Here is a 72,089-nt window from a genome sequence, read left to right as displayed (position 1 = left end):
ACTCCACCACCTACATTCCCTTTCCACTTTCATGCCACTTGTCTCTTTTATCCTGCAACTCTGATCTTTATTTTACTACTTTGAGCTTTTCTTTTCCACTGTTATTGCTGATTACTGGCATTCAGTAGATTGTTTTTACATGTGTCTCATCTTGTTTTCTCCGGAAAGCACCTGGTATTTCCAGAATGCTTCAGTCTTTTATGGAAATTTCATAGTTTTCTTTAACTCCATGAGGTCTTCTTGTTATGCTGTCTCAAAATATGCTAGTCAGCCATGGCCAACATTTTCTCACCTGCATCAGAGAAAGTAGACCAAGTGCATCAAAGATTATGCTACAACACCTTCTACACAGCTAGTCTCAGACTTGCTGCAAGATCTCTGATATTCTGATACTGATATTCCAGATTAATACTGAATTTTCTAATCTGGTGCTTCTGTTCAATCATAAATAAAAGTAAATAATTGTTAAACATTGAATTACTCTTTTATAGATTATTTATGAATTGGAGCCTTTTCTGAATTAAAGTGTATCAAAAACTAGTAAAATTACATCTTGGCCTTGCCCCATGTGACTTCAGCTTCACTTACCACTTGAATGTGGTCTTAAGACATCATCCGATTTGGAAATTTGAACTTCAGGTTGAAAAAGGTTTCACACTTTTACCATAAGCTCATAGCACAATATCAGAATAATAATTTTTAAAATGAACCTTAGGGGGAAAAAAAACAAGGCTTTGGCCTGTTACAGACTGCCAAAATAAAGCTGCTTCGGGTCTCTTTGGAGGTATGCTATTTAAACGATGCATGGGTCCTAAGAGTCCGGAGGTCGCGCCAAAGACACACTCCATTCCTAAGCAGCTTTGGTGCAGCTTCCAGATTCTTAGGATGCATGCATCATTTAAACAGCATACCTTCAAAGAATCTCGAAGCAGCTTTATTTTGGCAGTCTGTAACAGGCCTCAGTTCTGGATATTTTTAAACACAGTGACATGTGATATAGCTGTTCCTAAAAAGATGGTTTTTACTGTAGTTATTGCTTATGACATGAATTTAGAACATTATCCAATTAATAAAAAAACCATCTATATATATATATATATATATATATATATATATATATATATATATTGCTGGTGAGAAGAATTGTAAAAAATGAATGTACATAAATCTAAAGATAATTTATGAAACTAAAACTCTGGAGTTTTTTTCAGCCTGACATACAGCTGTAAGCAAAGTAAAATCATTATTTTGTATTGCTAAGAGGAACAGACTCTAATCCTGCAGGGGTAGGCACTGATATTACTACAAAAGGCACTGTTTAGATTTCATCTAGAATTCTGTCAACAGAACTATTCACCATACTAATGTAATTGCCCTAGAGGGCCTTCAGTAACAATTGAATTTTTATTCAGTATGTCTAGCACTAAGGCTCAAGGTTGAGGAAGTTAAGCCTGCTGTCTATTGAAGGAGTTAAGCTTGCTGTCTTGAAATGAAGTTGTAACGAAAAGATAAACATATTGGGCATTCCATTTCAGTTACTTACAGGCTGGAAAAAAAAAGATGGATGCTTCTATCTTCAACTCAGAAAGATGTTTGGCAAACAGTTATGACAGATGAACGTGTTCCAAAGTTTGAAATCTTCTTCATCATCAAGTAATAGCACAAAAAACGTATTTTAGAAACATGAATTGATTTACCCTTTTAAAAAAGTTTCCCATACAACTGCTTTCCCGTACACCATAATCAGTTATGTGATTATGGTGGTTAGTAGTTACATATGAACTATAGCCATATAGGTGTTGTGAAAAGGAAGCCGCCCAATAAGAAAACAACACAGAATTGGAGGAAAAGGCCACCACGTTATTAACAAACAGCACAAAGGGTAGGGTTGGCCTAAAGCATAAGGTCTGGATCTGGAAACATCAATCAACACCCCGGTTGATTGATGTAAGGTTGCTTGGTCATGACCAAGCATCGGGACGACGTAGGAGCAAGGTAAACGCCCTCTTGCATATATGCAGTCAGTCAGTCAGTCGCATATTCCAATAAGCCCCTAGTCACCGGGAGATATTCACTTGATGTGGCCCCCACAATGGCCACACCTCCTGCTCTCAGAGCTTCTGGATCCAATGGACTCCCAATCCAGTGCTATGGAGCCCTGGAAACCATGCCCACCAGATCCAGAACCTATGCTTCCACCCTAAAACGAAGTTGTGACAAAAACACCCTAGTAAAGGGAGGGAGAGTGGGAGAGCAGAGCTAAAGTGGCGCTGGATGGTGCGTAATGCAGCCTTAAACAGACCCGCTTACCAATAGGGGGCCTGGAAAGAGCAGAGGCACCACCTCCCAGGCCCTGTCCACCAATAGGCTGCACTTGGGGTACAAGCCAGCCAATCATAGCCTCTTCCCTTTTGCAATGCAAGCTGGAACATGTAGTCCCAACACCTGTTGTAAAAGAGCAACCCTTTCCATCCAGACAGCCAATGATGAGCCCTCTTGCCAGCCCAAAGGCTGATAGGGCAAGACAGAACTTCGCAATTGCAGAAACCAAGGCGCCTTCCACCCCAACAACATCACTGGCCTGGTAAGTCGGGCAGCATTATCTTGCACCACAGCTAGTCCAGACTGGGAAGTAAAGTGCATCCTTACTTTATGTGCGGGATCCATTCCAGACTCCCCCGTGTAAAACAAATACCGCCTATGCTCAAGCCCAATTTAAATGAATGGAGCTTGTGTACGCGGCGGTGTGGCGGCATGTTTGCACCATGGGTGCGTGCCCTATTTGTCCCTATGGGATGCGCGACCCCTTCTCCCCATGCGGCTTTCAGCGTATGCTGAAAGCCATGTAAAGTGTGCCTGTGTATGATGCGGGCACACTGTATCATGGTTCAGGGGCACATGGAAGATCTAGTGGCCATATCTAGACATAACAGTATAGCATGAACCAGACTTAGGCCTGAGACAGATGGGCCAAAAGGGAAATGGAGGCAGTGATACTAGGGTACCGGAATGGCGGTGGCCTGATGGCAACAGCCCATCCGCACGGTCGCAGCCATTTTCACGTAACGGATGCATAATGTCTGCACATCGCAGTGCGTCCATTATGTCATGAGTGTGCCATTGGCACACTCACAACGTAACCCGGGTGCCAGTAAAAGAACCCGGAAAAAACAGTTCTTTTAACTCCTGAGGGATGTCTAGTGGCTGCAGCATTCCTCCGGAATTAAAATGGGCGCCAGCTGTTTTCCGGCAGTCTGTACCAGGCCTTAGTTTCACATACCTTCCATCTTTTCGTCCAAATATGAGGAAATGATTGGAGGCTTTTGATTCCATTTTCAACAAATTACAGTTCAGAACAAAGAACTATCATCAACATTTACTATGGTTTGTCCAAGCAAATCAAAATTAGAACTAGATTGATCTTTAAAAAAAAAAAAACCTGGCTGAAATCCTTGTTTTTCAATTAATTGCAACTCCTTACATGACTTTTCTTATCAAATTAGTAATCATATGGCTTTAAAATCCCTTGAGGATTCCAGTTCTGGATCTTTTATAGCCCAGTAAACCAAATGAATACAAAAATAATAATATTATAACATCTAATTGTAATATAATCTACAATATCTAGAGTAGGTAAACATTATCAAGATATAAAGTCGAAGGCTTTCATGGCTGGCATCCATAGTTTTTTGTGGGTTTTTCGGGCTATGTGGCCATGTTCTAGATGAGTTTATTCCTGATGTTTTTCCAGAATTTGTGGCTGGCTTCTTCAGAGAACCTAGTTACTTCTTGGCTTTTGCAGAGTTGCATGGTGGAGTGACTGGGAACCCTCTGGGGTTTAGACCACTGAACTGGCCATATTTGCCCTTGTTCTTATCAGATGGTTTCAAAATCTGGAAGGAACACATAAGAGTCTTGTCAACATTCATAATTTCTCTGAAGATGCCAGCCACAGATGCTGGCGAAACATCAAGAATAAACTCTTCTAGAACATGGTCACATAGCCCGAAAAACCCACAAAAAATTATCCAGATAGTTTCTACAGTATACTTTCATGCAGACGTCAAATGTGTTCTCTGACTAGAATTTGCAACAAGTGGGTTGGTAAGCAAGGCATCAGTTCAGCAGCATGATACTTTGTGGATGTTATAGTAGTACTAAGAAAACCTGGTGTCAAATCACTCTTCACTCATGCTCACAAGGTGATAACTATGCCAATCACTAGTATTTAACAAACTTACCAGATAGAATTGTTCTGAGAATAACATTAGAGTTGTATATGGTGCCACTTTCTATCTTTGCTTTTTCTGTGGTTTCATAAAAGTCTCAACTGTTCATATCTTCACTTTCTTTAGGATGAAAAGAGAAAGAAAAGAGACAGCAAAATTCACCAAGATGCTAAAATGTAAGCATCCCGTCACCTAGATGATCTCTGATCTTCATCTAAATGCTTCCACCAACATTTGGGAAGTATCTCCCCCCCAAAAACCAAAATGTTCTGCTAGAAAAATATTTGGATTATCTCCACATTAAAAATGTGATATCTGTTATAGTCTCTTTGAAGACCAGGATTTTTAAAAAATATAATAAAATAAATAAATATCCCCTCAGTCACGTAGATTCGAGTGTGAAATATGCAGTGGGGAAGTGATTGTTAAGGCAATGGGATTTGGAAGATTGGGGGGGGGGATCTCTTGTATGAGATACACTACACCCTTGTAAATGTTGCTCCTCACATAATGAGGAGGTTATATGCAGACCTGCATTTCAATCATTTTTATGTATTTGGTTTTTATATAACAAATAGACATTGTTTATGAAATTATCCTAATATTTTTTTTGCTTTGTCCTGATCTTGAAATGCTACTTTTATTGTTTCAAATTATATCTCAAAAACCCCCAACACTACTTACTCACAGTTTAGTTCTATAGGACTCAAGTCTTGTTCTTTAGAAAAGTCTATGTGTCAGAAGTTTCCAAGGAAATAAGTAGGCATTGTGGAAGATTTAGCTGTAGACATGGAGCAGTAGTTCATTTGGAGAATTTAGAGTTGAGAAAGTTATCTTTTTTTCACCAACACCAATGGCAGTCATCTTTTTACAGCAGGCAATTAACATGTGTGACTCTGGAAATCCTCTCTGGCTTTATGTGATTAAATGCTGGGAGGCTGACTGGGTTGCTTTTCTCCCTCAGAATATAATTTCTCTTTAATTTTGAAGAATTTCCTAACTTCCGTTTGATTAGAAGGTCCTGTACAAATCCTCAGGAGGAGTAAGCAGAGGTCCCTGGACACCATGTCTGTCATCATTTTCTTATAATGACTCTATTATGGATAATTCCCAGGAAGTCGGCTGTAAAGCTCAGCGGGTCCCTTCTTGGTATCTTTCACATTTTGATAATTAACTGAGCTGTTTGAACAACAGAAACTTTATAATGTTCAGCAGTGGGAGTTTTAGAGCTGATCAGCTTTACCTTCATCAGCATTTGTCATTTTAACACTTGAAGGGGAATGTTTCAGGATGAGTCTAATCTTCAGGCAGTAAAAGAAGGGCTTAGAAATGTAGAGGAGAATAAAGGCCTGTACAAAATGTATCATGCAGCCCCTAATACTTACCATGCTGTGTTGCTCCTGTGTTGCTCCTGTTCTGTTCATTGCTGTCTGGGAAGGATTTAGTCAACCTTCTGTCTTCTTCAGTGTAGACATACCGATGGGAGAGGAATAAGTAAGCTGATTTATTCTAAGAGGGATAAAATGAAATGTGTATTTTCTTTTTCTCCCTCCCATAATCAACCAACTGAAAACTGCCTTAATGTCCCTCATTCTGCAATAATTACTTGCTTAACATTGTGATACTATGCATACCAACTCTGTTCACTGGGATATGCTTCCTTTCCTTGGAGTTTACTCTCAATACTGCCATTGGACACACCATGTAATTTGAACACCATCAATGGGCACCAAGGATGTAAATCTTCATTAATTTTATTATTACAGACAAGAATGAATATTTTTTTAAAAAAATTCTCTTCACTGGCCATGTTTACAAAAGTTCTTTCAGATTTTTGCCACCATTTTCAATTCTTTTCAACACTGTGTGACTTTTTTTCATATAGAAAATATTGTTTGTGTACCCCCTCCGTTTTGCACGAAAATCAAAAATGTTGTATGAAACAACAGTCCATTTCATGAGAAATACGCTGTACAATGAATTTTACTGGTTTCAGTGAACACTTTTAATTGGAATACACTAGTTAGATCTAAACATTGTGATTTTGCTATCAACTATATATATTGATTCCTAGGTGTATATATTTAGAAGTTCCATCTTGTTTAATGCAAGTTACTCACAAGGAAATCTTTATAGGATTGCTCAAGTGAAAAGCATTGAAAGTGGGTCCAATATTGCATGACAGTTTGAACTCAGGTCAAAACATATCCCCATTATAATTCTTCTGTAATTTTTCTTCAATCACAGGTCTTTTGCAATTTTTTATGCACATCTTTTTACTACCTATGTATTTCTAACTCTAACTCTATAGTATTCCTCTGACACATGAAATGATTTCTTTGTCTGAAATAGCAATGGCAGTATTTGTTTAATGAGATTCAAAAGCATATCCCAGAACAAATAAGAGAACGTTGCAGTGGCAGGTAAGTGTGACTGAAACTATTTACAAATACAGCAGCTATAACAGTGTAAGGTCTGTGCATACTTGAATAAATTAAAAAAAAACAAAGCAAGAAAATACTGGAAGACTGATAAATAAAATATAGATGTACATGCTGCAGGGTATGTATAGTGGCTTGTTTTCTACTAAATTAAAAAAAACTGTATTTTTTTCCCAGTTAAGTTGCTTTGACACAATATTCTGGTGATGAAAAAAATTGGGTTATGTGTTTGTATATCCTTTTATAATTATTATTTCTAATTATGATGCAGAGAGCTATACCCACTAGCTATACCCACATACTCAAAAAGGGTAGTTGTATGCTCCCTTGCCCAATTTGGTCTGGAGGGATTGTGAAGTACCCAAGTATATAGCACAATTCTCTCTCTCTCTCTCTCTCTCTCTCTCTCTCTCTCTCTCTCTCTCTCTCTCTCTCTCCCCCACATCTCTAATCTCCTAAATAGAGGAGATGGTTACCAAGCTTTCTGTACCTTTCCTTGTCACGAAATGACCAAGGGAGCATGCAGTTGAATTTTGAGGCAGACTAGCATGCCCTGTGAGAATGTAATTATTCACTAAATTTCTTCTCAATGGAAGCAATAAGAATGATTAGCAATTTTCTTTCCACTGTGAGAAAGTCTCCAAAAACTTTTTGTAGCCTTTTTACAATTTGGAACTAATTCTGTGAAAAATTTGCATGTGGCTGTTTTGTGCAAAAACAGTTTTTTTTCAGTGTAGGAAACTCTATTTTCTATACTTAAATGAGATTTATTTGCAGAAATATTATTCCCTGGACAGACACATTTATTTTATGCACAGACAAGGCTGTTTTCTATGCAAATCATCCACCTCTAAATTCTGCGCAAGATAAGTCCCCATTTGCTGCATTTTCTGAACAGAAAGCAGCTTTTTTTTAAATAGGAAAAATATTTCTGATCTCATCACTCCTTATTGGGGTTTCCAGACACTTCAGAAATATGTCTTCAATATTCTTTCCATCCCTAATACTCAGGAACCCAATGGACAGGCAGACCATTATGTACCACTTGGTGTAATGTTGAACATTTTTAAACAGTTGACTTTTTAATTGGGCATCTTGATGGATCAAAATACCTTTCCTCTTCAAGAATGGACAAATCTTTTTTTTTTACATCTCTAACTAATGGCTCATATGCACTGCAGAAATTATGCACTTTGACAAACTCTGGGGGTAGTCCTGAAGGGCTAAAAGCAATGACATTGCCCCTTCTTGAAACCTAACTGTTCAGACCTTGCCTATGGCTGCAATAGGAAAATGGACCCAGATCACACTGTGCTTAACAGTGGAGCAAAAACGTCCCTGTTCGCCCTGCTTCAATCCAGAAACAGTGAACTATCACACTGGCATATGGACTGTATACCAGCATGAAAGTGATTAGGAACAGGAATCCTGGGCTTTTGGAGCTGCTGGCCATAATCTTTTTGTTGCCCATCCATGAATCAGTCCACAAATGCATGACAGATCAACTCCACCACTGATCTGTCATTTTGCTCCACACCATGTGGAGCAAAATGACAACAAACATGCCAGGTTATCAACAGTACCATAGATTGAATAAAAACAGTACTATAGATTTAATAAAACCAGTAACATACTGTCCAGTACAACAGGAGGCAGGGTGTGTAGAGAAAGGGTATATGTAAAGGACCATGCTATGTCACTACATGCACTGATGCTCCATATGGGTAGTTGTGAGATTGAGAGATTGAGTAGTGGTCATGTGGGATGTCAAATAGGCTAGTGGCTGGGCTGGATGCAATAGGGGTGATCATCAGCTGCTGCGAGAATTTCTGTGTACATGCTCATGTACATATGTTTGCAACAGAACAGGAAAAAATATGGTGTGGTGCAGTTTATGCCACAAATGCCACAATTTGGCATATCCTTCCTCACAACAGACTGCATGTCAGTTGTTGGGCCATTGTGGAAGCTGGCAGTGCAGTCAGTGGGTACTCCCCACAAATCAGGAAACCCAAGGGATAAGCCAACTTTCTCCTTCTGTTTACCCCTGGCATTTAACTACCATGGATCAATGTTATGGAATCCTGGGATTTGTAGTTTGCTGGGGCACCAGAGCTCTCTGATAGAGAAGGCTAAATATCTCACAAACCCAAGAATTCCTTATATCTTACAAACCCCAAAATTCCATAGCATTTAGCCAGGTAGTTATACTGGTGTCAAACTGCATTATTTCCGCAGTGCAGATTCAACCTAATACATTTGTGAATTGTCAATTACAAATTTTCAAAATGTCAGAAAGGAGCTGAAACAAAATATTGCATGGAAATGTTCCAAAATCAATATATACATTCCTGTGATTTTTTTAAAACACTGATTAACTTCCTTTAGCCAAAGGATCTACTGAATGGATGCCATTTCTAAAGGAACATTTGAAAATCATGGGGGCAAAAAAAAATTTCTACCCAGTAAGGAGGAGGTGTATTGAGGCTGGCATGTGCCAGAGCAGCTTCATTCCTCAGGGAGTTTTGAAACTATTTAAAGTATTGTTCAGATGCCTTTTGTGCTTAGTAAAGAACCATAATAAACACTGTTATGTGTGAATGATAGACAGATTTCTCTTTGTTGTTGAGAGCCATTCTTCTTATTTCAAAAGGGATTGTTCAGTATAAGTAGAATGCTTTTCCTGCTATGGGGATGCCAGTTTCTGCAGGCCTTACTATTCCTCTGAAACACAAACTTCTTCTCTCACAATACAAGTGGTGTCTAGTCTTGTTAGTACAGCTTCCCATGATAACATTTCTTTATCCTAATAAAAGAGACTATATGGTATAATAAGCCACTTAGGAACTAGGTTAAGTTGAATATTTTATTATAGCAGGGGCTGCTAAATTGTACCTGTAGTTAGATAAAAGAAAAGTCATGCCTAAATATGCTGGAGATTTCTCCAAGAGGATTCCCCTACTGCTTGGACTAGAAAAAAAAATTGAAATTCATAATGAACTGGCATGAAATTTTCAGGAGCCACCTATGTACAGAGATTATGAAAACTTTAAAATTTTAGGCACTTCTGAATATATTTAGAGGCATGGTTATTTCCGTGATCAAATACCTGGGATTTTTTTCTGCCCTACATATTACTTTATGAATTCAGTTGTTTTATTAGACTGAAATCCTTTGATATACTTTTCTGGAAGATAGCCCTGTACAATTCATAAAGGATTTGCTTCTTAGCATTCATGCATAAGATTGCACTGAATATTCATTACTATAGTGCTTTGGTAAATTAAATTATGTATTCATTGTCCACTAATATTTTTTGCTATTTTTTTCATGATTTCTGAAAAGAAATCTCCCTAGAAAAGGGAGAGGGCAGTTCTTTTCTGCTGAGTTGAAAGTAAAGAATTAAACCATCAACATGCTTTAATTGCTTATTATAGCTCAAACAATCCAATATTAAACCACATTTCTGCATGAGCAACTTATGAGTAATAATGGAATGAAATTATTTACAATGTGGAAAACTATTCCATAACTACAACTCATTAAATGAATTAAGCTATATTATCCCGTATTAGTACAATGCAGAAAATAAAATATAACAGTGGTGGTTCTGACACTTTTGCTTCACTTTCAGTGTTCATGGCAGATCTGCTTTGAACAAAATGGTTCTAATGAAGAGGTATGGTATATCACCAGTTTGTTGCAATAACTCCTGGATATAATGTTCTTAGAAAGTCATAGAGCTGAACAGTAACATTTTCTTTCATTAGACTTTGGTGATGTAGAAGCAGATTTCATGCTTTCACAAAGCCTATAAACAAGTTCTACCTCCCATCTTTCATTTAAGGCATGAATGCCTTTGTACATATTTGAAGTTTTGGAGACTTGTAATAAAACTAAAAATCCATCATGCATGTTCATGCCAATTTAATCCAAATTATGTTGTCCAAAATAATAATAATAATAAGTAGATAGTCAGGCTACCTCTTGTTCCCTGCTACTCTCTGGAATTCAAGTATTGGATAGACAATTTGTGTAAATGTAGCAAAGTATAGATGGAGACCAGATTGTTCTCTTCCTTAGCCAGTTTTCCATTGTAGACAGTATATTTCTATCAGTTTCCTTGCCATTGGAGACTGCTCATGAACATTCTATTACATCACTTTAGCTAAGGCAACTGTTGCAAGAAGTTTTAGCACTATTCACTCTCTGAAGATGCCAGCCACAGATGCTGACAAAATGTCAGGAAGAAACTCTGCTGGAATATGGCCACATAGCCCGAAAAACCCACAAAAAACTATTTTAGCACTATGATCACCACATTGGCTGGAAAAAAAACACATAGGGCTGATGCAAGTATTCATTAATGTAATGTTTTCCTGGGAATGGTGGGGTGGAATTGTCCCCTGACAACCTGATTAGTACACATATACATGACTATCTCTGATAATACTACTTTTATTTTTGCATTATGTAATTGATGAATTGTTTTTCCTTCCCACTAAATGTATAGTACCTAGACTGTGATTTTGCAAGTTCCATTTAATATATATGATCTCACCAAGCTATATTTTTGGCACTTGATTGCTATTAGAAAAACCATTAACAGCAGGATTAAACTCTTGATGATTTGGCATCTCTCATATTAGAGAAAGAAGAGTGTATAAAAAGGGTGTAGCATAGTAATATTTGAACGTTCAGATTCTGGCTTGATGTGACTTCATCAAGGATATAATGGTAAAACCAAACACCATTATGAGGATGCTTTTAAGTGTTTCTTGTAAAAAACTAATTTGTGTTCCTCTTTTGTATCACCTTGGGGCCATTCAGACTACGTTTTATCCTGGTTCAGGAACCGGATTAAAACTGAGAAGTTCATATTGGCCCTGATTCTTTAACACCTGAATTTGAGGTTTGCACATTTGTTAAGGGGCAAATGCCCCTTGGCACGGATCTTTTGAAAGCGGAGTTTTACCTGTATCTTTTGAGAAAAACCGGGTCCCAGCAAATGTGAACTTGGCCCCGGTCATGTTCAGGTCAAGTTCAGGGGAGGGATTAGGTCAGAGGGAGGGCAGAGGGCAGAACATGCCTCCCCCCTTCATTGGGGCAAAGGAGGAGGAGGAGGAGGAAGTAGCAGGAGGAAGGGTGCCATAGAGGGCAGAATCGGAGCAAAGGAGAAGGAAGGGAGGAAGGAGCAGGAGGAAGGGTGCCATGGAGGGCAGGATGGGGCAAAGAGGGAGGAGGAGGAGGAGGAGGGGTCAAGTTCAGGGGAGGGATTAGGTCAGAGGAGGGCAGTGGGCGGTACATGCCTCCCCTCTTGCAGGCAGCTTTCTCTCTCACTCTCTTTTTTTGGAATTTTAATTTTTGACAGACTATGAGAATAGTTCTACAGGTTGATACACATACATATTGATAGAATGTGTGTGCTTGTGCTACATTTCCCTTTCTGCTTGCTGCAGCACGGCATCTCAAAGACAGTTCCTGAAGTAGCTTTGTTTGCCTTCTGATAGTACTCTCTCTCTCTCTCTCTCTCTGTGTGTGTGTGTGTGTGTGTGTGTGTGTCAGAAAACACTTGTATACTTCAATATATTCGCCCCCACCGAATGACCTCCTACCAGATCCATACTTAAAAACCATTCCCAATTATACTATGAAACCTCACCAGTGACCATTTAAGGGAGTTAGACTATTCCAATCCCTCAACTAGCATATAAACTGTGATCCCAAGAACATGGAAGATGCTACTCATCCCATGACTTTAAGGTCTCTGCTTGCAGGATCTTTCATAGAATCGTTGAGTTGGAAGAAATCACAGGGGGCATTCAGTCCAACCCTCTGTCATGCAGGAAAACACAATGGAAGCACTCCCAACAGATGGTTATCAAGCTTCTGTTTAAAAATCTCCAAGGAAGAAGGCTCCATCATATTGCAAGTCCGAGAATTCCATTATCAAACATCTCTAACTGCCAGGTGGTTCTTCTTAATGTTCAGGTGGAATCTTTTTTTCTTGTAGTTTGAATCAATTCCTTCATGTCCTAGTCTCTGGAGCAGCTGAAAACAATGTAGTCCTTCTTTTATATGGCATCATTTCAAATAAACATGTATATCCCAAACTAGCTTACGTCACTCAGAATCAAAGCTTTCAACTACTCCGTGTCTCATCTTATTCCTATATATTTTCTCTCACCCATTCTTAATATTTCACAGAAACTGCAGTATTTAAAGAAACACTAATGTTGCTATGTGTTTGCATCCTAGATGTCAGAATATGACTATAATATTGTAGCAGCTGAATAAATGTCAAAAGAAGACTTATGACAACACCATCAGGACTACTCTGAAGAGACAGAGCCCTCCCTCCACGGCCAACTGTCATTGTCCAGCCTGGAGGGAGTGAGGGGGTGGGTAGGGGCTAATTTTGTATTGCAATTTTTATTGTACACCGCTATGATCATTGCGGAATAGCGGTCTATAAATAAAACCTATTATTATTATTATTAAGACATGGATCACAGGGAACAAGCACACAAAAGCTATAAGTAGGATTTCTGTCTTTGCTTCAGCTAGTACTGTACCAGAACTCAGATATGAAATGATCATTGAAGTTCATTTGGACATTAGAAATAGAATATAAGATTTGTTTCTGTCTGACATTTGACACTCATGTCAAAACAAATTGCTTTATCACTTTCGGTTATAATGGCTTCCTGGCTTGCTGCTCTGCTAACGCATACCTCTCCTGTGGTAAATTTGCAATAGAAACCAGCTGTTGGAAGGTGGATATGAGCCAGATTCCTTCTTGCTGAATCTGTTGATATCAGAGTGGATGGTCAAATCTCTGATGTCAACAGTAGCCATCTCCTCCCTGCAGTCATAGAATTCATGGTTGAGTGCAACATTTCATTTGGGAACGAGGGTTCAGGCCTCCATCCTTCTTCATGCATGGAAATAAAGGCAGTCAAATTATACAATTTTAGCCAGAATTCTCAGATAATCCCTGGAAATGCCAGCAGAGAATACTTCCTGGGTTCTGAAGTGAGGCTCAGTTGGCTCCTGCACTGCTGTCACATTGGGATGAGTGCCTTCTATCCCTGGTCCAATTTAGCAGCTACACTTCTGGGATGATCTTTAGGGAGGGATTGGGATCAGTAGCCTGGAGAAGAGAATGTGCGGATTATATATAATTTAGGCCAAATTAGCCCCATGGCCTAAAGGTTCCACTCTCCTGGGTTATATTTAAAACTACATTGGGTTTTACATCTGGCATTTTAGTATTTAAATATTGTCAGGAACTGCTTTACTACTTTCTCAGCTTTTATTCCTTATTTTAGACAGAGAATTTTTCAATTCCTGAAGTCTACTAAAATCAAGGTGACTTTCAATGTCTCATCAGGGATATTCTTAACCTGAAGAAATTAATTTTCAAGTAAAGATTTACAGTAGATTCCCGAAGAAATAAATCATGAGCTTTGCTGGTCAAGAGTGACTGAAGAATTTTAATTACTGGATTTCAGCTGACAACGAAACAGAAAGGTTGCCATGCCATTTAGATTTTCATCTTCATGCAAGTAACTAAAATATTACTTGGTAAAAACAATCCTATGACTTAAAAAAACAGGTTAGAATGATTTTTCTTTAGTGGATAGCATGCACACACACACACACACACACACATCCCTTGAAGGTGTTAAGGAAGATCAAATTTGCATGGACCCTAACAAAATTTACTTGGGCCACATGAATACTGGGACAATATTGTCACTTCAGTGCAAAATAAATCTATTTTACAGATGAAATATTTCTTCTAAACACACATCAACAGAGAGTACAAACTGTGGACAGGTAACTCTGTGTATATTTCCAGCAAATTGGGAAACCTATGACATACACTTTTGTGGGGGACTTACTGAACAGTTATGTCTTCATTATTTTTCTTGATTCCAGAATAAGGAAGCCTCCATTGATTGATTGATTGATTGATTGATCAATTGATTTATGTAACCCATGCCCATCACAATTTCATGATTTATCTGCCACTGTTTTTTTTAACATAAAAATGAGTTTTATTGCCTATGGAGGCTTGTGCAGTGCTTCTGAGGGACCACAAATCCCAACATCCCCCTGCTAAAAATTGAAACTAGAAGTGCTGTTAGTTCATTTATGATTTGGATTTCTTTTGTTGTTTTTTTCCTTCTTTTTTTTTCTTTGTCTCCTTTCCCTCCCTGGGGTTGGGGAACATTTTCCTATCCTGGCATAACCCATGGTGGATTCTGGAGGTGCAAATCTGTCCTCAGTCCACCAAAGTTTCCCAGTCCTGCTCCACACCATATGCATATGTATTTGCCCATTGAGGGTAAAGGACACAGCCAGCCACCTAATTAATTTATTACCACTTCACTTTAAACATGAACAGAATGGACAATGTCAATGCTACAATAGTGTCTGAGAGTGTGTGTATACATCTCTTCACATACATGCACCTAAAAAAATAGTTTGGTTTCACGTGTTCAATGATGCTCTAAATTGCTGGGAAGTTGTAGCTGTGAGGAGACACATTCTTAACTCATGCATTATTTAAGTAAAATGGGTATGACATGGAAAGCTATGCTCTGGTTAGTTCCAGTTTGACCTGAACTTTGGAGATGGATGGCTGTCATTGGTGTAGTGGTTTCCCTCAGTCTCACATTCATGTGTTCACTGGAATGGAAAGATGGAGTCCATGTAACTGGAACTACCATTTCACTTTACAAGTACCCACCCGGTAATCATTACCATTAAAACAAACAGGTATGAGTCAACTAACATAACCCTATAGTATCACATTAAAGTTCAAATGTAAGTGGAAGGTATGTTGTAACAAAGCATCATTTATAATATTACACAATATGGATCATGGACGATGGTTGTTGTTCATCCTTAGCTTCCAGTTTCCTGATTTTGTGGACCTTGAGCTAAGATGAAATTGCCTTAACTTTGATTTTTACCAGCAGAAAATTTTAAAAAGTAGAGCTGCCCAGTGGCTATGTTTGCTGGGTATGTGTAGAGAACAATTGAATATGGTTGGGATTAAACTAAAATGTAAGATCACTTTACAAAGGCAGAGTGACTGCTTCATGTTGATATCAAGGTCTGAAAATCTCAAAGCAGAATATTATTTGTGTGTTTGTACATAACCCTACCGATACCCATTGATTAAGTAGCAACTAAGAATTCATTAAAATCTAAAATAAGTTCTGAAAGAATTACCACTTCCTCAAAACAGCTCTAGCAGATATTTAATAAAGCTTTATAAGTTTACATTAGAAAACATGAAAGAGAGTGAGATCTTTTCATTCCCACAGCATGAAAAAGCCATTCAGCTGAAAGGTACTGCTCATGAAAACATCACACATGAACTATATAAGAATGTAAGGTAGAATTTGAATCTTTTTTCTCTTTCTTTCTTTCTTTCTTTCTTTCTTTCCACCAATGTACTCTTGTTTGATGTATGATAAAACATTCCTTTCCATATATTTTGATAATTGTAGAAATTAGAGGACAATGTTGTTACTATGAAATAGTGATAGGACTTTGAAACCAATAGTGATAGGGCTTTGAAATCCATGAATCTTTATCAGAGAAAGTAAAAAGGAAATATTGTACACCACAGGCTTTATTTTGTTTTGTCAGGATAATTCCAGAAAGATAGGAAGGAAGGAAGAAGGTACACATTTATCAATAAACTAGTGACCTCCAATAGATGGCAGTGTATTCTTTATAATAAAAATCTCTTTTCTTCTATTAGCATTGCCTTGCTTTAGGTACAATTCAGTTTCTATTGATAGGCTGAAAAGAATACAGGCTTTTCTCTTTTTGCTTTAAAAAGTTACATTATAGAACAACCTAGAAAAAAATCCACTGTGTCCTAATGGGACTTCTTATCAGTTTTGCTTAATACAATCACTGTTTTGTTCCTTTTGAAGTGCTGTTGATTCTCCCTAATCAGGCTTAGAGAAAATTACAGCCTGGATAGCTCCAAATAATCATTGATTTTACTTTATTTTATTTTGTAATCTATAAAGAACTTGCTGTGCATTAAGCCTAAAAGAAATGGGGAAGCGTGAATCTGAGCATTTAATAAACAGAGGTTGCACTCCACTGGCCCATCTAGAAGGTTTGTATAACATTGCATACCCTCTAACATTTCATAGAACAAAACTGGGACATGAATGACCAAGCAACATAAAAATGTAGTCAAGATGAGGATAATTATTAATGAGAAACAGCAGAGAAGCAAGGAGACATCGGAATAGTTTGTTTTTGGATTAGTATTAAGAGAAGGGCAAGATGCTGGCCCTACTCATCTCTCTCATGCTGAGTTGTTTGAATACAAGCTAGCTTTGCCCTTTGAACTCTGTTTTTATCAATTGAAATAAGACAAAGACAAAAGAGTAAAGTAACAGGAGGAGAGACAAACTAGGATATTTTAAAAGCAGCTAAAAAAAGTGAGAAGACAGAATTAATAAAAATTGGTCCTTCTTAATCCAGACATTTGGGAGGAATGGCATGGTTTAGTCAGGGACCCATACAAAATACTGTTGGTGGAAAAGGAAAAGACAATCTTCACTGGAATTATGACATGTTTTATTGATGTCATGCAACATTAGCAAAATTGCTTGTGACTGAGGATATAAATCTTCGTATTGTTCATCCTTGCATGTAAGGAGAAATGGCTTCCATAGTGTTCTCCCACCTGTGGAGAACACAAAGATCTCAAATCTGTATTCTTACCATAGTCACACTTTGTAATATTTGTAATTTGTAATTTTATTTACGGTATTTGATGAAAATACACTTTGTAATATTATTTTTGGAAATTATTCTGTGCCAAAATGCATATGATTTTTATGTGCAAGAAAAAAAATGGGCTTGTTTCCTATTGTTTATGTTCAGCTAAAGTAGAAGCATTGATTCCATGGTTGAATGGTGAGTCAGCACTTAGGTAAACCCCATTGATTCAATGAATATAGTTTATTTGGGTCTAACAATAAAATTTAAGTGATTTGTTATTTTCAAGAAGAAGCTATAGTTTCTCTGAAAAACACAATCTCCTGCAAAAGAAAGACTTTACTACACACACAGAGAGAGAAAATATATTTTTTGTTTTATCACAGAAAAAAAATCAGTGCTATTTTTATGTAGAATAATTCTCTAAAAAACTTTGCAGTCTGTGAAGAATTTTCATCATTTCTCGGTTCATCTCACAGGGAGATTCCAAGCACTGAGAAACATATTATTCTTCAATGATTAGCAACATTTTTTTTATCCATCCCAAGTTAAAAAAAATCTGGAGGATTTTTCATCTTCAAATGGCCCTAAATGCCTGCAAATTGCCCTCAGGTATAGTAGTTTGTCTCCTTCCTCACAATAACCCCCATCAAAGCTAACAAGAAGTTGAAAACCAGTTGAAATTGAAAATGAAAATGATGTAACAGCATTTCTGGTGTGACAGGAGCATAACACTGCAGCCCACTGAACACTCATAACTTAGTTCCTGTCTCTTGTGGAGTTGTGGACCTGTACCTCAAGGGATCCTCGGATCTGGATATAAACAGAGGTACAATTTCCCCTAAAAACAGATCCACTTAGGTGCACCTGCAATCACAGAGAAATGGTCCCAATCCAGCCAGAATCTGGCCCAGTGGCAAAGAACTGCTCCTATTTGGGGTGCATTGAAAGTATCCCATCACATGTGATGTCTAAATGCCACACCTCCAGGTCATCCTAAAGGTACCCAGCATGCAATCGCCAGAGCGACTTTCAGGTGACTTGGGGGTGTGGTACATGTAAACACCATGCCTCCCAAGTTGTCTTGAAGTCAGCTGAAGCTGCCAGTCTGTTCAGGCCCCAAATTGATCAAACAGCAGATTTCTTGTTTCTGGTCCTTCTGAGACGCCCCACCCCAAACAAGGACAACAGAGGTTTTGATTGGTTGGATGAGCAGATGCATCGAAGAAGGATGGTTTGGGAATGCACCACTTTTGGAATGCTGCACCAGTGTGAATAGCATACCTTCCCTGGTCAGCTTTACTATCACTGCAAAAACAGGTATCGTAGGTGAACTAGGACTCTACCAGATGGGACAATTGTTTTGTAGAACCACAGGGCTTGAGGACTTATCCTGTTTCTCTTATTGCCATTTATTGCACCTTGAAACTATAGATAATTTTATTGTTTACTATTGAAATGTAAGCTGTCATGGCTTTTCTGATTAGAATGGAAAAAATATAGATAAATAATTAATATTATTGTAGATTATTAAATATTGATGTATGCTAATTGGTTAGTCTCATAAGAACAGAGAAAACAGTTTGTCTGTCTCTCTATCTGTCTCTTATAAACTTATAAAAATATCTTTTTACAAATTAAAAAAATCAGTTACAGCATAATATCCCCACTGATACATTTGATTCCCTTAAGGTTCGCCAGAATAGAACACAATCTTATGTAGATAACACTACTTGTAGGATAAGGCCCTTGAAGGGAATTTAAAAAAACCCACTCATTTTTCAGTGCAATTCTTTACCATGACTGCATTAATTAAATAGCTTTCACAGCATGTATAGGAGAGAGATAAATAACATATTGATTTTAAAATTATATTAATTTTCTTATTAAAACGATGAAAGTTTCTATAACATGCATAATATTTTATGTCTTTCTCCCTCTGAGATATCTTGACTTTCAACATTTGCACTTTGCAGTTAAATACTGAAACCCCGAAGCACCCATAATTATAAAGACATGTTAATTACTGAAAGTAGTGCTTGCTTTTGGAACAATTAAAATCCATTCAGCAGTACACTTGGTTTCAAGGCAAAGAAATGATTTTAAAGGGCAGTAATTAAGTCAAAATCATATATATTTTTTTATTACTGACCATCTAAAATCTCCTGTAGATCAACTAATGGTTGGCTGACCTATGCAAGGGGGATGATGTCTTACTAGTGTGTTTTTTTTTTAAAAAAAATTGTTTGTGTTAAAGTTCTACAATGTGTAATTAACAGTGAACTGCCAGAGATAATTACTTACTCTCGTAAACAAATGCACTATTGATCATAGAATCATAGAATCATAGAATCGTAGAGTTGGAAGAGACCACTAGGGCCATCCAGTCCAACCCCCTGCCATGCAGGAAATCCAAATCAAAGCATCCCTGACAGATGGCCATCCAGCATGATAATATTGTGTAAACCTATATTAAAATTTAGAGAAATGAAGAATATTCACAATGTTCTCTTCCTCAATAATCATGTACAAAATCTCACCCAGAAGGAAGAAAAGTTTTGAAAAAATTAGTTCTTATATATAAGAACGAAATAGTTAAGGCTGTTCATTCCTGTTAAATATGTCATTGCCTTTTAAAAAACCAACATTTCCACACTTCCACATAAAATATACCATTTCAGCAAAACTCATTTTATACTGAATTAAAATAAACCAACCTGAGGAGCATGTATAAAAAGAATCTGATTGTACTGGAAGCTGACAGAAAATATTCTGGGATAAACAAAATATGTATGGATCACCAAAATAAAATCAGAAATAACAGGAACAAAATCCAGGACTTTCTGGTCTTTTGAATCAGTCAAGATGCTCTGCTAGATACAGAAAATGGCGCAAGTTCCTAGTGATTTCAGGTTAAATTGAACATATTCCAAACATTCTGAGCCATGTTCAAAAACATCTTGACAGTGAATTTTTTTGCATTGGCTTTGCTCTATGATAGACGTGGGGTGTAACTTTAAGAAGATGGACTTTATTGCATTTCCCCATTGCTGGGGAAGTACTCAGCCCATTTGCAATCTGGGATTTACCCATTCTTGAAAAGATGCAGCAGACATCTAGGTTACAAATGGGCTGCATACTCCCCGGTGACAGGGAATGGAATGAGATCCATTTAAAAAGCATAAAGGACTTGTATTTACATCCAAGTTTTTGGCATCATAACAGGTCCAAGAGGACCAACAATTTGCTTACTGCGACTGGATGTCCCTACAGATTTTATGATATACCTTACAAGGCTGCTATATTAGTTTTCCATGATCACTGATGAAGACGCATAGTCGAAAAGCGTTTGGTCTCTGTTTGCTCACTTACCAATTGTAATAGGCGTACTGTGTTATCCCTTTTAATTTTTTACTGAGAGGTGCAAAGAAATTTATCTACCATGGCATTGGTATTTTGTATGTCTGACACCTCCTTGTTTTGCTTTACTATTTGGGATGTGCAGTTTACTAGCCTAGCACTGATTGGTATCACTAGTCTTGTTTGTTAGGGCGTGGCTTACAGGCCAGCATAAGCCTGTTGGTTTTTTAGGATTGCATATGCTTTATGCTTTTTAAATTTCTTTTATCTTTTTAGCATCCATTGCAACATATTGTTCTAATAAAACTACAGTGTTTCCTATTCTCATTTCCCCTAGACTTTTTGTCTGCGAATTTGTATGTATACCATAGCATAGTAGCTCTGCTGTTATTACTGTACATTTTTATCAAAATGCTATATTGTTAATTTAATTGCTTGTTTGGTGTGCAAACCTGGGCTACAAAGCCAAGGTCCACCTTCCACTGTGTAGTTAAATAAGATGCTAATTTAAATCTACTTTCAGACTCCATTAATGAATCTTGTTGTTAATGGCCATCAACTTGATTTTGACTTATGGCAACCCTATGAATAAAAGACCTCAAAGTCACCCTTTCATCAACAACCCTGCTCAGGTCTTGCAGGTTCAGGGGCATGGCTTCTTTGAGTCTACCCATCTGTAATGGGTCTCCGTTTTTCCTATTACCTTCAACCTTACCAAACATTACTGTCTTTTCTAGTGATTTGTGTCTTTTCATGATGTGTTCAAAGTACAAGAGTCTTAGTATAGTCATCTTGGCTTCTAACGAGAATTTGCTGTAGGACCCATTTATTTGTCCTTTAACAGTCTGTGGTATCTGTACAACTTTTACCTAGCATCACATTCCAAATGAGTTGACTTTCTTCCTGTCAGCTCTCTTCACTATTCAGCTTTCGCACCCATACATAGAAATGGGAAATACAATGGCCATAGACAATCCTGAATTCAGTATTTGGAGATACATCTTTACACTTTAGGATCTTGTCTACTTCCTTCATAGCTGTCCTTCAAAGTCCTAGACTTCTGATTTCTTCACATCAGTATCCATTCTGATTAATGACTAAGCCAAGATATGGATAATTGTTTCAACTATCAGCTGTTTCTGAGGGCTGGAGCAGATAGGTAGGGAAAAAGCAGCTTGATCCTGTTTTTTTCCAAAAGTGGAGTGGGTTGAAGCTCCACTGTCCACATGGACTGCTCCCAAGATGGGACAAATATTCACAGCCAGACTGAAGAGCATAGTGTGAGGCCGTGCCGCTGGATACACGGCATTGGTGCATTGGTGTGCAAGTGGCACATTGGCAAAGCACAATAACGGGAGTCCCACATACATGCCTCCTTCACCCCATCTTCACCCCATGGTCCCTGTTGGATTGTCTGGTTTGCATAGGTTGTAATTACATCCATTAGAGTTGTCACATTTTCCTTTTTTTTGCTTTGCCACAGCCCTGGCACCAGGCTGTTTTTATGCAGGCATGAAGATGTACATTTTATGAACTAAGCTGGAGTATCCTGGCTTCTTTTTGCTCCAGTTTTTAGCCCCAGAGCATGGCTTCATTTAGGTTTTCACCTGCTTTGGAGGTGTGCGTCATATAAATACATCTAAGCAGTTGGAAGCTGCTTTATTTTGCCTGTCTGTTTCACCCCATCTTCAAAGTCTGCTTTAAAGTCATATACATAATCTCTGGTCATTAGTTTTGTAATCTTAATGTTCAACTCTAAACCTGTCTTTGCATTTTCATCCTTGACTTCCTTCAGTAATCATTCCAAGTCTTTGCTATTTTCGGCAATAGTATGGTGTCATCTGCATATCTTTAATTGCTAATGTCCCTTCCTCCAATTTTCATGCCTTCTTCCTCCAAGCCTAATCCTCCTTTATGTATGATATAGCCAGCATACAAGTTCAAGAGATACGATGTTTAAATGCAGACTTGCTGAACCCCTTGACAATTGGAAATCATTCCATTTTTTATATATTCTGTTCTCATGGTGGCCTTGTCTTCATCAGGGCAATCAAATGTTGTGGACCACCCATTTCTTTAAGATTGATCCATAGCTTATCATGCTAGTTTCATGATAAAGGCTTTGCTAAAATCTATATATCACAGGCTGATTTCTTCTGAAATTCTTTGGTGCACTCCATTATCCAATGTATGTTTTCAATATGATCCATAATGCCTCTTAATTTCCTGAACTCATATTGGACATCTAGTATTTCATGTTCCATATATAGTAAACATCTTTGTTGTAGAATGCTGAGAATAACTTTGCTTTCCTTTGAAATTAATGCAATTGTCCTATGGTTACAGCAATCCCTTGTGCCTCCTTTCTTGGGGACTAGAATATGTTTTCAGCATTGTCAATATGTGGGCCATTATTTTATTTTCCATATTTGCTGACAGATTTTCGTTGGAACTAGAGCAGATTCTGTCTAAAAAAAATTCCCCTTCACTGGAAAGTGGGATTCTTTCTTACTCCAAATCAAGTTGTCTGTCTTTGGTTGGTGCATTTCAGTAAATGATCCAAGTTTAATTAAATACAAATATGATTAATAAAATTGCCTAGTGTAAGTTAGGCTTATTTAAGAAGGTACTGTGCATAGTGTAGTGTGCTGTTTTTATGTTAATAAAAAGTGTTAAAAACATAGTGTAGAGTGTTGTTTTTATATTATGTTTTTATGCTAATAAAAAAGAAGGCATGGTGCCACTACTTGCCTATTTTCACTACTTATCATAGAGTTGGAAAAGACCAGAAGGGACATCCAGTCCAGGCCCCTGGCATGCAGTAACTCACAGTCAAAGCATCCCTGACAGATGGCCAGCCTCTCTTTAAAAACTTCCAAAGAAGGAGACTTCACCACGCTCTGAGGGAGTGTGTTCCATTGTGAAATGGCTCTTACTGTCAGGAAGTTCTTCCTAATGTTTAGGTGGAATCTCTTTTCCTGTAGCTTGCATCCATTGTTCTGGGTCCTATTCTCTGGAGCAGCAGAAAACAAGCTTGTTCCATCCTCAATATGACACTCTTTCAAATACTTAAATAAGGCTATCATTTAACTTTTAATAGTCTCTTCTTCAAACATACCCAGATCCCTAAGTCTCTCTTCATAGGACATGGTTTCCAGACCCTTCATCATTTTGGTCACTCTCTTCTGGACATGTTCCATCTTGTCAAGAGCCTTTCTGAATTGTGGTGTCCAGAACCGGACACAGTATTTCAGCTGAGGCCTGACCCAATGTTTGAATGTTGAAAGTGGGCCGTGCAATTTCATGCAACAAATCTTGGGAGAACCAATAAAGGCTTCCAACTATGGAGGCAGGCACCTAGATTAAATATATCCCAAGAAAGTGGAGAGAGCTAAAATGGTAAGTGACAAGGGGCAGTAGCAGAAAGAAGATAGTATATCATGTGATGATTTGGTACTAAGAATGGTGGGGACTAGGGAAACAACATAGGGATTATGTCCCTAGGTAGGGCCCCCTTGCCGTCATCATGACAAGAGCCCATCAAAATTTGGTGCCAGCCCCGCAGGTAAGGTCCTACTGAGAGAACACATCAATATAGGCTTCTTTCAATAGAAGCCATAGTATCAGAAAAGGAAATTTTTCTTTTCTCCACCAGATAAGGAAAATTCAAGAGTGTCTCTTCCTGGGGCTTCAAAGATAGACTTTTTAGATTAGTGGGATGATTTATTTTTTTTTTACTTTAATGCTAAATTCCATCTCTATTTCTGAAATTGAACAAGATTATTTTCTTTTTCTAAAAGAAAAAAACCCAAAATATTTAAGTGCTTTAAAGAACTGGTTAACTAAACAGCAATTCATAAAATCAGGTTAGAACATCGTAACATTGTTCCATTGAATGCATGCCACAGTTTTCATTGTTCCAATGAACACAAGCCACATTTTAAAAATTTATTTCAAGCTGTATGTATGTAACACCACATTTCAGTTTTGTAATTAGACAGGTAATTATTATTTCTCAGGATGCCAGAGTCCAGCAATTATAACCTTTAAATATTCATTTCAGTTAATTAGAGTAACTGGAACAGTTCTGTTAAAAATGCTTCCAAAAATAGCTTCAGGAGATGATGAATATTATTCACCTGGTGGAGGAAACAGGTAAGCTTTTCAGCTGAAATAGAAAGGGGAAAACAAAGTGTACTTGGATTTAGTAAGGAGCTCTGTAAAGACTTATTTTCAATCTTCCTATTTTTGTGGTTTACCTGCTCTAGATTACTGCAAAAATATGATATAAAACCAGGAGAATTCTCCAGTTTCTAAACACTGTTATGCGATCTGTCCCACTTTGCACAAGAACAGTGTCTATTTATTTCTCCATGCCCTGTTACTAAAGTGTACAGATAAAGGTGTTGCAATCAGCAGTGTGGCAAAGCATCTGAGCTGTGTAATTATGTCAAGAAAAATATAATATTTGCTGTTTTGTGGGTCACTAACATTGATGTTGATAGAAAAGCTTTTACCATTGCTTGTATCAATTCACATTTTCAGACTTTGAAATACAGGTGTTAGTTTTTTTCAAAAAAAGACAACATTAATTTACAATTAGGATTTTGAATTATCCTTTATTATTTACTTATTTAGGAGATTCAGTATTCCAGTCTGTAGGCAGTCATCTTCCTGAGAGTGGTTTACAACAACTTCCCATCACACACACACACACACACAATTACAACGACCTTCAAACATGAATGTAAAATATATCAACATATAAAACATATTTTAAAAAACAAACACAGTCACACCCCAAAACCGATTTTGATTTGAGCATATCCAAAAGCTGTTTGGACCTAAAGAAAAGGCATTTGGGGTTCTAAAATGCAGTGGAATGACTGGTGTGGTTGTTTGGCTGTTTTTGACTTAAAAACAAGGGGTAATACTTGCATATTACATAAAAAATAATTACATTTTCCTGAAAGCTCTTTGACTTTCATCTACCACCCCCTGACCTAGTTTCCAGGCACAGTACAAGGTGTTGGTTATTACCTTTAAAGCCCTACATGGCCTGAGTTCAACCTATCTAAGGGATTGCCTACTTCCGTACAACCCACCCTGCACTCTCAGATCACAGAGGACATTTTCTGCAACCTCTCCCAGACTGTGGAATACCTTGCCAGAGGAGATCCTTCAAATCACCAGCCTGGATAGCTTCAAAAAAGCTGTTAAGATGGATGTCTTCCGGCAAGCTTTTCCTGAATAGATCCACTCAACTATAAAGGAACTTCACCCACATTATGTATTCCCATCACTGCCCATTAGCTTATTGGCTTTTAGTAGTTCTTTTTTAATAGTCTAAATTTTAATAACACTATGTTTAATTATTTTTAAGGGGGAGGGTTAAGATGTATTTTTATTGTATACTTGATGTGTTTTAAACTGTAAGCCACTTAGGTTGCTTTACAGCAGAAAAGTGGGATATAAATAAAAGTTTTATTTATTTATTATTATGTTTAATCTGATTTCAATAAAACAGAAACAGGAAATGTGTGTTCGTCTGGGAAGTGGTGAGTGGGTGGCTCCATGTCAGTGTAGCAGTGAATCCAATCTGTGCTTTAACCTCACTATTGAAGGAACGATCAAGGGGCTAAACTACTCATAGCCCCTTGGATCAATCCTTAGAGGCTGGACTAAAATCTATACTAAAGTGTAAATTCACCATCTCACAGTATAGGAGCCACAAATTGCCACTCTCTCTGCCTGTTGTTGGACTGCAATTCTCATCAGCAATAAAAAGTATGACTAATTGTGAAGGGACATGGAAGCTGTAGTGCACAACATCTGAAAAGCGACAAATTGTCCTGATGAGAGATTAAGAAATGAATTTTTATAGACCAGTACTCAACTAGGAAGTTGGCATTTTGGGCAGATGTTTAAGGTGGTAATCTAAAGAATGACAAAGTGATCTTATTGCAACTTGCAGTGGAATTCGCTAGGTACCCTTTTGATCTTGGGTCAGTCAGTGAGAATTGTAAGATTCTTAGATATGTAGATGTACAGGCTAACTGTGCTTTTCAGACTCCCCAACAGGTTGATGAGACAAATTTTGTATATTTCATTCGCCATTAAAATCTGCCAAAGTGATTTGGTTTAAATTAAGTGAGTATCGGTAGTTGTGAGAGTCAGCAATGTACACAAAATAATCTAAGTAATTGAAAATCACTGTTTTCCATTCAGTAGGAGAGACTAGTTACTCAATATTGCCTGGTAATGTACTGAAAATGTCATCCGGTATTTCAATTATGGCTTTTTAAGAATTTTAGGTCATGGTCTCTGTCATAAAGTTCCATACTAATTATATCACATTTTGTTTTTGTAGTCCAATGCCTCAGCAAAAGAATACTGAAAAAAGTTTGAAGAAATCATAACATAATAAATCTCATCAGAAATGGCAAGCGTAAGTATGCTGTGTACTACAGAACAGAATGTAGAAGGAGACTGAATGTGCTGTGTATTAAGCATTTACTGTGGGTAGCTACATGTTTTGCTCACATTTTGACAAATGAGGTCTTAAGGGTGCTGTACAAAGAAAAGAAATGTAGACCCTCACTCTTGTTTTTATAGATAGGAGATTGGAGACTTCCCTGAAGTACTTTGACATGAGTGTCACCATCAGGGCTAAAAAAGAAAACATTGTGGGGGAAAGGCACATGAACTGTTGCTGGGAACCAAGTAACACCACTTATTTTCCCAAGGGAAAGATAGTGACAAACAGTTACTACTGAATTGTTCAGATCTTCAATCTTCTTTTAGAAAATTCTGCTGGGTGCATGGGTTATTTGTGGACACGTACAATGACCATGTCTGAGATAATATTATGCTTACCATTTTATATGAGAGCAGATAGTTCTTTGAGTTATTTAAGATCATTTTATACCTTATAGTTGCCATGCAAAAAGTGCTTAACAACAGGAAAAAAGCTAAAAATTATATCAGAAATACAATAGTTTAGAATGTTTTACAGCCAAATGTGCAACCAAATGCACATAGGCATGTGCAAGGAACACCTGCATGTACAATGTTCACAGTGCATTGTGTGTGCAATTTTCAATGTACCTTGTACATGCAATGCACAATGTCCACAGGAGGCATAACTTTGTTTCCACACCTTTGAACTGAATACAAATGTTCCACATCAGTCAAAAATGTACAACTTTCACATAAGTGCATGTTGTGCCAAGAGTAATGTGTTTAGTTAACATGCCTCAAAAGATTTAAATTTCAGGCTCAGGTGATTCCATTTAATTGGTGATGCATTTGTTGTGCGGGGAACCCCTGACTCAGAGTGGGTTTCATATGCACTTGCTGGGCCGTGATTTTGTGTTTTTCCAGACTTTAGCCAACCTTGTTTACTTTAAGGGTTTCTTCTTTCCTATTCAAGTTGTCGACTAGGTGTTGGTGGATTTCCCTGTGTGTTCGGTAACCTGATTATCGGTTGGCAGGGTCCCCAGAATTTCAGTGATTTTTAAATAGCGTTTAATGCCCCGAGTGGTTTAAACATGGTCTGCTACGCTGATTTTGTCTCTCTGTTCAGCTTTATTTGTGGTTGGAAGACTGCGTTTGGTGGTCCCTAGGTAGACAATGTCTGCAGGCTGTATGTGCAGCCATGCTAGGGTTTTTCTTCCTGTTCTTCACTGACTCCAGCATTTGTGCTGGAGTTCTTGGTGGTTATAAAAGCTCATTTGGCGTTTGTGTTTCCTCAACCAGTTTCCCTATTCTGTCTGATAGCGCCGTTCAGTCTTTACAAGTAAACCTTCTTTTGGGTGTTGTTTTTTCCGCCTATGGGTTTTTCGGGTTTGGCTGCCCTTTGGATGTCTGATTGGAGTACCCATGAGCCTGTACAACCCAGGCGCGAGGTGCTGCATTCAGGGGCCAGGACTTGGGTTCACAGAGCCGTTCCTTTTGGCCTGTCCTAACCAGTTGTTATTAGTGTGCCTTCGTGTTGTAGGGGTGGAAGTTCTTTGTGAAGGTACTTGGCAGTGTTGGTGTAGGTTTTCTGTATACTGTGGTGACCAAACATTGGTTTGGTTGTGGATGATCGGACCGCCACGAATGGAAAACCGTTTGTTTTGGGGGGAGGGGCACCTGTACTTCCGACTCTTCCTAGGAATGACGAGCCGCTGGTTCTCCCCGCCCCTCTGTTTCTCCTGCTGCCTTGGAAAGATATTGTGAGAAAGTTTGTTAATGCATTAGAAGTCATAAAAAGCGAAGAGGCTCTACCACACCGGCTTTCTTCATCAACCCAGAACATACTCTAGAATAGGAACAAAAAACAAGGGTACAACTAGCAAGTCATCTGAGTGAGTCATAAGCAGAAGAACGATCCCGCAGGGACCACACGCTAAGCTGTGAGGATGTGGGTGGGTGGGTGTTGGAGTGGGAGAAGAGAGGAGGAAGAAAACAGAAAGAGAGAGAGTAAGATGTTGTTTAGATGTTATCCGCATGCTGTAAGATAAAATACATATAAAGAATATAACTAAGATATGTTATCACCACCGCGGGGATCCTGAGGTCGAGGCAAAGGGGATGGCCACAGGGACAATGAAAATAATACAACACAAAAAACACAAATACAAACCCAAGATATCACCCCACAAACCACCCCCAGAACAACATCTGGGAGTATAGACGACACATCAGAAGCACTAAGAAAAAACAACCAACCGTCACTACAGTCATATAGTCCTTGACGTTCATCCTAATAATCTCAACTCCCGTGACCTAATTGGGTTTCTTTATCTCAACCCTATTCCAAAGCTCACGCGGTGAACAGCCAAGTACGGCTAAGGTGGCAAGTGAAGCCGAATTGCCGCCCCAACTCTGGTACTCAATTTTTTAAAGCACCTCGAAGGATGCAAAGCCTGAGTCAGCGTGGGTTGGGCCCTCCTTTTGCTGGTCTTTGAATACTTCGCAAAACCTGTGAACGCCGCAAACTTAGTGGGTTCGTTGAGTGAAATGGCGCTGCAGTGCATGGCAGGCATTAAAAAAACCACTTGCGGCCACACCAAACCCAGGGCTTCCTCTCCCCCGTCCTTTAGAAGATCCTCAATCGTTTAAAAAGGCAGGATGTTAAAAGTGACTGGGTAGTAGGCGAGAGAGGGACCTGCAGCAAGGAATCTGATAAAGAAAGAATGAAGAACAAAGAAATGAATGCCTCCTTCTTATAATAATAAGAAAGGTGTCCCCCTCAATTGGTAACAAGCAAAGTTGCAAAGCCATCGGTTCTCTTTCTATTTCAGAGAACATTTGAGAGGGGAAAGGTTTCTGTTTCTAATCTGCTAATTTCTATCTAACGATACTTCATACAGAATCCCCCTTTGTTTTTGCAGTATTTTGTTTAATAAACAACAACAACAACGAATTTTGAAATAATACGACAAACAGTGGTCTTTTGTTTAAAAAATGCAAAATAGATTTTTAGTCTGTGGTCAAATACTGTTTTTGCCAGAAACCCCCACAAGAAGGGAACCATGCGGGAAAGCACAGGGAATGGGGGGAAAGAGAGGAAAAGAAGAAGAGAGGAAGAAAAAGAGGAATAGAAAGAAGAAAGTATGGAGGAGGAATAAGAAAGAGAGGGAGGAAGAAAAAAGAGAGAAAAAGAAACAGTAGGGGAATGCAACAAAACAACTACAGGTTCCAGCCATAAAAAAAAAAAAAACAAAACAAAAAAACACAGGAAGAAAAAAACAAAAGACAAAACAAAAAAAAACCACAAACCACCATCCCGAGACGCACCGGAAAAAAGTAAGCGGAGCGCAAGAAAGACAACAAGAAATTTGTGCAAAAGAGAAGGCAAACGCGTGATTATTGCTCCGTAATCGGTCCCTGTGTAGAGAAAAAATTGTGAACGGTTGTGTTCTTGCATAAGAGAATTACAAAATAACAGAAGATTCCGAAAAACCTTGTTCTGAGAGAAGTGTTTGCTTTATCACGATCAATGCCCAGAGGCTTCAATCAATCAGCTATCATCAAATGCTTATAGTTGTTTTTTTTTTTTAGCAAAGCTAAATCTTAAGCTAATAGCATGGATCATGGATCATGAAGATCATGTGGTCTCATGCTAGTGGTAGAGGTGTGCCGTGGGTTGTGGACGGGAGAGGGGGGGAGTGATGGGGAGGGCAGCAATAAGAGTTGGAGATTAAACAGGCGGGGTGGTGCGTCCTGCGGCAGAAGAGGAGAGAGAATGGAGAAGACAAGAAGAGAACTCTTAGCAGATGTCAAAGACTCCAGCATGCATCATTAGGAATTACGTCTGCATTTTTTCCAATGACAATAGGTCTAATACTTCTTGTCTTCCAACCCACCATTTCTGGTTTGCACCGGCCTGCCCTCCCTATCACTGTTTCTTCATCATCCATCGACTGACGTATTTAGTCCCAAAAACGCCTTAGACATCTGTTTGTTTTTTTTGGAGGAAGCTTTCCACCAATAATTATGTATCCTATGTTGAGTTATCAAGGTCATTGTCCGTACTTAATAAAAATACTTTCATACTTTTGTCATTTATCAAAAAGCCCAAAAAGGGGGTTGTCATCATAGAGGCTATAAAGTAACTTTATCTCAAGAGCTGTCAAACACACAAAGCACACAATAAAGTATGAGGTAGGAACCCTTTCCTCACTGCATAAAACTCCTCTTGAGGAATGTAACTAAAACAACTCATTTCAATAAAAGTTTACTGAAGAGAATTTGATGCTTTAAATTTGATTTATGAAAAGAAAACCCAGTGTGTGACAATCAGCTTATCGTGACTAATTGTTTTTTACGTGTTGATTTTTATGCTGTAATCCACAATTTTCACAAAATGCAAAGTTGTGTAGCAATAAAATAAAATTATTTACATAATCCCAGAAAATCTAATGTAAAATAGGTTTTAGATGCAGTATAACTGATGTTTTTTTTCTACATGAGCTGCCCTGCGAGACTGTTAAGGCTGTGATTTTCCAAACTTCATGTCCCAACTTGTCATGTGTGGAAAATTGAATACATTCAAATCTGACTTTTTAGTTAAGAAGAAAGCAAACTGAGATAGGTTGAGATAATATTCAATTTTTGTGTTAGAGTCCCTTTAATGGTCATTTAAAAAACGAGTTGCAATACTCTCACCCAATTTTGTTAATTAGTCATATTAATTATTGTTTTCACTGCTATCATTATTACTATTAGCAACACAGCAGTTCATGGGTTGTGAGCATACTTAAACCAGCTTTTCCTGTGGTATGATGGGCATGAAAGAATTGGGGTTGTTGTAATCACAAATATTTCTTTTTCTAAATTCTATATTTCATGGTTTGTATTTTTAACAATCTTATCTGAGTCTTTTTCCAACAATCACATAGGTTAGGTGGCTACCTCAAGGTCAGATAGTCACATCTTGGGGGTTCTTTTAGTGGATCCTGAAACTGGCTGGGGGTTGGAGTAGATGGCCCTTGAGATCCTTTCAGCTCTATGATACTATATTAAGGTCATTTTCTTCAATATTAATACAGCGAGAAAAGGTCACCGCTCTTTTTTCTTTTTTCCTTCCTTCTTACTTCCTCATCCTTCCTCCTTCCTTCCTTCCTTCCTTGAAACATGTCATGTATTTTCCAGTTTGATGGTACCAGAGCTTGGAAAAATAAATTTTGTGAGTGTACTCCAGAATCCTGCCTTCAAGATATTGGGTACTGTACAGTGGTCTATTTTCGGCACAGGATCCCTGAATATTAATTGTCTTCTCCCATAGAAAATCATAATTTGAAAGAACACGAGACACTAAGGCAAACAGTTTCATAAAGAAATAAAGGAACAAGCATGTATATAACCAGCTTTTGACTAACTCCATTGCAGTTGCTAAAAGAATCGCCCCAACTAAGAATTAGATGGCATGAAAAAGTAGAGCAGTTATTTCCGTAATGATTGCTGGATTGTTAAATTGTTTTACCTTAAAAGGCCTGAGAGGGAGTGATCAGGCAGACCCAGCCCACCAGGGATAGCCTAAGGAAAAGACACCTCCTCCTTAACTGCATCTTCCCATCTGAGAAGGAGTGATCAGCAGACCCAGCTCCACCAGGAAGCTTGAAGGAAGAGACTCCTCCCTCCTTAACTGTCATCTTCCGGCTAGAGAGGGAGTGATCAGGCAACCCAGCTCCACCAGGATAGCCTGAAGGAAGAGGCTCCTCCCTCTCCTAAATGTCATCTTCCGGCTTGAGAGGGAGATTGATCAGGAAGAACCAGCTTCACAGGCTAGCCTGAAGGAAGATCTCTCCTACTCTGTACTGTCATCTCTTCCGGCTGAGAGGGAGTGATCAGGCAACCCAGCTCTAATCAGGACTAGCACTTAAGGAAAAGACTCCTCCCTCCATTAACTGTCATCTCCGCCTGAGAGGGAGTGATTAGGCAGACCCAGACTCCACCAGGATAGCCTGAAGAAGAGACTCCTCCCTCCTTAACTGTCATCTTCCGGCCTAGAGGAGTGATCAGGCAGACCCAGCTCTACCGGGCGCCTAGCATGAAAGAAAGACTCCCCTCCTTTTAACTGTCATTCTCCCGGCCTGAGAGGGAGTGATCAGGCAGACCCACTCCACCAGGAATAGCCTGAAGGAAGAGACCCTCCCTCCTTACTGTCATCTTCCAGCCTGAGAGGGAGTGATCAGGCAGACCCAGCTCCATCAGGGCTACCTGAAGGAAGAGACCCTCCTCCTTAACTGTCTTCTCCTGTCCGCCTGAGAGGGAGTGATCAGGCAGACCCAGCTCCACCAGGGCTAGCCTTGAAGAAAAGAGTGCACCTCTGTTCTTCATCTCCAGCCTCCTATTCCCCTTCAGCTATGCTCTGACTGTGTGGGGGGAGAGCTTGCGTACCCAAATGAAGTTGTGACTATGCTGGCGGTGGCCTATAACGCCACCGCAGGGCCTCCACATCAGACAGTCACAACTGAAAGGTCTGACCAATAGTGCCAAAGGCAGGATGGGCTCTCGAGCCTTATGGCAACCATCCTAGATAGTAAAACTAATCCCAAACCCGGTCAGATGGTGTTCGTCTAACCCTGTAAGGTCAGCCACTAAGAAAGGAAACTCTAATCAACCTACGACCCTAGGACCATGCTGCCACCATCCATGCCTTTTCAAGGCCTCAGTAGTCGAACCTTGGTTGAAAGGGTGAGGCCAGTTCTTTGCACGCTGTGCTCCACCAGAAAAATCCATTGCACAGGCTTGAAAGATACACCAACGTCATCAACGCATTTGTAGAAAGCATGGATTAGTCCTACTGAATCTTTGTCGCTAAGTATAAAGCAAGAAGAAGAAAAAGTAAAAAAGAAGAAGACCTTAAAGTATTCTGATGGGATGTTAAAACATTCAGGAGTTTCAATTGAGTTGTATATCCTCTTTTTCATCAATATTGATATAAGAGTACATTCCTTCACCTTCTCTTGTGTTCAAATTTTAACATTGGAGCCATTGTTGTTGTTTACCATAATAATAATAATAATACTCCATAAATTCATTTTTTTTCCCTGCCTCTTCTCAAGGCTTGAGGCACAAATACATAACACAATTTTAAAAAAGAAAGAAAACAAATAAAACCAACAGTTAAAATACAATAGTACAGAACTACTAAAATACACTCATATGAGTACATTTCCTTAAAATATACAAGTTAAAAAGTCATGATTTAAAATTGAATGGCCAGGCCTGTCAAAAGAGATATTTTGTTGTTGTTGTTCTTCTTCTTCTTTGTGCATTCAAGTCAATCGTAAGGTGAACATACCATGGTTTGTTTGGTTTTTTTGGGGGGGGGGAGGGGCAATATTTGTTCAGAGAAGCTTGCCTTCTCCTTCCTCTGAGGCTGAAAGAGTAAAACATACCCAAAGTCACCCAGTGAGTTTCCATGGCTGAGTGGGGATCCAAACCCTGATCTCTAGGGTCATAGTCCAACACTCAAACCACATCGGCAACAATAACAATTGGAGCCATTGGTTTCAGCAACCATAACCATTGGAGCAACTGTCTCCAAGCATCACCATCTGGAATCTGCCTGAGATATAAGATCGGAACCACTGCAATGCTGAATGGGACTCTGCAGACGCAACACGTACAGAGGAGAAAGCTCTCTGCGCTACACGTATTGCCTCTCTATAGGAACAAAGGACGTTCCTATGACGAGTCCTGTCAGATAAAAGTCAAGTTTTTCAACAAACACGCTCTGGTTGTTGTCCAACCTGCTTCATCTTTCTGAGTTCTTCTGTATACCATAGTTGATGGTTTGAAGTGGGCTGGCATGGATGTTTGGGAGCGACCGTGTTGATAGCCTTGGTAAGATCGTTGTTCCAGGTATTAACCAAAGCTTCAACAGAATCACTGGCATTACTAACCAATGAACCTTCCAAGGCTTTCTGGAATTAAATTGGTTCCATTAGCTTCGAGGGAAGATCATTCTAATGGGTCCTCCACTCCCAATGGGATGTATAGTGGCTTTGATTTCAGCCTTGATCAGGAAATGATCATGACAATGGGGAGGTTTTTGTTACCTCCACCCATGGATATTCCTGTTCCGTACTAAAGACCGCATCGAGTGTATGACCCGCACAATGAGTAGGCACACTGACCAATTGGGATAGGCCCATGTTTGTCATGGATTTCATGAACTCCCGAGCTACACCTGTCAGATTTAATAGACTGGTCTCAAGTGAGATGTTGAAGTCACCCAGAATTAGAAGTCTGGGTGACTCCAACAGCAACTCTGAGACCAGCTGTGTCAGCTTGGTTAGGGAGTCTGTTAGACAATGGGGTGGACGGTATACTAACAGAATCCCCAAACTATCCTTGGTCTTCAGACTTAGGTACCTACACTCGAAGTGGACCGCTTTCTGGACAGGTATCCTGATCAAGGTAAGGTTGTTTTTGTGAACCAGAGCCACTCCACCCCCTCACCCACTTCCCCTTACCTGCTCAATGAGTAGAGTTGGTTCTCTCTCCAGCCCATTTTGGGTAACAGGGAGAACTGAATGTGAGATGACAGTATTTATACCTTGTAACAGTATTTCACCCTGTTATCACCATATCTTCTTTTGCCACACACAACCTTTATTGCTGCTCTGTGATTGATACCATCTACACCCAGTCATCCCCCACCAAGAGGATACCCTCCCCTTCCACCTCCATTTCTCCCCATCAGTCCCACCTCTTATTGCTGAGAATAGGTAGCTGTTACTAATAATCACTACCAGTCCTAGTGCCATCATCATCTATTTCAATTCCCTTCCACACTCCTTCTATCAGTTTCAAAGACTATAATAAGAGTACATATTTTTAGCAGTAGCAACTCAAGTTGTTTCTGACTTTAAGGACCCCAACTGGGCCTGGATGGGGTCACACTTCCCCTAAAGAACTGTGGGAGCTTGGTAGTGCTCCCGACATACCTTATCACTGCTACTGCTACTCTGATGTTACTGGGAGGGAAAAGAGAGGCAGCTTCAAAGCCGCACTCTCCCAACATGTATCGCCATTGCTGCTGTGCTGCTGCCTGCTCTGGTGTTACTGGGAGGGAAAGGAGGGGCAGTTTTAAAGATGGTGATACTTGGGGACAGTTGCACCTCTAAAAGGGAGCTCAAACCGGGTGTCCCTCAAGGCGCCAGTCTGTCCCAAATACTATTTACTGCTCTGCTTAGTCCCTGCAAACCTCTGCCTGTGACCTCTCAAATAGAGTCCATCCATCTAGCATATGGCCTTCCTCTCTTTCTGCTTCCCTCCACCTTTTCTAGCATTATTGTCCAATGATCCATGCCTTCTCATGATATGTCCGAAGTACAACAGCCTCATACAATAACAAATAATCCACAACTCAAATAACAAATAACCCAAAACTTTTAAATATTATTATTTCATTAGTGGATTTGGTTTTGATTCCTTAGTCTCATGTGCAATCAGTATGCAGGGTAAAGAGCACAGTTTGCATTGAACCTCTTCTCTTCAAAGTGTGATTTACTGGGCTAGCTTCTTTCCCCCCAAAAGCCAGAAATTTATTCACAAGGTTTATATTTTAATTGAACGTAGCTATGCAAATGTTGACATGTCATGTTTATAGATTGACAGCTTCACTTTATGGTGTCTGTAAAAAGATGAATACCTTCCAAACGATGTAGAATTATCCACACTACATTAACTGTATCTGAAACTGTCAGAAGAAGAGGTTATACTAGCTTCCTAGGTATAAGTGGGTACTATATAGAGTCTAAGTGCTTGGAGCTACTTGCTAAAATCAGTGGATTAACAACTCTCTGTCTCTCAGCTCACATCATGTTACACGATGTGAATGAAATTTAGAATTCACAAAATTATTAATGGCTAATTAAGGGCTACTGAGAGATGACAACCTCCCAGACAATTATGAATTGTTCTAGTGTCATTCCCATCCTCCTGCTCCAATGCTTTGAGATGAATCAGTAGTCAGATTTAATTTGTTCAATTTAATCAGATTCCACATGAATAAATATCTGTTGCACTGAACTGAGAAAAATGTGGAACTGTCCTGGAAAAAGAACACAGTTAAGCTCTGATTTGATCTTTCTCCTCTTATCTTTCTACTTCCTCTTCTGTCTTGCAAAGCAGAGCTTTCCCATGTGATTTAGATATAGACACAGATATTCATGTTTATTATTTGTAGAGAGACCTAGCAGCTTAGCATTCTTAGATTCTGCATCTTCATTTCAAATAAGTTTTGTAGCATCACTGTCTTCCTGTGATGCAATTAACATCCATTTCATGGATCATACTGTGTTTATGAAGGCTCACATAGCTGCCACCAGTTATGTGACCAAGGCAGTCTTCCCAGCAATGCTACAAGCCTTTCACCTCATAAACATCTGAAGACCTCTTGGTCCTTGACACTTGCTCCACTTCTACCCTTAATACACTTTTCTTTAAATGATTTAGGGTTGGAGTCCCCAGTGTCCTCCTCTTATATGTGTTTTATCTTTGGTAGCATGTTGTTTGTGAAGCTATTGTTAGAAATTTATTCAGGCCACTACTCTTTTGGAAACAAAATAAACATTAACTTTATTTACAAGCACGTGTTAAGATGCATCTTTTTCAAGACTGTTTCACAGATTGTATGGTTACAGTAGTACAGTGTTTCAATAGGTACAAGTTATTTCTTATTCAGTTCCCTCACTGAATCCTTTCAAAAGTAAAATGTTCTTGATACTGTGTTTTGCTTTGTTTTTCTGTACATAGATATGTGTTTCACCACTGAGTTATGGTATGCTTGTGTGTGGGTCTGTCTGTGCTGTATAAAAAACAGTATAATGTCTGTGGCAGATTGTGCTGTCAAACCCTTGGCTAATGTCTGGAATGGGAAACAGGAATAATCTGGAACAGGAATTAATGTCTGGAATGGAGGGGGAATCAAAGTGCTAGTTATGACCTACAAGTCCTGTATGGTTTGGGTTTAGCCTATCTGAAGGACTGTATGTGTACTTGCCTGAGGCATGAGATCTTTAGGGCAGACCCTTGCCTTGGTCTTGCTATTGTTACATGGAAGTTGACTTTCTTGACAGCTGCCATCAGGCTCTCATTCTCCTTTCCTTGGGAAGTCAGACTGTCCCCCCTTGCTGTTATTTTGTTTAGCAAATGAAAAAAATATAGCCAAATGAATGAATGAATGAATATCTTGCAAAGCTGAAGGGCAAACTAAAGGTTTTAACATAATATGTAGTTTGGCCATAACACTTGGAAGTATATAATTTATTAAATACCATGTTATTTGAAAGGAAATCTGAATTCTTCAGCTTCTTAACCAAGAAAGGTTGGCAGTACATTCAACTGAAACAGTGTCCGTTGTCTTTATTGATAGTGAAACCCATAGAACTCCTTGGATGACTCCTCTTCTATATTTACTTCACTCAACTGAATCACTCTTCATTATCTTCAATTATCTTTAAAACCAAATTTTTAACCAGACTTGCATCGTATTTATTATGCAGAATATGAAACTGAATACAGTATTTAAATAGTTCCAATGACAGAATATGTTATAATGTATTAGCTTTGCTGTCTCAGACTCACACTTAAGCCTCATGTTACTATGCCAATGTAAACTGGTTGCCAGTAAAAAAAAATTTTTTTTGCATCTTAATGAAGTGGGACATATTGGTATTGTCAAGAGCCTAGCACTAATCTTGTCCCAGTGAACTGGCAATATCTGCAGACTGCACAATTTTTGTGATTTATTATCAATCTTGTTTTGCCTTTCCCCCACCAAAAATTGGATTCTACTGATGTGTATAGTATGTGGGAGTTCTGGAGTATGAAATACTTCAGATCAGTGATATTGCATTAATATCTAGATGATCATTATTGACAGCGGTGTAGGTCACACCTTCAACTGGAGATATACTTCTGAGAATTTCCTTCCTATATGACATGTTTCTTTGCCTCTTTATATCTCATTAAACTGTAACACCCACTACTTTACTGCTCAAGTCAAATATAGTAGTTGAGAAGACATTTCCCCCTTTTCTCTCTTTTCTGTACCCATTATCTGAAGCCCATTACCAGTGCAGGTATTCACAGAATCATAGAATCATAGAGTTAGAAGAGACCACAAGGGCCATCCAGTCCAACCCCCTGCAATGCAGGAACTCCCAGTCAAAGCATACCTGACAGATGGCCATCCAGCCTCTGCTTAAAGCCCTCCAAGGAGGGAGACTCCACTACATTACTTTCCATGACTTATTTGAACCCAGAAGTAGAAAAAATTATCCCCACCTTTATACATTGTTGGTCTCCTTGTGTGGAAAGCATGTAGTGGAGAGGTTCTAGTTGGAATAGAGCAAGGTTCTTCATTTCCAAGGGTTCTTCTTCATGTGGAAGGCATCCATGTAATCAGGAACCACATCTCTTCCACCATATCACTTTCCTTGTGAATAAAGTGATGACAAAGGAAACAGGGCTAAGGAATCCCCTGTTTTCATGTTCAAGAAAGCCAACAAGGAATCACCTCTTTCACTTTTCTTTGTTTCCACCTTCATTACTCTCTTTCAGTGACAACCTTACAGGTGTTATTTTTCTGTATTTCTGGGTCAAAATAACTGACACTGCTGGCTGGCTACTTTTGGCCCCTTTTGTTAATTCTCTTACATCCTCGCACAATTAATCAGAACAATAATAATTTTTAATAATAAAAATAAGACTACAGAACATTCTCAGTCTTGTAGGTTAGTTAAACTGGAAAGCAAGATAAGTCATGAACTAAAAGATATGAGAGGCGGAAACACTTCTGGTTTTTCTGCAGGATTTTTTTTTTAAATGACAGTCATGATTACCTCTAAATTCCACTTTACTTTCATAGGACAGTTCTAATGTTTAATGTGTTAGCAGCTTGTTTACCTTGTCTGAGCCTTGCATGTTGACACATTACAGTATATTAAACTGCACAAGTAACAGTGAAATTAGCCATGCACTTTCAGTTTAGCTGTCTATCTTTATGATCATTCTATTTATGATGCAGAGTGGTTTAGAAGAATTTCAGCTATAGAATCGAAGAACAACAGACAATATGTTACGAGGATTTGGCAGGTCTTTGGGTCAGGTGCACTCAGTTGATTCCATTGCTTTGTAAGGAGCCCACTATCCACTAGAGTTTACAGGCTTTCAAGGCCCACTTGTTGGTTTCCCCTTCAGTTTCAGTTGAAGAACCATGATGTCAGGAGGAAAGAGGTGGAGGCAATAACAAGAGAAGACCCCAGTGGATTCCTACAATACTGGTAACTCTATCTCTGATTCAAGGTGAGAGAAAGGTAAGGGAAGAGGCAAGAGGCAAGGGAACTATAGAAAAGGGAAAGGAACTAGTGACACCCATACAGTTTCTGAGCTCTGCTTGTTATGAGTTTAAAGAAGAGAAAGGAAGGTTGGAAGGAAAACAGAACTCCAGAGAAACTCTGGAGGTAACCACCAAACCACTGATTTTGAAAAAGCTTTTCTTGCAACACATACAATATAAAGAAACCTTTAAAAATAGGGGGAGGGAAAGAAAATACTGTTATATTTTCCTTTTGTATTTTCCTTTTGAAGTTATTGCTAATCAACTTGGAAATAACACCCTCAGATACCAAACATGGGTTGTAAAATGGACCATGTACTTAAATGATCTTATTTATGTGCTTTTTCTATGAGATCTACTAAATGGACGGAGCAATGTACTGTGGGAGAAGCAGAGGCCAGTGGTCTATTTCCCAGACCACCTCCTCAGTTTCCCCTGGGCAAAACACTGTGCTCTGGGCATAACTCATAGTTGGATCACATCTGGAATGCCAAAGTGAGATTTCCTCACTCAACTCACAGGACTTAAGCAAGGGTTTATATCCCAGTTCACCCCAAGGAAGGTCTCTTTCCCTACCCCTTTAGTTACATGACATAAAGAGGCAGCTCCAGAGCCCTTACCTTCACCCAAAGAGGGTGACATAGGTGTTCACCTGGATGATATATATCTCCACCACCATCAACAGCCAAGTGACAACTGTTTATGTCCAAACCAAAGCCAATTGTCCAAGTTCTCCAGCAATAGTGTGAGGGTCAACAAAAGCCCTTGTAAAAGGAAGAAAATTCCTACCAGGCCCCAAAGTGGCTAGAATACTCTCACTGCTGTAGAGGTGACATGGTGGGTCAATAAAACATCAAGAGACAGAAGGGAGGGGGGACAGGCTTTAAATCAGTGTAGCTCCATCCCCCAACCTTTCATCACTGTGCAAACACACTGGAACATTTCCCCTTTGGCCTCTCTTCTTCTAAGAGGCCAGAAAAACAATGTCCTCAGGGCCAGGCATGCTGGCCCAGGGATGTGGATTCTTTTAATTGTAAACACTTTGAACTGTATGAAATAGTGATATATAAATATATTCATTCAGTCTTTATTATATATCTGTGGGCAGTACTATAGCCAAACTAAACTACTTATCTTTTTTTCATTAGTGTTGAAAACTGATTCATATTTCTAGTTGTTTTCAGCATTTATTAAGAAAATAATGAAATAGTTTGATTCTGTTGTTCTCATCAAGGGATACAAATCTTCAAATATTTCATTCTTGTAGGATGCCCTTTCCTCCAGTCTTCGACCGTAATAAAGTATATTCTATTCTATTCCTCCAGTAAGAAAATAATCCAAGAATAAAGTAGCTGGAATGTAAGAGGTGCCGACTTCTTAATATAGTCCAAGTCAGTCATAGTTTACCCAGAAAGATGAAGGGGAGAAGTTTTTACAGCAAATTCGTAGTTCAGATGAACAAAGCCAGCAAGGAGTAAAACAGAGTCATCAGTCTACACCATTCCAAGGTCAAAAAAACTCTAATGAACACACCACTGGAATTGGTGTAGTTTCTTCCTATCTCTTTGATGATCTGCAAAGGATGGTAGCATGTCCTCAGCATCTTCCAGCTCCTGTTGGGGAGTAGGGCCCCTCCACCTTCCCAGTCCCTGGTCCTCAAACTTGGGGAGACTACCATCATCAGGATCTGCAAATTCTTGTAAATTTGACTCCTCTATGTCTGAATCTTCAAACTCCAGAACATGTTATTGTGATGGTATGTCCCACTCACCCAACTATTTTCCTATTGTAGCAGCCCCATGATTTTTGTCATCCCAGTGCTGCCACCAAATTATGTGATGAGAACCACCAAAACTGCTTATTTTTTTCCCTTTTTAGAATTCACTTTCAGAAGTTCCAGCAGACTGGAGGAGGGCAAACGTTGTCCCCATCTTCAAAAAGAGGGGGAAAGAGGATCCCAACAATTGTTGTCCAGTTAGTCTGACATCAATACCAGGAAAGATTCTAGAACAGACCATTAAACAGAGAGTCTGTGAACATCTAGAAGGCAATTTCATAATCACAAAAAGTCAACATGAGTTTCATAGAAAGAAGTCATGCTAGACAAATCCAATCTCTTTTTTGATAAAATTATCAGCTTGTTAGATGAAGGGAATGCTGTGGATATAGTATATCTTGATTTCAGTAAGGCCTTTGACAGGGTTCCCCATGACATTCTTGCAAACATGCTAGTGAAATGTGGGATAGACAAGGTAACTGTTACATGGATTTGTAATTGGTTGACTGGCCGAATGCAAAGGGTGCTCAACAATGGCTCCTTTTCATCCTGGAGAGAAGTGACCAGTGGGGTCCCAAAGGTTCTATTCTGGGCCCAGTGCTATTCAACATCTTTTATCAATGACTTGGATGACAAAATTGGGGGCATGCTTATCAAATTGGCAGATGACACCAAATTAGGAGGAGTAGCTAATACCCCAGAGGACAGGATCAAGATTCAAAATGACATTGATAGATTGGAAAGCTGGGCCAAGGCTAACAAAATGAATTTCAACACGGAGAAATGTAAGGTACTGCACTTAGAGTGGAAAAATGAAATGCACAGATATAGGATGGGGGACACATGGCTAAAGTGTGAAAGGGATCTGGGAGTCTACGTAGACCACAAGTTGAACATGAGTCAACAGTGGGATGTGGCAGCTAACAAGGCCAATGCAATTTTAGGCTGCATCAATAGAAGTATAATATCTAGATCAAGGGAGGTAAAAGACCCACAGTATTCTGCTCTGGTCAGGCCCCACCTGGAATATTGTGTCAAGTTCTGGGCACCACAATTCAAAAAGGATTTTGAAAAACTGGAGCATGTCCAAAGGAGGACGACTAAAATGATGAAGGGTCTGGAAACCATGCCCTATGACAGTGATGGCGAACCTATGGCATACATGCCAGAGGTGGCACTCAGAGCCCTCTCTTTGGGCACACGCACCATCTTCCCAACACAGACTTCACTAGAGTTTGTCATTAGAAATCCAGAGGGATGTGGCACTTTGCAATAAATAAGTGGGGTTTGGGTTGCAGTTTGGGCACTCGGTCGCTAAAAGGTTCTCCACCACTGCCCTATGAGGAACGCCTTAGGGAGCTGGGTATGTTTAGCCTGGAGAAAAGAAGGTTAAGAGATGATATGATAGCCCTGTTTAAATACTTGAAGGGATGATATATTGAGGAGGGAAACAAGCTTGTTTTCTGCTGCTCCAGGACCCGGAGCAATGGAGGCAAGCTACAGGAAAAGAGATTCCACCTCAACATTCAGAGGAACTTCCTGACAGTAAGGGCTGTTCAACAGTGGAACACCCTCCTTCCTCGGAGAGTGGTGGAGTCTCCTTCCTTAGAGGTCTTTAAACAGAGGCTGGATGACCATCTATTGGAGATGCTTTGGTTGAGATTTCCTGCATGGCAGGGGGTTGGACTGGATGGCCCTTGCGGTCTCTTCCAACTCTATGATTCTATGATTCTGATACCTAGTAGCGTGGTTACTTATTTCAGACCCAGAGAAGCTTGTAAGTAATTTACAATAAAACTTTATTTGAAAAACAGTTTAACAATGTATCACTTGTTCAGTTGTTATGTTCACTTGTTATCATTTCATTTTGTTGCACTTAGTTACACTTTGTTATTCCTCTTTCTCTTTCTAGAGAATTCCAGTTACTCTCACTTAGGACGCTCACACTGTCCTCATTTACTGTTATCCTTCTGAACTTCTTTCTATTCTAGCCCTCAGGCTAACCCTGTCCCTCACTTGGAGTGCTGTATTAGAACCAAGTCCCTCACTTCTGAACTTGTGCCCTATCAGACCTTGTCATAGAGCTAAGTCGTTCCTTTCCAAACTTTAGCTCTCACAGTTCCTAACTTCTGGGCTTTCACACAATAAGACCCTAATTGTCTGAAATCAAAACCCTATCTGACTCCAATTGTCAGCAACAGAATTATTCTTCTCTTACCAGTCAACATGCTATTGGTTGTCACCAGCTGACTCCTAATTGACTGTGGCTAGCTTTCTCCTAATTGGCTTTTGCTAGCCTGGCATAATTCTGTGCCATTTTTGAAGATTATTTGCACTTTCAGATTTGTTTTTGTTTTTTTAAATGCGAGAGGGGTTGTTGTTTTTTTTTTTTGCTGAAAATAGTCTTTTCTGTGTATAAAGAGTGACTTATGTGTTTTGTGGGTGGGTTATATTTTTTCTATCCAGAAAATCATGCTCTTTGCCCCAAAGGTGCCACATGCACTTTTTACATAGCACAAGTTTCAAACTGTGAAGATTCTTGTCTGTTTAGGATTCTTCTCATTAGGTTTTCCAGATATATGGGAAACCCATTTTTGTGCATTATTCAAATATTTTTAAATATTCTTTTCATCCCTGTTTTCAACATCATTTCTATTTCTATTTCTCTGTTTTCATAATCTTGCAACTTATTTGTTCCCCTTACCATTTGGTTTTGGACTGTGGTAGCTGAGGAGATTTTGGCGATGATGCTAAGAAAGCATTGCACCTGAAGTGATAATATAACATATCCTTGCTTTATTTTTTATTTTATTTTTTTAAAAAAAGACTGAAATTATTTTGGCATCTTATGTATGAATACATAAGTTCCCCAGTGGAAGTGATTGTACCTTCTTGTTCAATGCAGAATATTGCATTTAGTCCAAAGGTGTGGAAGTTGTGTTGCACACGTGGTGCCATTTCACATGAAGATGTGCATTAGGTTATGCATTGGGTTTCACATTGGATTGTGAATTAGGTTGCCTATTTGGTTGTGCATCCAGCTGCACATTCAGTTCATTGTTGACATACAACAGAAAGATTGTGTCTCCAATACAGAGAGTCACATTGTACAATGTCAGTGCAGGATCTCAGCCAACCTGAGCCAACAAAGTCAACAGGCTTAAATGACACTATGACATAAGATGGGATGGAGCACCAGAACTTTCATTACTAATTAACCCATAAATAAATAAATAAATAAATAAATCTGCTCCTATGACTTTCTGACAGAGATGGTAATGCAGTCATTTCAAAATTCCAATGAAAATCTTCCACTTTCCTCTTGTTTCACTGTTAAGCAGCTTGTTTTGTTAAGAAATTATTCCTAAAGCTAAGCCAAAAAAAAAAAATACCCTTCTGGTCATTTGAACCTATTGATTCAAGTTTTGCCATCTAAAACTTGAGGTGAAGGTCAGTAAGGATAAAGGAGGAAAATGGAAGTGCAGGGGAACAGATATTTTTATGATGCTTAACTAAAACTGCAAAATATTCAGTGAGATAAGCATTTTATTTTCAATGATTTCTTTGGTCAGATATGCTAAATACTGAAATTAGAGAATAATGCAGCACAACCCTATAAACATCAGCAATATTGTTATACCCAGTATACCAATATGCTCAAAGTCAGGAAGCTAGCTCCTTTTTCTGTGCAACGGATAATTATTTAACATTTCCTTCCTACTTCTACTCCATAGAACAAAGGAAACTGTCCTTCACCTTGAGAAAATGAAGTTTTGTCTCAAGGGCTTATCTTTGTGAATTCTGGAAGCCGGACAATTGCTTGGACACTTCTGCGTGCAAGTGTTTTTCATCTACTGATTCTGCTACAGCCATGTACAAAAGGTAATGTGTCTTGTTATCCCATTTAATTTAATCATCTTGATCAATTGTTTGCCTTCTATTCCTCTGTTGCTTTGTTTTTCAAGAGCTATTAGTCTGTGGAATAAATCTTCCAGAGGAAGTGGTAGAAACCCCACTGCTCAAAACAATGAAAACAAATTTAGACAAAATGCTGGAGGCTAAACTGAAAACTGAACTGGACTTTAGAACAGGAAAGATTACAAAGAAAACTAACTAGAATAGTAGTTTCTCACTGCTAGCTCATATCTATTTCAGATATATGAGATGAATGGAATTGATACTTACAAACAATATACATTTATTTATTTGATTATCATTTATATCCTGCCTTTTCTACCACAGGTGGGATATGAAGTAACTTACATAAACTTAACAAATGTAATTGAAAATACAATTAATAAAAGCCAAAAAATAAATAAAACAAAATTTAATATAATCCTAACTTCCACCCAAAATGTTTTAGCATCTTTGGATTTTAAAGCGTTATCCAGAGATGCCCAATTTTGTTGGAAAAATATCTTCCTTTTGCCCTCCACCAGATTTGAATATTCTTTATGGGCTGTGTTGATTTCTTATAGGTTTTGGTTTAAGATACATTTCAGTCCTAATAGATACAGTCTTTTATGGTTCCTACTATCTGATGTTTACTATGCCAGTTGGGCTAAATTTTATGAAAGTAAACTAATTTCTGTGAATTAAATTTTGATTCTCTCCATTTACTAACTGAAAAGGAGTGTTTTGAATCTATTGGGGCCTTCCTTGCAGAGAGAGAACATCAACTGACATATCCAACTCCTCCTAGAGTGTGTTCTCCAGCAATGCTTGGTACCCCTCCTTGCAGGGTAGGATTCCGGATTATTTTCAACCCCTTTCACTGCTGGTGGCTAGGAAGGCCTTTTTGTTTCAAATGTGACCAGGGGCAGATATTTGCAGACCCCATTTTGGAATCATAGATGTCACTGTGATCAAGCTCCAGATGTTCTCCATCATATTGTATAGCTTTGTCCATTGTATATAATTACGAGGGAAAAATTGTTAAGAAGGTTATTGGAAATGAATATCAGTTTGGATGAATTATCAGTGGAATACTTATTGGAAGATCGGAACCCACATATTACCAGCTTAATGGCCAATTTTCTGGTGGAGACAACAAGATTATGGCTTAAATTTTAATAACAACCCTGAAGTCTTATTGTAAATGCATGTTGTTTTTCCATGCCTAATAAGGGTTGACTGACTGAATATAATCCTTGGAAGGATTAAAATACACCAGTTTTAAAAATATGCTCTGCTCCCTAGCATGTTGTGATTCTCTCTGAATAAAAGGTCAACCTGAATAAATGGTATTTACCTGCCTCTGGAAAGGGATCAAAATGTAATGGTCTTCAACAGGAAGTTCCAGAACTTGAAAACAGCCACTAACAAAGCTATTTCTCTTGTCTCCACTAGATGTGTCTCAGAAAATGGCAGGCACAAAAAAAGTCTTCCCCAAAGATCTCAGACTGAGGCTGGAGAATAACCAAGACCCAAGTGATATATCATAATCATAATTTTGAAATAGAATGAGACATGCACTCTCTGTAACCAGCCTGAGCCAACCGTCTGTCACATTTTAGACCAACTGAATTTTTTATATTCTTTTCTGAGGCAGTTCCACATAAATGGTATAGCAGTAGTCCAAGCAGGATGTATGAAAGGCATGGTGAAATATGAGCAGATCAGATTTATCCAGGATTGGGCATAGCTGGTACATAAATTGGTACATCTTGACATCTATGTTCAGGGATGAATCTAGAAGTATGTGTAAACTGTGAACCTGAATCTTTGAAATGGGGGGGGGGGGGAATCTTATCCAACAGTGGTTGAATTCCTGTTACCTGATCCACTCTTCAGTTGCTTCGAAGCACTTCTGGTTTCTTTGACTTCAATAGGGCAAAATAAATACATATAGAAACTAAACATTTATCACAGTTTCATTTTACTCCTCTTATTTTTGCTTCTATCTATCTACTTACATAATAATTTGCTTTTAAAAACATTTGGCAATATGTTAAATATGCATACATGATACACCAAGCATTCATTCCCCAATATCCAAATTAAAATGTGATCCTCCCTTTTTTCATTGTATACTGAGGTTTTTCAGCCACTTATTCTTCCTTTTATCCCATTGTTTTTCTTTTTAGTCCAGGATAATATCACCTCAATATCTACAGGAGCCATTTAAGATGATATTCCCAAATGATTGTTAGCACCTTTTGTTGTAAATAGCCAGAATCGTTGTTTTCAACTTTATTTTATTTTCTCTTTTTGGCAGCTTGCAAAATGAGGAAATGACCCTTATAATACTGTTGTGGAGAATGTTAACACAATCTCATTGCTTGTTTACATACCCAGTAGGAAGTTTCATATTTCTCACTACATCAAATAATAAAACACAGGTATATAATGTGCCACTAAGGGCCAAATGAAGCTTACTGTTGCAACATATAATACAGTTTCCAGCTGCCTGCTTTCTGCAACAAGATCAAGGTAGTAAGTAGCATAATATGTGTATATATGGCTAATGTACTAAAATAGTGTGCTACTTTTTTTCAGTATGTGATAATGAAAATCTACAAGTGCAAAACCTATGAATCCACATTTTTTTTAAAAAAAAATCACAATGAATACAGATCTTTGGACAGAAGGAGGAAAGTAGCTGTTGATAGTTCCAAATGGTTCCACAAAGATATTACATATGAGGTTTGTTTCACACCTGTTCAATCTGATCAGGAACAGGTAAAGCTGACCTGACATAAGACAAAGCAAAAAGATCATATAGACAGTGAGGTGGGGTAGCCCGGCTTTGGAGCAGAATGCAACACTTCTGGAATGGCATTTCTCCTGGGGTGCTCTGAGATTCAGCAGATGGTTAAAACCCATTGCCTATTTCACTACCATAGTTTTATTGCTTGCGTGCTGGCTTTCTAATTTTCTGACCTTTTGAAATACCTATCCTAAGGCTTAGTTACTGGCAGTAGGGGGCTTTAAGCTAAAATATGTTGGTATTTTCAAAGCCATGTTTTTGCCTTTGGAAACCAGCGGAATGGGTCAATATTGTTTTCTGCAACCCCAGAGAATAGAACCCAGAACAATGGATTTGAGCTACAGGAAAAGAGATTCCACCTCAACATTAGGAAGAACTTCCTGACAGCAAGAGCTGTTAAACAGTGGAATGTGCTGCCTTGGAGAAGTTAAAAACCTTTGGCAGGGCCTTGGACCTGATGATCCCATGTCGTTTCTTCCAACACTACAATTATCCCCAGCACTTCATCTGTAAGAGGCTCACTATCCTTGCCCCCTAATTATGAAGGTACCACAGTTTGAATGCCATTAAGGGCAGCAAAGCAGAGAAAATGCAGAACTGAGTAGATTTCCTTATCAGGTTACATGAAGCAGAATAGATCATTGTGTTTCTGTGTAGCTTTTGTTTGTTGCAATTGAGTTTTTCAAAAGAACATCCTTATGGTCTGTGACCGCATGTCAATTAATAGTGCCATCTGGATATTTTGCATGAAGCAATCTATACGTAAAGTTTTCTTTTCCTTACACTAAATTTTATTTTAGGTTGCTTTTATGAGCAACATGCCCGGAATCATTATAAACAGAAGCAGATCTTTGGATTCAGGACATGTGGTTCACAAAGTTGTTCTGGGTTACACTAATATACATATTTACAGCCATTTTCTGGTTTGCTGCTCTTTCTGTTTCTAATTACAATTCTTAATTATTTTATGGGCAACAAAATGAAACTAGCACCATGTCAATAACATCTTTGGCATTTTTCAATCACCCTCATTCAATATAATAGATTCTTTTTTATTATTCTTTTTTGTTTCCTCCAGAGACAAATATTTTTTGTAACATGTATGAAAGTAGAGTATGGGAAATTTCTTCTTTCTAGTCTCTGCGAATCACACAAATAGTTTATCCTGTGCCTGCACAATAAAGCTCGGAAACTTCTGTAATCACTGAGCAAACTTTAGATTGCCAATTTTTGGCCATAGATCTGCCCACCTTTATGTAGCTCCTGGTATTTCCACTCTTTCTCCAGTTCCTTTCTTCCACTGCGCTAGCAGCTAGAGGGAACTTTGCTCTGGAATCGCTCATAGTTGTTATTCTGATCTTAACGGTTTTGACTAGAGGCTTGTTTCTGACTACCCTTTTGCTAAATCCTTGGCCATTGTTGCTGATCATGCTGGCTTGACTTAACAGCTTGTTTTGACTGACCCTTGGATTGTTTGATTATCCAGTACATCCGCAGAAACAACTATGAAGAAGGTGGTTTCCTTCAAATGGTGCAATAAGTGTAGGTTCAAAATCTCCAAATCAGACCACTATGACTCGTGTCTTTTGTGCTTAGGGGAAGCCCATAATCTGAAGACATGTTCTTCATGCAGGTCCATGACCACCCAGGCCCTCAAGAACAGGGACCAGAAGTTAAAGGCTGCATTCTGGGACCAGGCCTTAAGACCGGCCTCTGCCCCTGCCTTGGAGAGATTTCCAAAGGCTCATTCTTCCTCCTCAGATAAGGAAAAGTCTAAATCTAAAACAGCTGAAAAGTCCTAGGAAAGGTCCCCCAAAGACTTGAGGAAGGATGACAGTTCTGAGGCCACCAAGTCCTCCAAATGCAAACATTCTAAGGACAAGCCATCCTCTTCCAGGAGGGATAAGTCCTCTAATCACATGGCCTCTGAATGGGCCCTTTCTGTTTTACCTGCACTGAGACCCAACCATAAAGATCCTCCCACCCAATCTCGAGGCCCACCAGCGGCTTTTGGAGCAGATCCAGAGGCCTCAGTACCATCCACAACTCCCCATCCTGAGACCTGTATAATGGTCGACATTGAACAGATTGTCTATCTAGACTCTGAGTCTGGTGAAGAGGTTTGCCAAAGTCAGACTATTGATGTGACTGCACATTTTTGACTAGGATTCAAGGAGGTATTTCCTACCTGTGGACCTGGAGGGTCTTTGGAAGAAACTACTTCCTACCCAACCTAGGATTCTTACCCAGGCTCAGGTCAACCAAGCCTCCACTCCAACTCCACCTCTGATACCACCAACTTGCCGGGAATCACTTTATGATAAACCTCTACCCAGGAACCCAGAGAATACATCTGGCTCAGATTGCTCCCATTGACAATCAAGCTCCAGGAGCTGGTGTTCACCCCGGATGTGGAGAGGTGCATCTGACATACCATGACCTTCACCATCCAAGACAAGTGGTCTACTTCAGAGAGTCAACTTCACATCAATGCCCTGGAGAAGCTCGCTGTGGGAAAAGCCCTGAGAGCATTCCAATTGCTCCTCTTTGCTTCTCCTCAGAACACTTACTGTAGAAAGTTTTGTTCTCGGACCCGAGCACCGGGTTCCCAAAGAGATGCCTTCCAGTTTGAGTAGTCAGGAGGGATGGTTTATGCCTTTCCTCCTTTCCCACTCATTGCCAAGGTTGTAGCAAAGATCACATCAGACCGGGCCAGCCAACACCGTCCTCATCACACCCTGGTGGCTGAGGCAACTCTGGTTCGCCCCCTTCTGCATCTCCAGTGGTGAACCACTGGTTGCTCCTGCGTGCACCAGAAATAGCTAAACAAACCACAGGGGTTCTAGCCATAGCTTCCTTCATGTGATGTCTGAACCTGTCAGGCACTGGCAATCTGGCTATTTTTTACCCCTGGCAAGCTGGAAAAATAAATTATGGTTTGTTCAAGGGTTATTTCACTCGCTTGACAGAAAAAACACAAGTCAGAGTGCTCATTCTTGCTAGGATGGGATGTCTTTTTGAAGCATGAATGGAACCTCTATAATTTCTTTAGCTTGTACACTATCTTGTCGACATGTGGTCAGAATTGTGTGGAATTTTGGATTGTTGTGACATTCAAACACAGTCAAATATATAACTGTTCTGATTTTTTAAAAAACAATCTGGCTGTAGAAATTAAGTATAGAATTGGTATAAAATGGTTTTGTTATATTCTGCTTAAATAAAGTTTGATGAGTTAAAATCCAGATTGCTCTACTGTGGCAAAGTTCTAATAATACAATAATTAAGAGGAAATTACATTAGAATATCCTCAGGGCTTACCTTTAATGAAAGAAGAATTTCTTTTGTTGTTAATACGATTTCAACATTGAATCTTTCCCTCCAATTCAGCTTCTTAAAATCATATTTTCCCCACAACCAGCAATAATATGATAGTTGACCTTTTCTTAATGTAAGTTAAGAAAATAATTTTGAGAAACAAGAATAAAACCTCTAAGTATCCTTCATCTAAAGATCAGTGAAACTTTAGCTATAGATCTTTGCTTTAAAATGGCAATGAAAACCCTGAGATCAGAAATGAAAGTTGGCTGAACATGCATAGTGCAGAGATTCTTTTCATATGGAAAGAAGGCACACATTACTTTTGTCAAAGCATTTATTCCGTTCCAAGCCAATTTTTCCTTAAATGTCATCCTTCCTAACATCCTGTTATGTCCCCATTTCTGAAAGGGATATAATATTTTGGATGACCTTAACATTTGAAAATGTATGTGTCTTATACCAATGAAGAACAACTTTCTCAATATTTACAGAGTTTTGTCACAAAGAATTCACAATACTACAACCAAAATACGATCCAACTGTGGCAATGATATGACAATGGATTCCATCCAGAGTTGTATGGCTGAAAGGCCATTCATCCAGTAAGGTTATCCTCCCCTACATTTACAAGCTACTCTGGAGAACTGGAAGATGGGATGTAGCAATGGAAATGGGTGAAAATTAAATAGGGACATTTTGCTCAAGTTAAATTCCTCCTCCTTATTTATAACTACTGCAGTCACTTTACTATTTTTGGTGACAAAGAGGTCTTTAGGCAAACAAAACAGTGTGAAAGTCCTATGGCATGAACTTCTTTCTGAATGCACAACTCTGAGCACCTAAAAAGGTAAAATAGTGAGCTTTTTCATCCCTTGATGAAGATACATGGTCTGACAATAAGATGCTAAACCCAGAAAAGTTTAATAAACTTGAAATAGAAGTTCAAAAATCTACTTTCTTCCAATTCACTACTGATAATATGTCAAACAGCTGTAAACCAATGAATATTCTTTGCTGTCAGCCATGCACAGATTTCAAGCAACCTACTGAATTTTCTTACCTTTCCATATAAGTAGGAGATTCTTGAAGAATCAACTTTCAGTGCAAGGTTCAGGGAGGTTGTTTTGGTCCATACTCCACAGTTCTTGTATTATTTGTGAGCAAATTCTAAGTTGTGACATTCTCTTTTTGCATTAAAAAACACTTTTGCAATCCTCTGCCGTTTGTGCAAAAAATGTTTTCTGAATAGAAATGAACATTTCACAAAAAAATCTTAAAATGTGAACAGTCTTGTAGCAGTTGACCATTTTTATGGGATGTCTCAGTGTGCTGAGATTCCCTTTCTCATAAAAGACAAGAACATTTGCAAATATTTGTCACGTTCTCTGTTGCAGAAACTTTTAAAAATATGTGTACATGTGAAATGTGAGTATAAAGAACGTGCATGTTTCAAATGCAAAGAAAATACTGCTTGAACATGCTTTAGCCAATGTAAAGAACATATTCTAGTAATACATATACTTTACAACACATCAACAATACATATACTTTTAAAAAAAAGGAAACATTCTCATCCCTGAGGAAAAAATAATAAGAATTCAACAAAACCAGCCATGAATCAGACACAGAGGTAGGAAATAGTGACTGACTGACTGACTGACTGACTGACTGACTGACTGACTGACTGACTGATATAGTGTGATCAGTTTACATAATGCTTTACAAGTATTAAAAACACAACAAACAGCCATCCTTGCCAAAAGTGTACAAACACACAAACACAGAGGCACAAGGGAAGGAATAATAGTGATTATATATATATATATATATATATATATATATATAATATTTTAAATAGGAAACTAACAAATACATATTACAAAAACCTACAAGATGATATACAAGGTACCTGGCTAGCAATATGTATGTTATGGATGTCCACATCAATAATGTACAAGGTGGTTGGCTAGGGATGTGTCCTCCAGACTTACAGTAGAGCTATTACAGGCAACTCACCATTCCATGCCTGGTAGAAAGTGAGCGACAGGTTAGTGAAACATCTAGCTATATCAGTGTAGGAGCCAGCATGGTGTAGTGGTTTGAGTGTTGGACTAATACTCTGGTGACCCTGGGCAATTCATACACTCTCAGCCTCACAAAACCCTGTCATGGGTCACCATATGTTGGAAATGACTTGGACTCACAACAACACTGTAACCAGATTAGAAGTAAACCCAAATGCTCCTTTGATCCCCTACACTCTCAAGCAGACATAGAATGGTATGGCTATGGGAAGGTGGGTTGCACTAGTTATAGAGAAAGTATTAGGTGGACAGTAAAGACCAGCTGTAGCATAATTCTGCTTATAACACTACTGCACTATGCTGAGCCATGCCGGATTCTAGCTCTTGCTCTCTATGTACTTAGAGCTGCAATATGGACCTACCAATTAAATAGTGACTTGTTCCACGTAACTCTAGTAGAGTTACACTTTTATTCAGAAAATTGCATAGAATAGCTGTCTGTAATAAAAATGTGTGCAACATTTGTCTTGTTTGGTCATAATTGCTTTACGTGAAGCAGAACATGTTTCAAATTATTTTAATAGGGAATTAAGAAGTGAGTAAGCTGATGTTCACATGGGATCAAAACAATTATTTGCTCATTGTGGAATATTACAGCTGCATCCAGAGGCTCAACAATTACTAGTAACTAAATAAAAAGACAAATATTGTAGTAATTTTTACAGCAATTCTAGTAAGACATGGAATATTTGATAAAATGTTATCTGAAAATTGGCCACAATATATAACAGCTGAATGTTCAGTATTTGTCAAAGAGCATAGCTTTAATCATAGAAATCCTTGTTTTAAAGAGCTGAAGAGGCTACCAGGGACATATGTACAGACTGTGAAAAAAATAATCCAAACAGTAAAATTCCCCATTTTATATTCAAGCTTTTGAACTACATAAATATACCAATTGTGGAAGATGCAGCTCCAGTTCAGCTGTTAAAGAGGATAAGACTGCAATCCAGTCACTAGACAAAAACAGATAAATGTTAGCTAACATCCAAAATAGGTGAATTTAGTGGTGATGGGAGGAGATATTATAAAATCAAACTCAAACAGATAAATCTGTTATGACAGAGGTGCAAAAAATTAGTTAAACCACAGAAGGGAGGATATTTTAGAACTAGAACAAAATAGACAGTAATATTAGGTCTTACTCAAATACCATATTCATATATAGTGGAGGGTGGTGGAAATAAATCCAAGAATGCCTTTGGGGTTCAAAGACAGATGCATCCTGATCAAAGAGAAACTGCCAGAGATTGGGAGTTGTGACTACCTCTTGCAGTTACAGTAAACTTATATATGTTAGTTAAAATCAAGTCATCATTAAGCAACAAAGGAATACCGTCTAAACTTGTTTTTCATTTGGGACTATGGATTATTGCTTTCCTATTCATAGACAACATAGTGTATGCACTGATGAACAGTCAAGGTCTTCAGATAAATCTGAAGGGGCTCAAAAAGGTGGAATGACCCAACTGTAACAAACAAGCTAAAGAAAAGATTCAAAGATCCTTATTACAATCATAAACCAGCATGAGAAGGGCACTTTTGCGATGTTTCCCAACCTGTGCTCTGGGGAGTCCTTGGGGCTCCACATGCACTTCCACCTAATCCTAAATTTAACTCTCCCTCTAACCCCAATCCTTGTAACCCTACTCCTAAACACCATTAACTTGTAAGACATAGGGTAGGCCTCTTATTGGCTCTGCCATAAAAACTGATTCTAAAAAGGGCTCAGTTAGTCAAAAAGGTTGGAAACCCCTGCAATAGACCATGCTAGTCCTGAGCCTGAACCTAAGAATATTCAGGACTACAAATCTGATCAGTAGACTCAGAATGGAAAGGAATACTGGTGAGATATTACAGAGCATTAGCTGCAGCCCTTTGTTACGGGCAAGACAGATTAATCCAATTCAGCCAGAAACTCAGGGTTCTTCTATTCAAAAAACAGCTTGACTGACTGGACTGGACTGAGCAGTGTATGACAAGTAGGTTCAGAGATTTAAACCTAGTGCTGATTTTGCTGTAGAAAGTGTAAGAAATACTTTCTCTTTGTTGACTTTCTCTTTGTATTGTGACTTTCAAAACATGTCTGTGTATATGTGTTAGGTCAAATAGCATGTTAAATATGTGTTTTGCCCTACTTCTCAAGTACTCAGCATTTTTGTTAAAAGTAAAGATTTTGTCCAATATTTGTCTATGGTGCTCTTAGGACACATATGCTCATTTTAAACCTATGTTTTTAGCAAGGAGTTACAAAGCAAATGGAAAAATTAAGAGGAAAAGCATTAGGTTCAACAGTTTATATTAAAGTTACTACTTTAGAGTGAATTCCTTGATATTGAGCGGCATGTATGTTCTTCTGAATTATTTACCTATTCCTTGAAAATTAACACATGGCCAGTAGAAGTGGATTCTTTTTGACTGTTAAAAGATTGCTGCTTCATTATTAGAAAGATAATTTTCCTCTGACTGAAATCCAGTGGATATAAGATCTAAGAAGGTTTGCAACATTTCAAAGAATGATGTATAGACAAAATTTACAAATAGACTCTTGGCAGAAACTTTCTCCATAGACTTTGGTTGGGTTAGACTTTGAACCCGAACAGATGGTTTTAAAAGCCTGTTTCTGGGCATCATCCGTACACAGCTTTGGTCCCATTTTTGTCTGTGGTGCTTGTGAGACACATGTGCTCATTGTAAACTAGTGTTACTTTGCAACAGGTTACAATCCAGATGGAAAAATTAAAGAGAAATGAATTAGGCCCAACAGTTTATATTCAAGTTACAAATTACTGTAGATCTCTAAAGAAGAGTTTAGTCTTGTTTCCCATATAGACCTTGGCTTCATAGCAGTGGTAGTGTAAAAGTTTCATTTCTTTGCCCCTTTTTGCACAGTCTAGAAAACTCCAGGGGCAACCCAGAATACCCTGGCCCCAGAGCTGCCCTGACATTTCCTCATTACCTGGGGCCTCTATTCTGATGCTTGGCAGCTTATTGCACACATGTCTCACCATGTCGCTGGGCACTGTTGTGGCAAGTCACTTGATTCTGAGGTTAAAACAGGGTGCCCACTGTCATTCACATGGATGGGTGCTCATTCTGACCCCAGAGTGAGTGACTCTTGCCAGTGGTGGCAAATGGTATGATGGATTGCATTTTAAACAGCTGCCCTGCAGAGGAAAAGAGGCCTTTGGGTTTTCTGGGAAGATATGGAGCAAACATGTTTATAATCTGTATTAAAAGAGGCATGAATTTACATGAATTAAACAGAGCAGATAGGGAGCCTTGAAGATGTCCCATCCATAGGGTCACCATGAGTGGGGATTGACTCGAGGATGGGTAACAACAAAAAGAGAGGTATACCCTGAATTTGGTGCTGAATGCCTGGACATTGTCTGCTGTGGGAGCCCTTGTGGCACAGTGGTTAAATGCCAGTACTGCAGCCATTCACAGCCACGAGGTTGTGAGTTTGATCCCAGGGCACCAAGGTCCACTCTTCCTGTTATCATCCATAGGTGTCTAAAATGAGTACCCAAAAGTGCTGTCTGACACCTACTAATCTCTAGTCTTGTGTCTCATAAATGTTTCAGCCTACTTGTAAAAGGCAGATTTCCCAATATTTCTACCAGGTACATGATAAGCAGAAATACAACAGTCACAACTTTATTTAGCATAACACATTGGAAGCAACATCTGTGCCTATGGTGCCTGTTGCTCTTTGGTCAGAATTTAAATGGGCATAGTATCCCATCTCCAAAGGCTGGTGGAAAATCTACCCTCTGGTTTGCTGCATGCTATTCACATAAGACATAAAAGGGAAAAGAAGAAAAAAAAATCAAGAGAACTGCTCAGACTGAATGGAAACAGTGAAAGGAGGAGTCAAATCCTGATAGTCTCTTCTAAAAAAATAATGAGTAAAAACCTGCTTCCTATTCCCTCTGCCTTTTGGGGCCAAAGAAAGGTGGAATGAGAACTAAAAGATGATAGCTGTTGGAAAGGAGGTGTCAAAAAGAGAGGAATCAATGGAAAGGGTCCTAGCATGTCAGGAAGATACCATATGACCCTTGCCAATGTTATCATTCTATGCTGATGGTATGGTTTACCATCTCTGCACTTGTAACAGGAATGGTAGCTAATTTTGCATGTTATCTTGATTTGCATGCCCTCTACATCTCTGTTCTCAGAAACCATGAAATCTAGGACTTAAGTTCCTCTGACACTTACTGCCACCTACAATGTACAGTGGTACCCCGGGATACGAAAGCACCGCCTTACAAAATTTCCGGGATACGAAAAAATCCCATAGGAAAAAACTGTTCCGGGTTACGTTTTTTTTTTTTCGGCTTACGAAAAAAATTTTTTGGTGCTTTTCGGCGCTTTTTCGCACGAAACGCGGCGTTCCAGCGCTAGCGCCTATGGCTTTTTCGGGTTACGAAAAAAATCGGGTTACGAACGCCGCGGCGGAACGAATTAATTTCGTAACCCGAGGCACCACTGTAGTAATCAAGCTGATATTAAGTACAGCATAAGATACTACGTAATGTTGTGCTCAAACAGTTGTCAACAGTTACCATTTCCTGGTACTTTAGAGCTTCGATGATTATGGAAAGCCTTAATATAACACATTAAACTGAAAGAATTCATTGATGTTGTTTTTAATGGTATGGAAAAGAAAATAGTAAAAAGACTATTGACTTGAAGAAATACCCCCCCCCCCATAAAATAATAATAAAAAGTCTACAACAAAAGAAATATTAACTGATAAGTGCATTATACACATTAAAATGAAAATAAAATAAATAGCAACAAATATTCAGAGGAGAATCATAGAATCATAGAGTTGGAAGAGACCATAAGGGCCATCCAGTCCAACCCCCCTGCCATGCAGGAAATCTCAGTCAAAGCATCCCCGACAGATATTGTTAACAGGAGCTACTTTAATCAGTGAGCGGATTAAGGACAGTTTTCAAAATTCAGTGAAGAATTAAGGCCATATATTTAGAAGAATTGTGTCTCACTATATGAGATGAAGTTCAATTGGACTGTGTATGTGTGTGTGTGTGTGTAGTAACATGTCTAAAAAGAGGACACACTATACAAAGCAAAGCAGGGATGTATTTTCCCAGACTAACAGAGGAGGCAACAGAAGCACACCACTCTCTAGTAAGGAAAGCACTCACAGTCTTTATCAAAGTTCATGATGGTCATCATGTCCTTTATTTTGAGAGATTAGTGAAAGAGCTGTTGCCAGCTGCTTTTGTTTCTTGGCTAGAAGCAGTATTCACTTCATAGTGGAATTAGATTTAAAAACTGTGAATAAAGGTCCAGGAAAGGGATCTTTCCATTCCTCCACCCCATTCTGCACATTTTCTTTCAAACTGTAATGTGAGAAATAAACCTGGAGTTACTGGCTCCATTTTTTCTTTGTTTGTTTGAATAGCATGCTAGTATGGACAATTAGAAAGACAGACAGAGCTTCAGAGGCCCTTGTCACTTGCTTCTAATTTGATTTATGTAAGGATGGAGGGAGCTAAAAAATGAAAGGAGAAAATGGCAATGGCAATGGCCAGAGTTCCATGGTTTACCTGATTCTCTTTCCTGCCTACTCAATTACACTTAGTAATTATTTCTATAGAGTATACATTTCTCACTTACAAGTGAATAATACCCTCACTGTTCACTGTGACAATGCTGGAAGTGAAGTTCAACCAATAAAAAAGCACCATCCAGTTCACTAAACTAAGTCTTTGAGAATGGATTACAACATGCAGCACTTAACCCTGATCTTTCAAAAGGAAAATAGGAAAGGTGTCCATAGAGATAATATCAGATCCATCCAAAGTTAGTAATTATAACATGCAAACTAACAACACTCCTATCTCTTACAGGGAAAACAGAAGTGAATTCTACAACAATGATTGCCACATAAAATATCAGTCTGCCTTGCCTAGGGCCCAGGAAAAGGTGAACTGGCTGAGTCACCAGATGAAGGTTCAGCCTGTTGATGCCTTACCCGTTCATTTTGATCTAGACACTAGATGCTCCAAAGCACCTTTACTTGAGTTGGAGGAACCAAGTGCTTTCTTCAAACATTCTCAATTGCATAGGGAGCAAATCAGGCAGGAGGCCACTAGTGAAGAATAACTGTTAATTTCTATACCAGCCTTGTTCCTTTTTATTTTGTGATGGGTTAAGTGCTAACCACATGGCTAATGTACCCCTTCTGGGAGACCTTGTATGGTCCTGCATGACCTCTTTCCTGTCATGTGTTTCATCCTATTTCTTTTTAAAAAAATAGATTACAGGGTCTTTTTAGCCTTTTACTCATTGAGGAACAATTTTACCAAGTTTTTGATCTTGCAAAATAAGGACCAGGAAGGGTGCAGAAACAGAACAGAGCAGAACAAAAGAAAACACAAAACAGACTTCTGGTACTTCTACATTTGAAAACAAAGGGGCTTTCTGGACCTATATCATTTTTGGAGTGATGGTGAAAACCTGGTGAAACTGCACCCACAGTTCCTAGAGGATGCAGGGAGAGTCCCCCCCCCCAGGTATCATGGGGCCAGCTGTAGCCCTCCCTCATTTGAACATATATGTGTTTTCTAGCCATTTTCGGTCCTGTGTAGGGAGGAAGGCAGGATATAAATCCCATAAACAAACAAACCTGAAGATGCCCATTCCTATTCTAAGAGCACCGTTATTAATTTTTTTAGTGGTTGCATGAAGGGAGGAGAAAAAAAAAGACTGGAGAAGAGGCTTATCTAGACTTCTTCTCCAACCTTTGTTGGAGCAAATTGTTCACTTGAAAATATCTGTGGGTCATAAATCAGTAGATACTGGTATCAGTAAATCAGTAGATCTCTCTCTGGTAAAGGGGTCAAAGACAAGTATACATTAACTGTTTGGAAGGTCCTCTGAGAGTGCATGTATATAGCTGCTATTTGTAAATTAATGTACAAGATGGCCTCTTGGAATAATGTGTACTTAAGAACTTAATCATCCACTGATTTTGTACTTCTCTAAAGGATGTGATATAAGCAGTGACACAACTTTAGAGGGGAGAAATGAAAAAGAACCTAAGGTCCTGATTTTAGGCTGTAGGCCCCTGCTTATTAACACTTACTGACTGACTTGGCAAATCTATCCCTTTCCTCTCTCATTTCCCAGATGCTTTCTCCCAGGAATTAGTTGTACTTTCACCTTGCCAATGTTTTTTCCTCTTTATACTTTAAGAGTGTATGTACATATACTGTGAAAACCAACAGGGAAATTCACAACTTTATACATAGCAATGCCAACATGAACAAAGCATACTAAAGGTGATTGACATTCAGACACCAGTTGCTTTACTCAATAGTTTCAAACAGTTAGTACGAAGAGTTGTGAATAACTCTTTTGATGGCTAATTTGTGTACACATGTGCACGCACGCACGCGCACACACACACGCGCCACACACACACACACACACGAATTTAGCCCTACTGTCACAAAATTTTGAAACTAAGACAAAGAAAAGCTTAACTTTAATTGGTTCGAATCATTCAAACAGTTTTGAATTTTTTTATCTCAAGCAGCACTTAAAACAACACATCTGTGGTGATATGAAAAATAAAAAACATTTGAAAGATATGCTCATAACTGTTGCTACTGTCTACAGAACCTGGGACCAAAATGCTCCCTTTTCCTTCCCCTTTAATGCATTTGATTTCTTCAAGAGCAATGTAATTACATATACATATCTACAGAATTCATGGCATCATCTATGTCTGCATCATTAATGACTTTTAATTTCATTCTCAAATTAAACTACAGTGTTTCCAAAGAGTTACATATCTTCAGCGAGCTGTAGCTGAAAAAAAAAATTCTGGGAGCATTGAGACATTATTTATGCTGATAATATTCAAAAGGACAGTTTAAATTGTTTGGCATCTAACCTATTATTATGGCATCTGTTTTCCTCTCTTGAGTGGTCACCACTCAAGTCCTTCTGGCATGAGAACTATGTCATGCAATAAGCCATGTGAACACACTAGGAAAATATATTGGCATATGGTTTGCTGATAGTTCCATTTGGCATTATTGCCAAAGACCCCTAAGCTGAATGATGATAGCATAATGCTTATGATAGAAATGCACTAGAAAAACAGATTGTTTAGTATGCTTCTAAAGAAAATCTGTGCTTGTACAAGTATGGGTGTACCAAGTAAATCTGAAGTTTTAAAAAGAAATTCTCACTGCCTTGACACCAGGAGAAACCAATCAATCAATCAAACAAACAACTCATATTATGTCTTATGGTATACCACCACCGTCTACTGTGTTTGCCAACATCTCTTCAGTATCTCAAGCAGGTTTTCTCATCACCTTGCTATCTGATCTTTTTAAATGGATATGGCAGGGATTAAACTGAAAATACTACTCATACAAAGCATAGGCTCTAGTCCTAACTCTGATCCATTTCTGAGCAACAGAATTATTTTATTTCCTAGTCATAGTTCTGGTAGCCCATATGATTTTCAAGAGTAGGCAAACTAGTGTCTGTTTCATTGTGAAATGTAATTTCCTTCTCTGTAACAGAAGAAGAGAGCTATGATTTGTTATTAAGCTATCCCCTTAACCATGAAAAATATGGAATTTATTTGGTACAAAATAGTAGTGTACTTGTCTAGCCTATTGTGTGTGAATTTTACCTTCTCTGAAGACCCTCTCCAACATTATCTTCAATTATGGGAATTGACACAAAATATAGCACAGGTTCTTCAGATTTTATAACAACTGGGAGCACAACATTATGAGTGAGAAGTCCTTGCTGTAGTGGATTGGTAACCATTACCACTACCATCCTTGAGTTTTAACAGGAGATATGATAGTGGTGCAGGAAAGAGCCACAATAGAGAATCCTCTCACATGACTTTAGATTTCCAGGTTTATTTAGAAGTGTATATGTGTGGGCCACAAATTGTTGGTAACTATTATAAATGAATGAGGATGTGACTATAATTTGCTGTTTCATTTGCAGAACAAAAACAAATTGTGTATTAAAAACTTATGTACATTCAGACCTCTGTGTCCATGGAATCAGCATCCATGGATTCAACCATCTACTGCTTGAAAATATATTTTAAAAAATCCCAAAAATCCAAGAGCCCACTGTACACATTTAATTTTTTAAAATGATACTAAGGCCCAGTACATACCTTCTTTTTGGTCTGGGCTGGCGGTGGCCTTTTTTCCGCCGGAGGGAAGCCACAGCCACGATACTGCATAGCTTCCTGCTGGGGGAAAAAGAACCAGAAAAAAGCGGGTTCTTTTTGCACCACCATTGTGACGCCCGAGTGCACCAATGGCTCACTCGTTATGTCACAAGCGTGGTGCAACATGTGGATACTATGCGTCCATCATGTAACAATGGCGGCGTCCATATACATGGGGTGCTGGCATTGTTATAGCGCCGCACTGTACTAGGGTTAGGGACCGTGCGGTTGCCACGCAGCCCCTTAACCCTAGTAAGCCACCAGCACAGCGCATTTGGCGCATCTGTACACACCAATGCATGCATTACAAAATGTGGCAGTGGGGAGAAGAAGGTTGCAATTTGTTGTGGAGAAGAAGGTTGCAATTTGTTGTTGTGTAGGCAGAATGAGCCTAATGGTTGAAAAATATGAGCCTAAATGAACTGGAGCCAGCCATATTTATCCATTCCTTGCAGGAGCTCTCATATTTCTAAACCAAAAACCAGAATACTGTGGAGAGCTGAGTGGCTACCTCTGTGTTTTATAGTATAATAAGGAAGGACACTCAGGGTCAAAACAGATGACCCTGAAAGTACAGCTCAACACCAGCTTGGGGGTGTGGTGTTTAGAAATGCCACATTCTTGATTTGCCTGGAAGCCATGTCAGCGATTACACTCTGACCAGCTTCTGGGTGACTTGGGGGCATGATGTTGAGATGCCACTCATCCCAGAGCCAGTGAAAAGCTGGTTCTAGAGGTGATGGGGTGCCCTTTTTCTGACCCAAATAGGAACTGATTTTTCAGCTCCTATTTGGGGCAGAAGCTGTCCAGATTGGGGCTGCTGCATGCTGTTGCCATGGCTCCAATCTGGTCCCTTTGGGGCCATCTGTTTCACCCCTCACTTCCTAGTATTCTAGCATTTTTGGTTAGCAATTTGGGAGCTGCTGTTATTCAATAAATTTGATATGGAATAGAATAAAATGGGCATGTGGTATAATTACAACCTACCCATGATTTATGCCACTTTAGATCAGAGCTTAGATAATCACTCATCATGATGGCTGGGGATTTGGGGAGATGTGGTCAAAAAAGTAATTTTTCCAAGCTCTGATCTAAAGGTAAGTTTTTCCAGATAGAGGGAAGATACACTGCCCGACAATGACCAAGATCCTACACTGCCAATATAACCACAGTGATTGAGCTACATCACTGTAGTTACATCTGACAGTGTCACCTCCCCAAAACCTTCTGTTTCAGCCTGGCAGCACCCTGAATGAAGCGTTTTCATGGTACTAGAGATTGGGGCATTGAGCAATGACATTACAATACTCTCCTGATCGTGGGGAATATTGAGAATAGATAGCTGGAGAGACACTTTGGCTCTGGTCAAAGAGATTCCATTTATCATGGCATCTTGCAACCAGGAGAGTGCTGCAGACATAGTTTCCCTGTACCTCAGTCTGCAGAGCTTTGGTTGGAGCACTACCAGGCTGCAAAGGTTTTGGGGTAATATTACATCATTGATAACTGTAAATATGAAATCCCCAGCAGTTGTATGCCCATTTTACAATCTTGGAATTGCTGAACAGGATGCCAACATATATTTATCATTTTAATATCTTCCTCCCTCATGCCATGAGGTGTAAAAAATAATCCAATAAATAACATTGTAAATAAATAATTTTAAACATTGCTATTGGTGAAACTATAATTTTTATCCTATTGCAACAGAGGGCTTCTCCACCACTATTATTGGGGAGAATATACTAGAGAGAGAAAAAAATCAATATTCGGGAAACTGAAGACTAAAGTGCAAACAATTTATTTGATTCCTCTGGCCTTTAATTAAATATTTTGACAGGCCTTATAGTTCACTGCTTTAAAGTGGTTGCCTGTAAGCAATTAATTTATGCTTATTTTAATTGCTAGATTCCATTGCAGTGGTTGGTGCAAAGGAAAAAATACGACAAATATTGCACATAAATAAAATATGAATTCAAACAAATGGGTAATAATGAATATATCAGCCTAAAGGCAATTGGTGTTTTATATCAGAGGCTATTTATGATGTGCAAATTAAGTCAGATGAATATTTTTGAGACATTTTTGAATATTTGGTCTTTGCTTTTTTCCTTAGATACAAGTCCTAATTTTCCTGTTTTCATATACATTATGCTTTCCTATCCCACCTTCCCCCACACCTTTTTCCAGATATATTTCCATTTCATGTGAGTTGTCTCCTACAGTAACAAAAGTCCCAGGATTTCCAACAGAGTAATATTCTAATCACCTCATAGATTTCCTTCCTCTTCCAACCATGATGTTAAATATTGTGTGTATAATCCTGGACTTTATAGACAAGCTAGTCAACTTGCATACAGTGCAGAAACTCAGTTCAAAGCCTTTTGCAGTGTATGAAGGATGAGGGTGGGAATAGACTGTGGTCCATGCTAGAACAAGGTTATTCAGTCATTATTGGTGCATGTGTGTAATCAATAATTAGGCTGGGCTTTCTGCAGGCTCAGCTCAAGATAATGTGCTGCCTGAGGCAGAGCAGATAATAATATTTCTATCCTCCAAGTCAAGCTGTACAGAACCCAGAAAGAGCCATTATTTTTCTACCTGGGATAGCAAATCTCTCAATCATGTCTTCCTATCCTTGCCAATGGCAATCATAATACATTAAAGAACTAACAGTGTACATCCCTTTCATCAAACCAAAAATAACTGTGTGAAGTAATAGTGTCATTCTTCCCATTGGTAGAGCTGTCCCTGTTTGCAGGAGCTGACAGAGAGGCACAGTGAGATGCTGTAGCTCAGGAGTGAGAATCATGTGGCCTTCTAGATGTTTGATGGAAAATCCCATCAGCTTTTGCTAGTACAGATAATGATGAGAAATGCTGGAAGTTGCAGTTAAACAACATCTGTAGCGCTGTATGGCATTATTATAGATCAAGAACCAATGTATCCACCCCACAGGTTTTAAGGATAAAGCAAGTAATTGTGCATGACTGAAACAAATTGGTGAAAAATTATAATTCCTTCATGGAAAGGAATTTTGACATTCAGGAACATAAACAGAATGCAGTGCAAAGCACATGCTTCTCCCAGCTAGTATACTTCACTATCACATTGCATCACTACTGAGAGCAAGTGAAAGAAACACAGGGAGGCTCAGCAAGAGATAAGCCTTGAGCCCTATGGTATGCAGTGGTTGCTGCTATATCATTTTGCAAGGCCAGTACCATAACTATATTATGGGGCAACCTGGCTCATAGTCTATCTTACTCACTTCTAGAACTGGGGCTACCACAGTACATTACAGAACTTTACATGCACATACCTATGTAGGAGAGGGTTAAGAAATGCAGTTAGTGTATTGCAAAGATGCATAAGGGGACACTGGCAAGAGTGTCTTGATGCACCTTGGCACTCTCTGGTTGGTGTCCCAGTACACAATGGGACCAGTGCACAATAGGTCTGATGGGAAGCAATCCTGTTGCACATCTGTCCAGATGTGCATTGGTCCCATTGTGCATTGGTTCCAATGTGCATTGGTCACTTTTCTAGCTTCCCTATATAATAACATAAAAGCAACAATGTACTGGATACAGATGTTAGGGAACTGTCCAGTTCTAATTCCTGTAAACATAAGTCTACTTATGAAGGCATTCATCCCCAACAGGATTTTGACTTGGATATTTAACTGGAAGACATTACTGTTCTCTATTCAGATATAGCTGAAAAACATGGCCCTGGAATTTATTATATACTAGAATAATGTAGTGACTTTACATCACCTGGTAGTAAATGGGCCAATGCATAGGTCTAGTTTCATTCTGAGCCTGAAGAGTGATCTGAATTCATGTTGCTATTCTTACTCATCATTAAGTCAACTTTGAGTTATGGTGTCCCTATAAATAACAGACCTGTTAGAGCTCCAGTGATCAACTCTTCTGCCATACTCAGGGCTGTGGCTTTCTTGATTGTATTAATCCACCTGTAGTGCTGTCTTCCTAGTGCCTTCTATTTTGCTGATCACTATTGCCTTTTCCAGGGAGACACATCCAAAGTATGACAGCCCTGGCTTAGTCATTTTGGGTTTTAGTGAGAGTTCAGGCCTGATTTGTTCTAAGATCCATGTATTTGTTCTTTTAATAGCTCAGGGTTTCTGTAGAAAGCTTCTTCAGCACCACATTTCAAATGAGTTGATTTTCTTCCTGACAGTTTCTTCATTGTCCAGCTTTCACAATTATATGTAGAATGCTATGGCCTCGATGATTCTGACTTTGATATTTAATTATATATCTTTACACTTCAGAATCTTATCTAGTTCCTTCATAGCTGACCTTTCATATCTTAGTTTTCTGATTTCTTGACTGCAATCTCTATTTTGATTAATAAGACTGCCAAGGAATAGAAATTCTGTGGCTTCATTCTCCAAATTGATGTTATGTAGATCAACTATGGTAATTACTTTTGTTTTCTTAATGTTCAGCTGTAACTCTGTTTTTGGAATTCCTTCCTTCACATTCATCAATAGTCCTTCCAAATCTTTGCAGCTTTCTGCAAACAATATTATCTGCATATCTTAAACTGTTGGTATTAGTTCCCTCAATTTTCACACCTACCTCCTCTGAATCAAATCCTGCTTTCTGTATATGTTCTGCATATAAATTAATCGGATAGGGTGATAAGTGTGCAAAAGTACATATGAAATTATTATGAACGCAGTATCGTAGAACACTGTTGAAACTCTCTGGGATTCCAGTACATGAACCATGAATTTAAAGTATCAAACTGGGATCTAGTTTATGCCCTATTATCCCTTCATGCTTCAACTGACTGAATTTAAGACACTCATATATTTAGTCTACAGCTATGGAGAAACAAATGATATAATCAGAAAGAAATGATAAAATGATGGAGACGTCTAATATTCAATTGTAAGAAAATCCATAATGCATCAGTGGAATAAGCAGATTTACATATTGGCTAGAATAGCAACATATGGTTAACTGATACAAAAGATTAGGAAATATATAGGTACTTTGGAAATTGTGGATCCTCCCTGTCCACCTGAAGCAAGAGACAGGATACTGTGCCACCTGGAGTAGAAGTGGTATGGTGTGCCCGTCCCAATGATGGGCTTGCCATATGTGGATTTGAGCATCCAGGGATGGCAAGCCCCATCAAATTCAATGCCTGTGCAGGCACATGGCCCTAGGAGAACAACTGTGGGCATGCACACTGCCATTAAATACCATGGGACTTGAGGTACCATGGTCTTTGCTATCTGCAGGTGGGTTCAGGACAGAACCTCCATGGATAAGAAGGGCCTACTGTACTTGTAGGGATCAGTCCAAGAAAAGAACTTGTAATTAGGAACCATTTTTGCTCTGAACATCGATTATCACTCTGTACTGCATCCAAAGAATTAGTTTATATCCACGAAAGCTCATGCACAAACAAAAAAACTTAGTTTTAAAGGTGCTGCTACACCCCCCCCCCCTTCCTCCTTTTTAGGCCACAAAAGACTAATATGTTTACTGCTTTGAAAACTAGTAAATTCTGTAGTTGTGTATATCACATGATAGGAGACTTCTGGAGAACTTGAAAGCTTGCACACTTTCCCCAGTATTAGAGGCTTATCTCATGCATCTTAATTCAGTTTACCTCTATCTGGTTTAAAATTTAATTCAGGTGGCATCCTGATATTATCAGACAGTTTTTACTGCCAAATTTGCTTCCCGAATACAACCCGGGTTCATCCCTGCTTCCACAGCCGCTTCTGCAGCCATTTTCTTAACTCAGAAAACTCTCAGATCTGAAAAGAGCTGGGAGGAGCAGCTCCGGAAGTGGGGATGGACCCAGGATGTGATCGGGAGGCAAATTCGGCAGTATAAACCATCTGATATCATCAAGTTGCCACCTGAATTATATTTTTAATTGGATAGAGGTAAGCTGAATTAACATGCATGCGATAAGCCACTTAATAAAGGTACCAAGCAATACTGTATGTGCATGCGTGTGTTTGTAAACTTGTGGGGCACATGATTTTTAAAAATCTCTCTCTCTCTCTCTCTCTCTCTCTCTCTCTGTGTGTGTGTGTGTATGTTTGGTGTGGTATAATTACCAAAATATCTAGAGTGTGATCCCAAATGTTACTGATGGCTTGATCCAGGACTAAATAGGGAAGATGAACTATAGCTTCTTGTCTCTGAACCTGACTTTTGACACACTGTGACCTTTGATTTCCCATAATTCATTATCACAAGGAGAGTGTCCTATGATAGAAAACATGTAGGAGAAGAATGCGAATGCATATACAATCCTGTTCTTCTTTTCACATATTCAGTGTACTGTGCTACCTTGTTATGGCTTTAGATAAATAAGATTACCTTACATCCTGGAGTTCCAGAAGTTTTAATAGATAGCTCAATAATAACAACATACTCTTGTAGCCATGAAAAATGGCAGGATTTGCTGCTTTAGCGGGGAAAGTTTCTTTGTGTTAAGCTGAAATGCTGGTATGATCTTTTCTCCTCCCTCCACTGAATGGAAACTTTATTTTAATTATTCTACCTTAAAATGGATTGTCAGATTAAATTCACCAAGTGTTATCAACTGGTCTTGGCATCTGTGCTCATGCTTGAAGATGTCCATATTCATTAGTGGATTTCTTTAGCTTAACAAACCTTGGAATTAAATGCAACCCACAAAGCAAGCATTTATCATTTGGAGATACAAGTGAGAGCTAGTTCTGTTAAAGGAATGTATTGTTTCAGCCATTAGCAGTCCAGTCTGATTACAGAATTCAATCTGTTTCTGGTGGGAACCACTGCAAGCACAACAGCATCATTACCATCTGTGTCCTCTGCAGAGACTTCATATCTGGGCACTTAGCATTTCAAAAATCCTACAGATGTTGATAATGCATTATTCATTTAGTGACTGCCACAGCTGTGTACGTTCCAGTGCATTTTCCAAGCAATCTGTCCTCAGACTCTAATTTGAGTGGTGTGGAGTGGAGCACAATGCTGAGGCTTATGAATGGGTTTATGAAAGTTCAGTGTGGGCCCACAAAGCAAAAGTAAAATCTTTTATAAAGGAAAGTATACCAGAATTCACTCCTGGTATTCCAGTTTATAAGATGATGAACAATAGCTATACATCATGGTCTCACACTTGTCCACATGTTTGCGTGTGTGTGTCTGTTGTTGTAAGCATGCCAGACACACATGCATGTGCATGCACATACACATACATTGTGTGAAAGAAAATGGAGAAGGGAAAATGAAAATTATGGGAAGAGAAGATAGTAGAGAATCTGGGAGGGGAAAAAACATTCACAAAAGATGTCATAGCTTAAGGCCTTTAAAAACTTGTATGCCATTTCATACTTTGTTCTATTTTAACCACTACTAACTTTCTACTTACTCCATGCATCTTCAAAAGAAACATATTTTACAAAATCACCCAGATCCACTCTGATTTGGATGCTGTCATTGATACAGGACTGGTGGATGTAACCTTGGCACCTTCCTGTGCAGTTTTATTGGATATATTTCAATTGGTGCAACCTGATGATGTGGACACGATTCTTGGAGAGGATCCCTTCCTGGCTGTTGAAAGCAGCCTGATGAGGACTGATGGACTAGATAAGGGAAGTAGTGAATGCCTCACTACAGCAAGGCAAGTTTCCATCTAGTGTAAAAGAGCCTGTGATGAGCTCATTATTGAAAACATCCCTCCTTGATCCCATCATACTGGGGAACTGTCAGCCAGTCACCAATACCCCCCTTTTTGGGCAGGTAATAAAATGTGTGGTAGCTTTCCACCTCCAGGCATTCCTGGATGAAATAGATTATCTAGATCCATTTCAATTTGGCTTCAAGCCTAGCCATGGGACAGAAACTGCTTTGGTTGCCTTTCTAGATGATCTACACAAGGAACTAGACAGAGGGTACTGTGGCCCTGTTGGTTCTGTTGGACTTCTCAGTGGCTTTTGATACCATCAATTATGATATCTTTCTGAGTCACCTCTCTGGGATCGGGTTCAGAGACTGTTTTACAGTGGCTCTGCTCTTTCTTAGAGGGATAGCCTCAGACGGTGGTGTTGGGGGATGCCTGTTTGACACCCTGACCACTATCCTGTGGTGTACTACAGGGCTCAGTTCTGTCTTTCCATGCTGTCCATATGAAAATCCTGGGAGAAGTCATCTGGAGTTTTGGGTTTTAAAGTTGCCAGTGCAGATGACACACAACTCTATATATCTTCTTTCCATTCATTTCCAAGGAAGCTGCTGAACCATTG

The 72,089-nt window shown here is 38.9% G+C and overlaps 2 long non-coding RNA genes across 2 annotated transcripts; one reads left to right on the top strand and one right to left on the bottom strand.

Moving 5' to 3' along the window:
- Window positions 1–24,732: 24,732 nt before the first annotated feature.
- On the bottom strand, window positions 24,733–41,491 carry LOC121931626. The gene is made up of 3 exons (XR_006104190.1): window positions 41,436–41,491; window positions 39,593–39,743; window positions 24,733–24,965 (listed from the first exon to the last, which is right to left on the bottom strand). It is a non-coding gene; the product is annotated as an uncharacterized LOC121931626 (long non-coding RNA).
- A 4,240-nt stretch (window positions 41,492–45,731) lies between these two features.
- Window positions 45,732–48,268, top strand: LOC121930474. Its single transcript, XR_006103954.1, has 3 exons — window positions 45,732–45,873; window positions 46,158–46,305; window positions 47,773–48,268. It is a non-coding gene; the product is annotated as an uncharacterized LOC121930474 (long non-coding RNA).
- The last annotated feature ends 23,821 nt before the right edge of the window (window positions 48,269–72,089 follow it).

This window comes from Sceloporus undulatus, chromosome 5 (genome assembly GCF_019175285.1).
Source record: "Sceloporus undulatus isolate JIND9_A2432 ecotype Alabama chromosome 5, SceUnd_v1.1, whole genome shotgun sequence".
Taxonomy (NCBI): Eukaryota; Metazoa; Chordata; class Lepidosauria; order Squamata; family Phrynosomatidae; genus Sceloporus; species Sceloporus undulatus.
The sequence above is the reverse complement of the archived record's forward strand: the minus strand, read 5'-3'. Positions and strand labels throughout refer to the sequence as shown.